The sequence below is a fragment of the Sebastes umbrosus genome, chromosome 5 (genome assembly GCF_015220745.1).
Source record: "Sebastes umbrosus isolate fSebUmb1 chromosome 5, fSebUmb1.pri, whole genome shotgun sequence".
Classification (NCBI taxonomy): Eukaryota; Metazoa; Chordata; class Actinopteri; order Perciformes; family Sebastidae; genus Sebastes; species Sebastes umbrosus.
The window spans coordinates 3,130,175-3,202,263 of record NC_051273.1 but is presented as its reverse complement, the minus strand read 5'-3'; the positions used below and the strand labels follow the sequence as shown (position 1 = coordinate 3,202,263).

The 72,089-nt window shown below is 41.5% G+C and overlaps 1 long non-coding RNA gene across 1 annotated transcript; it reads left to right on the top strand.

Moving 5' to 3' along the window:
- Positions 1-42,519: 42,519 nt before the first annotated feature.
- Positions 42,520-71,524, top strand: LOC119489025. Its single transcript, XR_005207076.1, has 4 exons — positions 42,520-42,907; positions 54,711-54,815; positions 66,805-66,904; positions 70,477-71,524. It is a non-coding gene; the product is annotated as an uncharacterized LOC119489025 (long non-coding RNA).
- The last annotated feature ends 565 nt before the right edge of the window (positions 71,525-72,089 follow it).

The window sequence follows — 72,089 nt, the reverse complement described above, 5'->3', positions numbered from 1 at the left end:
AGAACAACATCTTTATTGCCATCCATTGACGTGTCACTGAGTTACTGCAATGAGTGAGCAGGTAGGACGTTCAAGGTCTTGCTCAAAGGAGACGGTGATCTTTGACCTTTTATGCACAACAATGTTTTTTAAGCCAGCAGGCTTCATTGCAGGGCGTTTTGTATGTATAAAGAGGTAGCAAGTCAGGCGATTGAAATATTTAATCGTGATTAATTGCATGATTGTCAAAAGTTAATTGTTATTAATCACAAATTAATTGCACATTTTGTATCTGTTAAATATAGGTACTGCATTCAGCATAAAAAAATATGCTCAAATCGTAGCATGGCAAACTGCAGCGCAACAGGCAACAACAGCTGTCAGTGTGCTGACTTGACTATGACTTTCCCAAAACTGCATGTGATTATCATAAAGTGTCTGTAAAGGGGAGACTATCCAAATGCTGGAATGATTCATGATACCAATGAATTCATTAGGTTTTCTAGTTTCATATGATGCCAGTTGCCAGCTTTATAACTGAGCCCGCTACAACCTAAAAACCGCACGTCGCGATAATGCGTTAAAGAAATTTGCTGCATTAAAATGAATTTGCGTTAACACATTATCGCGTTAACTTTGAAAGCCCTAGGATAAAGATGAGCTTTGTTGCTTCTCCCTGTCCCGCATGAACACTCAATTAAAGTCACCCCTGTAATGTGAGAAATTAAGGTTGAGATGTGCTCAGAAGAGACTCATTTGTTTATATTAACTGCTGACAATTCCCTGCCAGTTCCTGCTGAGAGACGAACGTACATTTTTATTTCCATGCTTTCAGAGAGACCTCCCACAGTATGGTTAGTGACAGCTGGGTCAGGTCCCCACATATCGGGGACACAGCTGCCCCGCAGACATGTGCTCACACACACACACACACACACGCTCCCATGCACCAGGCAAACAGGAACAGGAAAGCATGCAGAGCATCTGAACAGCCTCGGAGCAGAAACATATGACCACATTTCTGTTGGCTGGCAAAAAAACGTGTATCTGCAAAAAAGATATTTCAGCAAAGAACAAAAGAGTACTTTATTGATCCCCATGTGTTTTAGATACACTTTTACTGTACTCAATGTTTCAAAGGACCGTAAATGGTAATGAGATTTTCAACTTAGGAGAGAATGAGGACGGTGATATGTTCAAAACATAACCGGCTTTGTGTTTCAATTTGCCCACAATTATCAGCAGTATTTCTGAATTTATGTTTGTCTCCTTGGCTTCATGTTTCAAACTGAGGATAATTCCACTGGTTTACTGTTGCCGCTCATACGCATATACTATTGCATATATGCATATACTACAGACAGTCTTCAAATGCCAGACCTAATTTTGCTAGTCTTTGTACTGTGCCAGTGCAGCAGGAAGATTATGCAAAGCCCACCATCATTCTGGTATAGATTAAAATAAAGGTTGCTGGAATTTCATAAACCAATGAAACTGCAAGGCTTAATGTTGTAAATGTTTACACTGGGGCAATGATACTGAGGTTCATTTGACATATGACTACTCTATACTAACACAAAATACATTAAAGGTCTTGGTTGTTAATGTTCTTATTAGACTTACTGACTGCAGAAATAGAAAGAGAAGGAGGAACCAAATGAAGCAAAATAGGATGGTCCCTGCAGACCATGACCATTGGGTCAGAGGTTGAATGTGAAACTAGCAATAAGTGTTCCACATTATATAATATAAAATTATTATACCTTTTTTTCCCATGCCCTCTATAACAACACATAGAAGTGTTTTCTTTTCATCGTTTGATGACTGTTGATGTAACAACACTATGGTTAAAGGTGCTAAATTTGAAATTCAGAGCATTAATATAGCAGCAAACAACTATGGGGCGGCTGTGGTAGAGCAGGTCGTCCACCAATCAATCGGAAGGTCGGTGGTTCGATCCCCAGCTCCTCCGGTTACGTATCGATGTGTCCTTGAGCAAGACACTTAACCCCAAATTACTCCCGAAGGCATAGCCATCGGTGTGTGAATGAGTATTTACATTAGATCCTGATGGACAAAGTTGGCACCTTAGCAGCCTCTGCCATCAGTGTATGAATGTGAAGGCTGACATGTAGTGTAAAGCGTTTTGTGTGGTCGGAAGACTAGAAAAGCAAATTTGTTTTTACGCCATTCATTTCTTTAACACATTAACGCAACTTGCAATTTTTAGGTTGTAGCGGGCTCAGTTTGAAAGCTAGAGTGAAGATATGAAATCATATGCAACTCTAAAAATCTAAGGAATCCATTGGTACCAATCACGTCTTATAGCTTGTCGCAAAGGAGGCTAAATAACGCTCTAAACTTACGCTAAATTTTGGGGAAGAAAAACTGCCTCAGCCATTTTCAAAGGGGTTCCTTGACCTCTGACCTCAAGATATGTGAATGTAAATGGGTTCTATGGGTACCCACGAGTCTCCCCTTTACAGACATGCCCACTTTATGATCATCACATGCAGTTTGCGGCAAATCATAATCAAGTCAACACACTGACACACTGACAGCTGTTGTTGCCTGTTGGGCTGCAGTTTGCCATTTTATGATTTGTGCATATTTTTATGCTGTGAGGGCTTCTGGACAATATTTGTCATTGTTTTGTTTTGTTAATTGATTTCCAGTAACAAATATATTCATACATTTGCATAAAGCAAGCATATTTGCACACTTGAATGTTGATAACAGTTTTAAATACTGGACAAATTCTCTCTTAAAGATACATTTTGAACAGATATAAAATGTGTGATTAATTTGAGATTAATCATGATTAACTATGGACAATCGTGATTAATCTTGGTGAACTATTTTAATCGATTGACAGCCCTCATAATTTCACTCCCAACTAAGTGGTTTAATTTGAAACCCAGTTGAATCTGGACCATTTCTTTTCTGTTACTGGTAGATTTAAATGTTTCACTTCTCACATAGGCCTATTCCAGAGGGGGGTCAATATTCGGCAAGAGTAGCTCAGATAACTTTAAGATACGTTTTGATATGGGTATGGTTAATCTCACACCAAAATAATTGTTGTTTTATCTTGATTGAAATGACAAGGTGTTCAAACTTTACAATCCATTTAGCTTGGAATGTGGATACAAATAACACAGTATCATGTTTGAGTGTTTCAAAAAGAAAAAGAAAATAGATGGCAAGTAAACAGAGAACTGAGGATAACCCAGGAGTGGTATCTTCTGGCACTTACAGGTATTTGTCTTTATACTGCAAAATAGAGTGAAATCAAACTATTTTCAAAAGTACCTGCTGATGAAAAGCACGTTTGCCTTGCTGAGACTGAGGGAATTTGTTTTTTTTCAGAAGAAAAAAAAAGTGATGCGTAAGTTAGTGTGTCAGGCTGAGGGCTTGTCTAAACGGTCCCCCAACAGAAGCTCAGAGGGCCATGAATCAACCATGAAGGATAATCAAATCAAATGCAAATGTGGTTTGTGTGATTTATTTATTTTTTTTCTGTTGCTGGTGCTTGATGCCCTGAGGGGCCCTGTCAGTTGTAAGAGGAGGGGCCGTACATAATGAGGGGTCACGCTTGAGGGGCCCTTTGTAAACATGGTGAGTGGGAGCCCTTTTCTTGGGGACAAGATTGTGGAATTAGTCCAAGACAATGGGAGTTGTGAGCAAGAAGCACCCTCACACACACCCACAACACACACACGCACACAATCATCCACCAACCACCTCCTATCACCTTTGTCCTTCTCATTCTCCATCCTTGTGCAAACCCCTTTCATTCTTGTGTGTGTGTGTGTGTGTGTGTGTAGAGGCCTCTAGCGAGGGGCCCATGGGAAGTTAGTGGAGGCTCCCTGGCCTTTTGGGTGAAAACTGCATTTTGATATTGATAGGCTGCAGTTGGACCTTACTGGGCAAGGGCTCCAGAAATTGTCCCATAGCCAACAAGTATATAACCATCTGTCAGCGTTTTCACCAAAGAATCAGAAACTGATGATGTCTAAGGTAGGCCTACATTATTTTTTTGAACTTTGAAACTTAAGAAAGTTGATCTCATGTAATGTGTTTTCATCCTGTTTCACAATCATATGGTTACATCCAAAGGTCAACATCATAACTCTTCATCCTTATACTGCATTCACATGGAAACAGGCAAACTTTTTGTCGTCCTCCGTGACAGAATTTACAATCGGATGTTACGTAGCTCCCCTACACGGAAGAAAGTTGGTTTAAGTTTGCAACAGAATATTAAGAGAAAGCTGCATTTTATAGCTACATGCATTATTAGAATAATTGCATAAAATGGTATTTTAATCCATCACCATCGTAAGATATCATCATGCGTGTTTCGTTTTGCCGTCCTTCCATTCTGTCGAACTGTTTGTTTCATTGTTTTTCCCATGCCGTCCAGAGGTCTTGTCCGTCTGCCGTCTACCGTCTGCCTGATTTCATGTGAATGCAGCATTAGTACTCTAGTGACTGTCCTTATCATCATGTGGCTGTAACCTACAGTATATCTAAGTGAAATTATTCCAAGGTCAAACAGCAATAACAAAAGTGTGCTCACTAAAAGTGCTTTCATGTTTTGCTTGAGGCATCATATATAACTTTTTCTTTGTCTTTTTCAATTGTTTTCTTCTTCAAAACAGAATTCAGGTTTGTTTATAGGAATAATGTCCTACATGGTCACTTTAAGGCAGTCATTCCCAAAGACCTGCTTGGGAGTCGGGACCCACAGGTGGGTCACAGGAGATTTTATTAGAGTCGCCAAAATTTGCAGAACTTTCTTCCATAGTGTTTATTCAACATTTATATCTGCGGTTCACCTTTCTGCCACACGATGTTCGTATTGTTTTGATAATTGTAGCCTACTTATAACATTGAATCTAATATGAACGGCTAGCGTACATTCTGATTGTTTTACTGATGAGAGGAAAAACTCAGGAGCCTGTTAACTCCGTCTAAATGCATTTATTTGGTCTCATTTATAAAGTAGTTAACACGTATATGTTTTCAATAACACATGCATAAAACAAAGTTGTGATTTATCAATCATATATCTCTTCAAAATGGCTGGTTTACCTATTCAAGATAATATAAGGTGAGGTGGAAACGGCAGTAAAAATGGTCAGGGATATTCATATATGCGCAAATTCGCCCAGGGTTTATAGATGAGGCCTGTTGTGAATTAGGTCACGATGGTTTGTCATTGATGTTGTTTGGCAAAATGTCGGTATGAATCATTCCTCAATTCAGCCTGGAAACAACAAATACAACATTTGGTCTCTGATATGATGCTGTTGTCTATCCATAAGGGATATTTTGTAAAATAAAGGATGTCTGACTTTTTCAAATTCTATCCAGATAGAAAAATAGATAGATAGAAAAAAAAAAGATAAAGAAAAGATAGGTTTCCAGCAAGCTTGAGTTAATGTTGCTTCTTTTTGTTGGTTTCTGAAAACCTGGTTTTGAAGATGAGACTTCAATGAAGATCATATCAGAGATTATTGTTTTTTTAGCCATTTAATGCACGAGGTAAGACAGCAGTGAAATGAGTAGTGTCGTGCTTTGAGAATCAAGGGCTTGATGAATCACATTGGTTTCCAACAGATGCTCATTACTTGACTCATACAGAAGGTTGGAGGGTAGATGGCTAAATAAACATGACTATAAATTACAAATTAAATAAAAAACTACTGCTCAATCCCAGAAGTGCTGAGTTGATTGATATTTATTCATGGGGTAATCATAAATCATCACGATAATAACAAAGATTCAGAAAAGAAAACTTTTATTCACATACAGTTTTAAAAACCACAAGACACACATTAAAGCTGAGGCGTATTTCCACTGTAGTCCACCCTCAGACATTTTTACAGCTTTTGGAAGTCACATCTGAGGGTGCTTGTGGCGTCCATAGTGGCGGGCTGGGTAGAGTGTGTCATGCCCCCCCAAGCAGAGGAAACCAGACAATATGAGAAAAATAGCTTCGAGCCTCCCACCTGTCTCTTAAACGTCATGGCAGGACGGTAAATTTCAAGTGGGCAGGGTGATACAAAGTCAACAACAGGTTTCCTAAAACAGCTGAACACAGTTGGAAAAGTTTAGGCAGGAGTTCACATTACTGTAAAGTCACCGGATCGTACACTTGGCATCAGAACACATGGCCATCGCTGTGAATATAGACGTTGTTACTACAGTAAAATTGCATGTGCATTTAAATGTATTATTTTGCTTGAACAACATTACATATCATTTCTGAGAAGGTGTGTGAATTTACAATAGAACTTCTTTTCAAGGTTATGTGAAAATGCCATTTAAAAGTTACCTTCACTGACCATGAATATATATTATAACTCTATTTGGTTGTTTGTTTTGTCACCATATAAGCCAGGCAAAATACGAAATACATTCAACGCAGTAATTTGAATTATTCCCCCGTTCTATTTAAAAGAAAACAAGCCGTCCCTACACTTCTAGCTCCTGTAAAAAAATATTCTAACTTGTAAATGTGACATGGAACAAACTGAAAATCATAAATATTAACAAAAGATAATTGAAACCATGATTCGAAACGCCTCTGAGCTCTGCAGTCTTTAATTACATGGCCTTGACTTGTAGAACAGGCTTCGCCTTCGTAAAAGCTAAAAGCAACCAATTTATTTTGCATCCATCTAATATTTAGAGGCACCGTCGCTCATTTGGTTCATATAAGCTGACTTTAACAACGTGGCTCGGGTGATTCACATGCAAAACAGAAGGGCCTCCTTTCAGAGCCATGTGGAAGAAGGCTTGTGCGTAATTACAGAAGAGGGGTCTCAATAGCATCGTAATTGGAGGCAACGCCCCGGCCCAGAAAAGGGGGCCATGGGGCTCTAAACATGTTGAGAGGTTTATTGCAATGAGGTCCCTCAGTCTACTACTCTTTAAAAACCACAATGGAAGAGAGTGGGAAACAATGGCGGGTTAACATGCTTGTGCTTGTGTGTTTGACTAGGCCTGGGAGCTCGCTGTTGTCTTTTCTGCTGCACTCCCGGTGAGGGGGAAGTGAGGCGTACTGATGACAAAAAGCGCCGGGTGCTTGGGAGCATAAAGGGGCTGGTTAATCACGGCCCTAAACTACAGGAAGTGTCTATTCAATGAAGCCTCAGGCAGCCAAGCAACGATGCAATCTGGGCACTGGGGTGGACTGGGGTTTAGCAGCGGGAAGGTGGCAGCAGAGGAGGGATTGAGTTATGACAGATTTACAGCATTTGGGGTTGTTGTAGGATTACGGCTGACTTGCTTCACCAGCTATCATATTTGTTTAGTCTACTAGCATTATATATTTTTGACGTTTACCAGTTTGTTTACTGTAGACATGAACAAATGCAATATATGACATGTTTGGGATTGACAGCATCCAAAAAACGCACAATAGATATTTTGATTTGATACAACAGTTTCCCCCTTCTGTGCTGTGTTAATCCATCTTGACACTACCAATCCATTTATATCTCTTCTGCATTTTTCTCTGCCCTCACCCTTGAAATTTAAACATAACACATTTTCAGTTCTTTTCATCTTTGCGTGCCACCGCAACAAAAAAACATGAAGACAGCAGAAGCCATTTAGAGCAAATGTTTATTATCCAGTTTGGGTGTGCACCCATCCTGACTAACTGCTAAACAGATTTTCTGAGCTGAAAACATATTAAAATATCTTTCTGATTCCGCCGGCTTGCACCAGAATTTGTGAGACTGAAAATAATGAATTGCTCATGCCTCACGTACACAAATGCATCTCTAATGAGTAGTGTCCTACTTGTTCAATTCATTACAGAGATTTTCTGACGCTTTCATCTTGTGCACATGCCTCTGTGTATGACTACAAGCCTTGTGTGTCACATAAGTTGTCCATGCTTTGGGTGTGTGTGTGTGTGTGTGTAGAGGAGGGGGGGGTTGGTAGTTTGTACACATCCGTATTATCTCTTGCTGCTCAAGCTGGCCTTAATTACAACTGTCTGCCTGAGTCACTAGCATGCTCCTCTACCCACACAAATAGACAGCAACAACAGGCAGCGTCTCAAAGGAGAGGCAAGAGTGGTTTTGCGTCGTAGCCGGAGGGCCAACGACATACAAAGGTACGGTGGGCCCACATCCAAATAGATCCCCGGACCCTTTTCCCGTGGGCCTTGTTGACGTCCAATTGCTGTGCAGGGGGCTGTAGTTTGGATGAGCTAAATCCATTGTTTATTTTTTTTTTTAGCCTTGGTTAACTGGTTTTATTCTACCATCTCTTTCTAGCCTGTTAAAATAAGCTATATCAAATCAACGTTGAGCTTTGAAATGGTGGCTAAGGGACTGGTTTTGGAATTAGGCTGTAAGTTTTCAGAGAATGTACCTCTATCTAATTCAGACAGTGATCATCCCGGAGGCGTTGTGCTATATCTTGTCTGGCTGCTTTGATAGAGTCTTCATATGTAGGCAATTTCTTTTCTTTTTTTTTTCTTAACTCGCTCCCACCGCCTGAAACTGTCGACTCAAATGAAAAACTTTACATGGGAACTGACGGGGCTTCAATTAAACATCTGGAAAGACCAGGCACAGCCCAGCTCGGGTGGAAAGCGGGTTGAGGCTATAAATAAATTCCATACATTTTCTGTGGCCGGAGCCCACCCCAGCATGCAAAGAATTTCATTTGATGTTTCCATAAAGTTATAACAAGGCTTGGATTTCAGCCAAATCATGTCGGTTTCTCACTATTGACAATCTTCCTTAAGCACAATGTTTTAGTAGCTGGCTTTGGTCGACTTACAGCCAATAAGGCCACCATATGGCAAATCATCATCTGTGTTGATGAATGTATATCCATGCAGAATAACATGTGCACGGTTAGCTACTAACCACAGTGTACTTAACTTAAAATATAGTCAGAAAAGTCTCCTCCAGTTACAGAAGAGTAAGTGCTATCATTTGCTGGAAATGTTTTGATATACGTTGATTGGTGTTAGACAAACACTTTTGCATATAGCCTACATTTGACCAACACCACAAAGAATGATACATCAATGTATGTCTATTGTATGTCTGCAGCTGAGTTTATATTGCCCAGTCAACATGCATACTTAAATGACAAAATAAGTAATTTCTTAGTATTTTCCAAAGCAACCCATACTGTATATCAATGTTGTACTATTGCCATCTGTGTTAGTAGAATAAAGACATTTACCTGTGTTGTTTTCTGGAGTCTTGATTCAACACAAACATAATCAACCAATCATTTTAAGCCACTTCAACAAGAATCAGAAGAATCAGAATCAGAATCAGAAAGGTGTTTATTGCCAGGTGTAAGGGGTATACACGAGGAATTTTCTTTGGCTTTGTTGGTGCGAGACAAATAGTATAATAACAAGAATTAAATAAAACGTTAGAATAAAATAAGAACAAATGACCAATGCTACAGTTTCAGACTTACCTTGCACGCCAGCTGGATTCTCGTGATGTCACGAGATCACGCGAGAATCGCCGGAAAAAACATCTTGTCAGGCTTCAAGTAATACGTTTGTGTCCGGCGAGAGAGCACAGACCAATCAGCGTCGTGTGAGGAGCTACAGGCGTGGCTTAGGTGTGTTGAGACGTGACGCCGAGAGGCGACTGTTTGTTCTAAACAACAATGGCGACTCCTGAAGAGGTTAGCGTAGATGCTGCGATAACAGTTATATCAGAACTTTAGAGTATTTCTTCATGGATAGAAGAGCAAAGAACAACACTGAAGGCCTTTATTGATGGAAAAGATGTTTTCGCTCTTCTTCCAACTGGCTTCGGTAAGAGTTTGATCAACAGATGGTTCATCCAATCACCGGCCAAGTACTTTTTGAAAGTGCCTGCCCTTTTCCAAACAGTTTCCATGATCTGGTGGATCAGGATAGTTTTAGACAGGCCTTCCCTAAAGCTACAGTTTGCTTGTCAGTATGTCTTGTGTTGATATTTTATTTGGGAGTTTTACTGATATGATTCAAATATTTGAGGACCATCCCACAGTTGTGATTGTTAAATGTTGCTGAGGAGAAAAAGATAAATTGATAAAAGAACTAAAAACACTCTTTTAGATACCGAGACATCGGGAAAATAATCTGAAGATCAATGTGCTGAACACACCTTTAAGGAATGTTATACAATTAAACCAATGTAGTACATTTTAAGACAAACATTTGACATATCTCAACCAGGTTGTCTTCAAACCATTCTTTGCCAATGCTGCTTAAAAGAGAGACTGAGCCAGAGCACAGCAATAGTTCAGCAGGCATGGAGTGAGAAAAAGTTCTACAGATTAGAAATGCGATTCTGAACACAAAATGGCATTACCAATGCTACCGTTCTGCAAGCCCAGCACCGAGAGCCACTGATGCTGTGTTATTACTGCGCAGGATGGAGTTTGTTCAGTCAGTCACCCGGTGTGAGGCGACGGCTGCCTCGGCTCGCCCGGCCGCTCCTCTGCTCCTTTCTCACTGCATTAGCAGCAGGGAGTCGACTCCCAAAGCCTGGAAAAGACACACTCCATTAAGTCTCCTACAGGACCCACACACTGCTCAGATACATGACGAGAAACAAGAAAAAAATATTAAAAGGGAAACACCCAGCTCAGAGGAAACACTGCCTTTTTGATATATACTTCTGGAGTGTGTATAGTGGTTTCTATACAGTATAAACACAAATCTCAAATGTCACTATAGATGAGAAAGAGTGTGCAGATTCCTGTCAATTAGGGCTGTCAATCGATTCAAATATTTTATCGCGATTAATCGCAAATTAATCACACATTTTTTATCTGTTCAAAATGTACCTTAAAGGGAGATTTGTCAAGTATTTAATACATGGTAATAGGCAAATATGCTCGTTTTATGCAAATATATGTATATAATTATTATTGGAAATCAATTAATAACACAAACCAATGACAAATATTGTCCAGAAATCCTCACAGGCACTGCATTTAGTATAAAAATATGCTCAAATCATAACATGGCAAACTGCAGCCCAACAGGCAACAACAGCTGTCAGTGTGTCAGTGTGCTGACTTGACTTGCCCCATACTGCATGTGATTATCATAAAGTGGGCATGTCTGTAAAGGTGAGACTTGTGGGTACCTATAGAACCCATTTACATTCCATATCTTGAGGTCAGAGGTCAAGGGACCCCTTTGAAAATTTGCATTAGTGCATTATCGTGTTAACTTTGACAGCCCAACTGTCAATATATACTGAACTAACAATAGACTTACAGTGGAAATAAAGAATGTGGAAAGGTATGTACGGCATGTTGATAGACAGACAGACAGAGAAGGTGAGAGAGTGCAAGGTTGTGTATGCATGTCGGGAATGAAAGACAGCGGATGTGCATTAATGCGTGTGTGAAGCCGAGCGTGTCTGCTTTTGTGCGCATTTCAGCATGTTTGCATTCTTGTTCATGTTACATTTGAATGTGCTTGTGTTAACATTATGACAAACAGTCACAGCCAGTTACAACAATATCTGAAATAACTACAGTATGAGGAAATCATTATTTTTGGCGTCTTAGAGAGCACAGATGAGATTCATCCTCTAATTCTGACTGAAGGCTTGGCGTCACCCATCTCTGCTACTAATTGCATTATTGTGGTCCGTGTGGTTGTTGGGTGTCGGCTGTGTGCACTTTTTAAAGTTAAATGAAATACATGTCATTTTGTTGTCACCAAACTTCTGATATGGTGACAAAACAAGCGCTTTTGTTGATGGTCTCTAAAAATATACATTTAATATGAAAATTGATCTAACATATATAAATTCCACCGCCTCTTCCACTTCACCCACAAATCCTTAGTTTGTTTTGAACTCGTATTGTCATGCAGGAGTACACGCAGCATCTTCATAATGACCAGAGATATTGATTTGTGCTATTTTGCAGGAGGGACAGAGGCAGAATCAACCTCTTCCTCATCACATGCGATGCATCAAAATAATTGGCAGTACCCAATTATCCTGTGATCCGTGTACAGGAGATCTGACGAGCTGCCTGAAAACAAATCTGTAATCAGGAAGCCTTGGGTATGAATCACAGATGTGTCGCTGGTAGGTCAAACCGGTCAGAGAAAATAGGGCAGGGCAACTGGCCGAGTGTTAAAATATAACAAAGATGGGCAATACTTTCCATACTCTTTTAAAATTCCACATCAAAATTCAGCACAGAAAAATATTTCACTGATAACAAGCTTGACTTAATCAACTGTAGAGTTATTTAACTGTCAATTACAACTGTGACAATTCCTGCTCAAGACTCTACAAAGAGACGGAGCTGTGAAACAAATAGCTGTTACACAAGAGTCACGTCATCGTCAGCATAGCTAAGAATAAGTCATACGTTACATTATTTAATTTAATAATAATAATGAATTTAATTTATATAGCACACTTTAGAATACATAGAAATCTCAAGGTGCTTCACACACAGGGTAAAACTATCACAATACAACGTTTAGACAATTAACACAAGAAAGGTGATTAAAAGCGTCAAAATAGGACAAATAAAATTATAGACAAATTATTTCCTGACAAGTTAAAAGCAACTAAAAGTACTATAAAATCATAGTAATTTTAAAACCCTAGGGGAAAGCTAAAAGGAACAGGTGAGTTTTAAGATTAGATTTAAAAACAGCATGTGAGCCTGAGGCCCCAGTTGTTCCTGGAAGCTGGTTCCACAGACGTGGCCCCAGCGACGAGAAAGCACGATCCCACATGGTTGTCAACTTTGTCCGTGGCACGGTGAGGAGGTTCGAGTTGCCAAACCTGAGTGTCCGGGGTGAGGAGGTCCTGCAGGTAGGTGGGAACGGTACAGTTCATGGATGATCCGTTGGTTTATTGGGAGCCAGTGAAGGGAGTGGAAGACTGGGGTGATGTGCTGTGATTTCCGAGTTCTGGTAAGGACCGTGGCGGCACTGTTTTGGACATATTGTAATATCTGGATAGTTTTGTTTGGGAGGCCTGCTAGCAGAGAGTTGCAATAGTCAATGCGTGAGCTGATGAAGGCGTGAACCAGTTTTTCTGCATTACGTTTGCTCAGGGATGGTCTTAATCGTGAAATGTTCCTCAGGTGGAAGAGGTTTTACAGACAGATTTATGGACGTCAACGTTGGTTTTTGCTTTCACACGAGACACAAACAGTGGTCTCCTGGGTGAAAGTCCTTTGTTGACCCACCCATTCACCATGACCTCCTTCCTACACAGACTATGATTAGAAACGCATTTTTGATAAGTCAAAAACAAACGTAATCCGGGAAAAAAATATGATATATAATATAATATCAAATATTTTCCTTGAAACGTTAATGACAATGCAGTTTTGTTGTACGCGAATGTCATTTTTAGGAGACCAGGCTGACAGTACAGATTCAATATCAAGATATTTAGTGCCTGTACACAATGTTATACTGGAGTTGAGGACCAACTGAATTGTTAAATAGGAGCAGTCTTTCCCAAAGTTAGGGTTGGAACCAAAAATGTGTCACGACCTGTTTTTATTGGCAGCTGGCAGAATAAAATGCAAAACAGTGCTATATGATATGTAAATTAATTTTCCTAATTAAGAAGAGCATTCTTTGCTTCGCTGGTCTGCTCGGCTCAGATGCTGTGTGCCGGCCTGTTTACTCCCCGCTCTCTCGTGGAGTGGGACTTCTGTGATTCCCTCACACTTGATCATGTTCATGATGTCGAAACAAAAATACAAGGAAGAGTTGCTTTAGCTGTGATTGTGGACGTTATCTTTCAAGCAGCGATGGACAATCCGTCCCCGACTCGCGGGCTTGTCCCTAATGTTGATTAGACAACAAAGTGCATTTATTCAACATTGTTTTGACGGTGGAAGAGTCAGTAGCCTAATGTGTGTGTTACGTTTTTATTAGTTAAGTGTGTATGTGTGTCAGTTTCCGTGGCGGACAAATGTCAGAAATGCATGCGTGCATGCATGTGTGTGCATTCGTGTGATTTTTAATGACCCCTTCTGGCATGTCAGGTCAGCATCATTTTAAAATAAGTCAGTAATAATGAATCAGATGTTGGTGTTTAGGGCTCAGGGACGAAGGGAGGGGGTAAGAAATGGAGAGTTGAGAAAGGGGGGAGAAATAGAAAGGAGTGTAGAACATGTTTGTTCATTTAAAAGTGTTGCAAAATTGTATGTACATATTTTATGAGGTGGTGAGAAACTTAAAATTACACTCAGCTCAGCAAATTTGATTATTGCTGTGATGTACTACACAGAAATTACTTGACCACACTCCCTAGTGTATTGCCTTCCTGCTTCTATGTCAACGTTTTAGTACAAGTTCATGGTGCAAGTTCATTATGAAGTGTTACACTCATCAAATTTGATTAATGCTGTGATGTACTTTTACACTGAAATACATACATTGCATATACATTTTAAATTCATGGTTTGTTTTGATATGCTATGGCAATTTGTGATATATTTTTGGATCCCGGAAGACACCGAATTTCTTTTGGGTCTCGGAGCTGATTAAGTTTGGGAACCAATAGAGGATTTCTGTTTTAATATTTCGGTAGAGTCATGTTCACCTTGTGTCCTCAAGTTTATTCCAAAGCATCAGGATTAGAGAGATACAGTTTCTATCTTGAAACAAGAAAGGACTAATGGTAATGTTCATGTTTTTCCAGCAACACTGAAAATGAATTACAAGTGATGTGACTTCAGTGGATTATTTGAACTCTGCTTCTGGTTATGTTGGTAAGAAGGAGAATAGAGTGCAGCACTACCAAGTACTTAAATCTACTTTCAGCACTTATAAGTGAAGCTGAAAGCAGAGAAAGTGTCTTGTTCAAGGACACTTTGGCAGGGTGCATGCTTACCACCCTTGGGTGCATACACCAAACATTCCTCTAATGTAGCTCAACCGGTTGAGTAAAATCTCAATGCGTGCTGCTGAAGAATTACCATTTTTTCAAAATGCATATTGGTTAACTGAATATAAAAAGGGACATATTCATGGTCAATACGTTCTCATCCCAACTCGTCACATACCGCCCCTTGGCGTCACTTTAGGATTAGGCAACAAAACCACTATAGTTAGTTTTAGGAAGGAACTACATGGTTGGGCTTAAAACTACGTTTGTAAAGTTGTGAACACGGTACACGAACGAACAGCTGATTGTAACGTGGCGCACGGGACACAATCAGCGGTCTCCGGGAAGAAAGCCTTGTGTTTGTTGGACCCATCTACCTTCCCTTCTGCCCGCCCGGTGTCTGTCTTTTCGTTCTTTAAACTATGTCACTGCAATCTCTGCGCACTTTCTCGGAGGGTTTACTGTTGCCGCGGATGGGTTTACATTGTATTTAATAGAACGCCCGGTGCTTTTCATACCGGTGCTAAGGGGTGCCGTGTGCGGCGGTACCGAATGCCAACGGTTGTGACAAAGCCTTGGTATTTGATGCCCTGGGAATGAAAACGGCCTGTCATAGTTTGAGAATGTGAGCAGAGTAAGCTAAGGCTATATGCCTTGCTATTCCATTTGAGTCAACTGGAAATCAAACCTTATTTCGTGGTGCCAACCACATTTGACCTAGACGAGCCACAGTATATTTTCTGACCTATTGCGGTGACGGACAGTCAAAAAAATCGGCATAAAGAAAGAATGTCTAAAGTCAAAGCCCACGGATGACACGAAACATCAAGAAAAATGTTCAAACACTTGATGGGGGAAGGACACGGTGATAGGTCAACCTTGAGACAAAGCACCCAGAATGAATGCCTCCCAACCATGAAATGTCGTTGCTGTCAATCAGTGAGTGAATGAGATTTAAACATGGCACGGGCCATGTCACAAGGTGGCTTCTGTCTTTGCTTCAAACAGGAACAAATAGTAAAGGCTGTGACAGACTATACAGCTCAAATAACAATCGCTCAAATTGTGTCCGTCTCTACATGACAAACTAAATATATGAGATGGTGTTGACGGAATCATATCAGTATGATATGTCTTTTTGCATGAAATAAGTTGACATGATGTTGTTCTCCAGAGTGACTTCTCAGCGCTCGAGCAGGTGCGGGGTTCGGTTTCTCAAATAAACTGGATGGAAAATAAACATGTGACCGTGTGATTACAGAAAAGCTTCTATACCAATTAAGCTTCGCTGACATGCTGTCATGCATTCATCACACATTGGCCAATTAGCATTTGTAAATCATTCCTAGTGGATGGTGTGACCTACTTGGAGGACTGGATGGGTGGAGATTTTGCATCAGGATGGTGTGATGGTGTACGTTGTGTTGCAGGATCAGAAATTGGGTACAGAATAAACATGGCCTTGAATGTTGATAAAAGTGGCTGTGAATTTAAAAAAAATATGCAAAAACATCCTTGATGACTAGGAGTACTAACTATTTGGAGTTGTATTTAGTAAGTTGTAACTAGATACAATAACACAATAAAGGACAGAGAGCGGAAAGAGTTGTAAAGAAGTGTGGGACATGTGGGATATTAAAATAAAACAGATCTTAACCGTACAAATTAACTGCATATTTGTCAGTATGTAAAGATATAATATTGTTTTAAGGTGCATTTGCCTCAAAAGACATTTTTTCTCATACTTAAAGTGATAGTTTGAAGTGGGTTTGTATGCGGTACTTATCCATAGTAGGTGTATTACCTACAGTAGATGACGGTCGACACGCCCCCAGTTTGCCAGTTTGGAGAAACAGACAGGAGTACAGGCACCGGAGTAAAGCAATACAGTGTTGTGGACGGGGAAGGCAGAAAAACTTATTTTAGCCACCTAAAAGAAAAGCTCACCTAAAAAAATGTATATCCGTTTAAATGTACGCTATATTCAGAATATTTTCACAGCTTCATCTTGCCGTCAGACAGCCCTTTCCTTCTGCTTTCCGATGGAGAACTGAACTGAAAGGGAAACTTATCTATGCTCTCTACAATGCCAGCAGGGTCAGATGACAACAACAGTATAGAAACGTTTTACTTTCAGTTCAGTTCGCCGTCAGAAAATATTCAAAATATAGCGTACGCTTAAACGGATATACATTTTTCAGGTGAGCCTTTCTTTTAGGAGGCTAAAATATATTTTTCTGCCGTCCCCGTCCACATTACTGCATTGCTTTGCTCCGGTGTCGTTACTCCTGTCTGCTTCTCCAAACTAAGGGCGTGCCGACCGTCATCTACTGTAGGTAATATACTGACTATGGATAAGTACCTCATACAACCCCACTTCAAAACACCCAAACGATCCATTTAAGTGCCAGCTGTGGAAATCTTTTTCCATCTTGTGCTTAGTAAAATAAGTAAAAAATAAATAGTATGTTTTTTGTACAGATAATCATTAATGTTTTCTATTTCAATTGGCATTTTTAACTTCTCTGTTATCAGTCAAAATCAATATCAAAACTGTAATTTTTAATGTTTAATCATTGCTGAGTGTTGCAACTTAAACTACCAGCGACCTTCTATGTTTCCATTGCACCACAGAAAAATTCACATCACTATTGGACATTAAGTTATAGAAAATATGAAATCCTGCAATCAAGGTATTCCTTTTCAGAAAGTAATTGGATAGATATGTACTGATAAAGAAGTAAAAAAGAGCAGACAAGGTCATTTAAAATTCTTGCTGCTTATTTTCCATCACTCTGAAAATAAGTCATAACCAGTGGACTCAGCTCCTCAAGAAATAATTCATGTCCTGTGCTCCTTTCTGAGTCCCACCCTTCTACCCCATATGTTCCTTCCTTACTCCTCTGTTGAACTAAAAAATGCACCTTTATTTAAAGATCTTGTTTTCTTAGCTACCATTTCCTTATTATAGATTAACATCTTAACGGAGATATGTAGTTAAATCTATTGTGTGGCTGCTGTGGCTCTGACATAGTCCTCAGTAGGTTGTGTTTAGTGTTGTAGACCTAGAAAATAAAGCTCATTCAAATGAAGCACTCATCAAAAGTTGCTTTAGTTAAGAGCCTCATCTGAAGGCGTTGACTCTAAATGCACAACACAGTGGTTAACTCTAATACATGTAATGCATACAAATATCTTTCCTGCGATCGCCACTGTGTGACCCTCAGTCCGAAAACATAGAATTTTCTTCCAGCACATTATAAAAACCCATCTGAGATAAATGACAAACTCTTGAGTTGCAGCGCCAGGGAGGCAGAGGCTACATCGGCTTATGCTTGAGCGAGCATGTAGGCCATACGCCATGGATGCACCACACACCCTGAGGTGAGTGGAGCTGAGCGTTTTTTTTTATATATATATACACGTCAAGCAAGCTTCACTGCATCCTTGTGACACAACCCCTGCCTCAGAGAGGAGTCAGCCCTGTGCTGAATAAAAGAGGCCTGATATCAGTACGGAATATGGTAAACTGTTAAGGATAAAGATGGGCTGAGTTGTTTGTGCTCATTTGATTTGTTTTTAATACATTTTTGTTGTTTTCTGAAACATAATGTGAAATGACCACAACCTCTTAACAGTGCATTACGTGGTGGTGGCACGTAAACAAAATTACGTGCCACCACCATGGAAACTATTTAAGTTTAGGCAACAAAACCACTTGGTTAAGTTTAGGAAAGAAAAGATCGGCGGTCTCCTGGGGGAAAGTCCCATGTTTGACCTATCCATCCATCCATCCATCCCTCCCTCCATTCACCACAATCTCCTCTGAGCACTCAAAGCACTGAGTGTACAGGAGCTGTCAATGACTCAGCAGTTGTTTTACTATATTAACATTAACAAAAAACAAAAGTCTAGTGGGAATAAGTGTCAACACTGACAAGCCAGGCTAACTGGTCGTATCTATAAGGTAACCCCTAAATTGCGAAAACGGGTAAAAACTCTTGCGAGACTCACTGCCCGACAACCTATCCTCACCTTAACCATTCAAGGTCAATGCCTAACCGTAACCATTCAAGGTCAATGCCTAACCTTAACCATTCAAGGTCAATGCCTAACCGTAACCATTCAAGGTCAATGTCTAACCGTAACCATTCAAGGTCAATGCCTAACCTTAACCATTCAAGGTCAATGCCTAACCTTAACCATTCAAGGTCAATGCCTAACCGTAACCATTCAAGGTCAATGCCTAACCTTAACCATTCAAGGTCAATGCCTAACCGTAACCATTCAAGGTCAATGTCTAACCGTAACCATTCAAGGTCAATGCCTAACTTTAACCATTCAAGGTCAATGTCTAACCGTAACCATTCAAGGTCAATGCCTAACTTTAACCATTCAAGGTCAATGTCTAACCGTAACCATTCAAGGTCAATGCCTAACCGTAACCATTCAAGGTCAATGCCTGACCTGAACAATTTCAGATCAATGATTAACATTAAATATTCGAGGTCAACGCCTAACCTTAACCATGTCATGAATGTTTTCAACTTGGGGGTTACCTTCTAGACACGACCAGGTTACCAAACCTAAGTTAATTAGCCTAGCATGCTAGCTTCCATTTTCCGAGGTGAATACGAAGTTAAATTGCACAATATAGGTCCTCCTTAAGGTTGAATGTCGTAAAAGGACAGACTGCTTAAAAGCTGTACATGACCAACAGTATGTGGGGGAAACGTTTTGTATGAAGATTGTAGGATAGAGAGTATATCATGCTCCAATCAGTAACGCACCACAGAAGTTTGTCTATCCTGTCAGCATGAGAAACGCCCACCCAGAGGCTTAAAATCCAGATGCTATTTCCAAAAATATGTCAAAACACAGTTGCATTTTTTTGGAAATGGAAAAAATATGCATAATAGTTACAGTATAATTAGGCTATTGCTTCTATGTGAGAGTCAGGAGAACAAAAAATTCAGTTCAACTTTAACTAAGAGTAGGTAACCATGGTGCAAGGTTCAGGAACCTAGCTCCAAAGAGTGGACATGTCAACCTGAAATAGATGTAATGTAACGATAATGTGGGCTCTGAAGAGCTAGAACATGAAATAAAGCCTTTAAAAGGCAGAATATTTTAACCAGTGTGGAGTACCAAAGAGTGTATCAGGGCAAGTACCTTCACCGAAGTGGAACCCACAGCGCCCAACAATCACATTAAATATAACGAGAGAGATGTGGTTTCCTCTGTTGCTAGGTGACGTGACCTATCACATCTTTTGATGGGAATGGGCAAGCCAATCCCGTTTCCTTGTTAGGAATCCGTGGCGAGATTAGATGTGAAATTTGAATATGAATAAGGATATCTGGGCTAATTATAACCCCTCATCCCGCTGCCTCGTCAGCACTAAGCGACATTCAATGGAATCAAAAAACTCCGGGATGAGGGGAGGAGGAAGAGGAGGAGGAGGAGGAGGAGGAAGAGGAGAGAGGAAGAAAGGAGAGCGAAAAGGGAGGAATCAAGAGATCAATCCCTAGTTTGGGATTACGTGTGCTCAGATAACATCCTCCACCCCACCCACTGCTTTCTTTCTGGGAGTGTGTTTCAAGGCTGCACGGAGTGATTCCCTAACCCGTCTACACACACACACACACACACACACACACAAAAGCACCTTCACTCACTCTCCTCTGCACCCCCCATCCGCATAATGCCGTTGGCCAAGTTTACACCTAGCTCTGCCGCCACGGTCTCCAAATGCGATTAGCACTTATCTGAAGGAAGACCAAACTACCTTCATCATCGGGTTCATCATCGTCACATCCATATTCATGCTGTTCAAATCCCCTCTGGAGTAAAACTAAAGGGATTCAAGCACCTGAGAACACGGAGCGCTTAGCGGAAGAGGGAGGATTGCAGATTTCTCTATTGAGGTCACAGCGCCGTATGAGAGAGGCTTTTGAAGACTTTTGCTCCACAAAGAGAGATCCACTATGACAACAAAGTGACAACTCTTCTCAATCATTGATTGATTGAACATAACGAGAACAAATCTTTAAAATTACAGGAGTCGATGCAAGACCTTGCTTTGACAAAATAATAATTCCACAGACACCATCATCCATATGTTTTTATTGATATTTAACAATAGACTTGAAAATTAATCACTTTCTGAAATACAATGAAAAAAATCCTTGTTTGGAGGATTTTATATTTTCTCTGGATAGTGATGTGAATTATGTTTCTATGGAGCAGTGGCTTTCTATCAGCAATGATATTTTTCACATGGAACCTGTAACATTTCTGGGTTTATTTACTTGAGCGAGGACGTTGTTTTAAGCGTTCACAAATAGAGTAGGTCTCCTATATGTGTTGATTCTGATGGATCCCAATGGATTAGCCTTTTTTTCCACTCGTCATATATGGCAGCACTACTGGAGACCAGTTGTGAACTAGAAAATAAGAACACCACAGAGGAACAGCGCTAAGAATTCCTGAATGATACATTTTAAAACTTTAACTGAATGACAGTCTATTCCCCTTGACTTAATTGGCAACACATTAGGGTCACAGAAATACATTCACATGGGGTGTTTCAGGTTTGTTAGCTGATTTTTATGTCCGTCCGTCTGGTCTATTCTTAGGAACGCGATATCTCGGGAACGCTTGGAGCGAATTTCTTCAAATTTGGCACAAACATCCACTTGGACTCAAGGATGAACTATTTAGAATTGGTGGTCAAAGGTCAAGGTCACTGTGACCTCACAAAACACGTTTTCGGCCATAACTCAAGATGACAATTTCACACAAATGTCTAATGAAATGATGTAATGAATGTAAATTGCAACTTGACTGGTTGGCCGAGGCATACAACCGCGAGGCTGTAGTTGTAGTTTTTCTGTGTAATAATGACACCTTGGTAGCTTTGTAAAACCGGCATATAAGACCACAGTAACCTGTGTCTGTGTTCTACCTGCACTTTAATACTTTTGTTCCAACAATATAACATTTTTTGATCTTATTTTTGAGCAGTGAAATTGCTCAAAAAATAACCCCAAAAAAAAGTCAGAAAATCAACTCCTGTTTGCACAGTGCCAAAGTTATCAGATATAGGTTCAGCCTAACTTAGCAGGGCGCTAAACCAATACAGCGCCTGACACATTTATATGCTGGTATGGATGCACAGATATTTTCATCTGATTCTGGGTAAGACAGCAAAAAGGCATATTTTCCAAAATGGGTTTTCAAGTGACATTTTTTTAACTTCTCTATTATCGTTCAAATTAAATATAAAAAAAATGTAGTTTTTAAGCAAAAGGTTTCATTGTTTTTTAACTTTCTGCCATGAACTTCAATCAAATGGTCAAATTAAGCAGCGCTGATCAAATATGAATCAATATTCTGTTACTGTAATGCCTATTTCTCGCCTCAAATGTTTGCAGAATCATCTTCTAGTGCACGGTTTAGCTGTAAAATGAAAAAGTTTATGATTCCGGCAGCCATGTTGAGATCTCTTGAGGAAATACCAAGCACCGCCCACCAGCTGGAGCACAGCCAATAGGAACGCTGTCTGTCTGTGACCTGTGATTGGTCAAAGCCTCCCGTCACAGGCTAGATTTGTTAAAGCCTGAAAACAGAGCCATGAGGAGGTGCAGAAGTCTAGTTTTCTCTCAGAACACTTGAATTACAATATGCTGAAAGGTTGTTATGGATTTTTTGCCCAATGATGCCAAAAAAATGTTGCCTACTGAAGCTTTAACTGTTAAAACCAGAAGAAAAAGAAAAATGGTAAAAAAATAAAGCTTTTTCTTTCACTTTTTTACTCTTCTTCCTCTGTCTTACACAGCATATCCAGTGTCTTCTTGTTTCTTCCTATGTCGTGGCTGTAGCTCCTCTACCCTAACGAATGTTTCCCATCACCGGCCACAGAGGCCTACCTTCGAAACCACGGCCTCAACGGTTTCTCACCACTTCCACCTCCTTGTTCGTGTGTGTGTGCGAGAGAGGGCTGTATGGAGCACACAGCTGTCAAAATGCAGTCGAAACCTTGATAGCATCGTCACACAGGAAAGACGCTGGTGAGCTAGACACTAGCTGGTGCTGCTAAATGTGGAGGAAAGGAGAGAAGTGGGGTTAAGTGCTAATCTGCTCTTTGTGGATAAAACAGATGTTCAGAAAGCATGGGAACTCTTCAAGCTTCTTCACTGCGGCTTCTTTGTGGAGGTCGGGATAGCAGCGTGTCCTTATCCAAAGTTTGTTACCACTACTAATTAGCTAAGATGGATGCACAGTATGTGTAACCAAATGTTCACACGAGACAGATAGATAGCCCGTTCTTATTCCCAGGGTGTAAAATACCGACGCTTTGTCACACCCCTCTGCGTTTGATACCGCCGCACAAGGCACCCTTTAGCGCCGGTATGAGATGTCTTTCAGTTAACTACAATATAAACCCGTCCGCGGAATTATTAAACTCTCAGAGAAAGTGCGCCGGGAGTGTGGTGAGGTATTGTAAAGAGCGAGAAAACACATTTACTTTCACGTTACAACCAGCTGTTCATTCATGTCCCGTGTTCACAACGTTCGGTTTCATTTTCACTTTACAAACGTAGTAGTTTTAAGCCCGAGCATGATGTTTTTTTCCTAAACCTAACTAAGTGGTTTTGTTGCCTAAACCTAAACGAGTGTTTTTGTTTGAATTCTCGCATGTGTTTACTGCAGCCGCTGAGATGTCTGACAGAGCATCAGTATTTAATGAGTTGGGATGACAACGTGTTGGATAAATAGAAAACTTTATTGTCTTTCACACAAGTCCTTACTCCTGAAGATAATTCACCGACCATGTGATGTCATGTCATGATAGTATTTTTTCCAGCAGTCTAAATCATCAGTGGTAGATGTTAAACTTTGTGGTGTCAGTCCTTACCGTAAAAGAGCAGGGATCTTCTTTCTAGGGCCACAATGTTGCACCAGTCTGCAGAAGAGACGCACCCACAGTAAGAGGTGTGATCATGATCAAGCTCTGGTGTTCACACACTTGTTGGCTATCCTAGCAACAGATTTGAAGCTTGTTCTCTGGAGATATTTGGATGTTATCCTGTAAATGTATAAAGTAATTTGAAGTAGCAGTAGATGGGTCAGGTTTTGGAGCAGGTGGTTACACCTAAAATAATGTAATTTACATAACTTACAGAGTACTCAAGAGCATTAAACATTACAATATGATGCACAACCCAACACTAGGGCTGCAACTAACGATTATTTTCATTGTTAATTAATCTGTCGATTATTTTCTCGATTAACTGATTAGTTGTTTGGTCTATAAACGAAGACGACGTCCTCAAATGATGTGTTTTGTCCACAACTCAAAGATATTCAGTTTACTGTCATACAAGATATTCACATTTAAGAAGCTGGAATCAGAAAATTTAGATTTTTAGATTTTTTTTTTCTTAAAAAAATTCTCAAACCAATTAATAGATTATCAAAATAGTTGCCGATTAATTTAGTTGACAACTAATCGATTAGTTGTTGCAGCTCTACACAACACTGCAATGTAAAAATACTCCATTAAAAGTTTCATAATCCATTGAAATAGTATCACTGAAATCTATTCATTGGTCACAATAACAACAAATTTGGTTGGATGGCCATGAAATCGACTGACATATTGTAATAATGCATGTGGTCCAGGCAGCACTAGACCTACAATAACTACCTCATACACTGCTATGTAAATAAAACCATAATAATGTGTCATAATTTTATGAGGTTATTGTAGCTTTTGCACAACAAGGGCAAAGTAAACCACAGTTGTCAGGTAAATGTAATCAACAATAAATACACTTATACAAGATTTCCCTCTGAAATACAGTGGACTAAACTCTCAAAATAGGAATATTTAAAGTAAACCATATGTGCCTCTGAAAAACGTTTAAAATGTAAACCTTTGTGAGGCTGGAAGGCCAGTTGCATACACTGCACCACACCTAATTGTTACATGCGTAGAGTTTGTTTCACAGTATTTACAATATGCAGAGTTATGCTAATTTGTATATCCAGTTTTTGCTGCTTCTATATTTGACTCCATAATGAAAATTTCCCCTCTAAACCAAAGTCATCCTGACTTCTATCAAGTTTTAATAATTATTCCCAAGGCAATAGATGCATATCTGTCCACAATCTAGTTTACCAATCAGCTTATCTAATATGCTGCGAGTGAACTTTGTTGCTGAACCATGTGCTGTCCCCGTCCCCACCACCAAATCCCTCCTCCCCTTTTCCCTTGCTCCACTCCTTTCATCACTCCACATTCACAGGGGAGATGTAAAGCTTTTGGAGTAAATCAAGGCTTTCTCCTTCATAAACGCCTGTGCAATTAACTTAGCTCCTTCTTCCACTGATTTACGGTGGCCATGTTGGAGACTGGAGTCAGCCAGGCCCTCTGGGTTTCAAAAGAAGAGGGCTAGTTGGCTAACTTCCCTCTCTCTTTCTCTCTCTCTCTCTCTCTCTCTCTCTCTCTCTCTCTCTCTCTCTCTCTCTCACACACACACACCCTTTCAACTGCAAACACTGTATGCACACACACAGACTCATTCACATCTGCTTCTCTGAAAAGAAAATGATGAGTGAATAGGAAGAAAAGAAAAGAGCAGTGAGTGAAACGATGAGGCAGAATGGCAGAATGATTGAAAGCAGCAGTGCAGATTCATCTGACATCAGCCTTCTTACAAAGGTGTGTATTCAAAGTCATAAAACACAAGTAGTATAGAGCCTCTGGCTTTATATCTATATCTAAAAAAAGGTACTTACTGTCATTGACACGTTATCCACACAGTAAAAGTAATTCTACTCTGGATAAGCATTATTAAAAGGTGACTGTCTCCCCTTTTAAAGTAACACAAAGACACATCTGCGAGGTTTAGTCAAATCTTTTCATACTACAAACTGGTCTGGCGACATTGTGCCATATGGGAGTGATGGTACGCACAATTTGGAAAAAAAAAAGCAACCGCGTCATTCTCCAAGCGGTTGGTACAAGTTGGAAAATCAGGTTTTATTGGTTGACCCAGAATTTTCCCACACAGACGGTCCTGGCCCCTCCCTTTGAGGAAACAACCGCCTTCCACAGACTTTATGTCTTCATTCCTCTAAAAAGTCTCACTCTAGCAATGTAAAGTGAACGTTAATGATGGTAACATACAAAGTTCTGCATGAATGTGAAAAAAAATATCCATCTACGTTACATAAATGTTGCGCAACACGGCTGTTGTATAGAGAACACCTGCAGTTTGGTGGTTTTCTGTCTTGAATTGGAACCTCGTGAACTTGAAGCTTTGCACTACATTAAAAACCCTGTGAGCTCTGTGATATATGACTACACAGGAAAATGTACTGTGGTTGTTTTTTCTTTACTGTAAAACAGGAATTTTGTAGTTATTTTTTAAAGGACCAGTTAAATTAGCTCTGTCTTCTGCTCCGCTAGCTCACTTGTTCGCTGCCTCTCTCTCTCTCTCTCTCTCGCTTCACCACTCACTTCCCATGTACAAACACACATATTCTACACACTGGCTCGGCTATTCTCCAAATGACCTACGCTACTCTTACAACAACTAGCTCTAAATAGGGGCAATGGCATTTTCACGTCAGCCACCGTAGTTTTCCTACACGCTTGGCACACAGGAGAAGTTGCAATCTGCAACCACACCACTAGATGTCGCTAAATCCCACACACTGTTCCTTTAAGGAATTCAGGATTTATTGATTACTTTGATGGGGATTAGTGATCAAAACTACATCATAAATACTACAAGCGTTGTCACAAATGACGAAAAATTAAAATCAAAGGTCAAAGATTTAAACTGAATATGAATCAGTCTGAATTTGCTGTACAATTAGGTCTGAAGTGACGCATTACCTTTGGCAAGGTATATTACAGCAATAAATGCCTATTAATTATGTTTAGAATTACATAAAGGGAACCTGGATGGAAGAAGGTCAGCGATATAACAGTGTAAACATCACGTTTTGGCCCTGTGAGAGAAACAGCAGAGTGTCCTGCTGAAGTGTCCTTCAGCAAAACACAGCAACATCCTACCTGCTCACTCAGTGTAAGCAGCTTCGGATAAGGGTGTCAGCTAAATGGCTTAAAAGTTAAAAGAAACACTGACATAGTGGAGTCAGATTTAGTTTCATAATCTTAATCACAGTTAAATGTTGGAGTAGAACTACAACTGTGACAGGTTAAGAGGCTGACTCTAAAGTACCTTCAAAAGTTAGAGCAAGGGGAAAAAAGAGATTTTAAAGGTTCAACAGAAGTGAAATTTACTCAGGTTAAGTTTGTAGAATTTCTTTTTGTGTTCCCCCACTAGATTAACAGGTACATCTTTTTTTTTTTTTACAGCTACCAAAGAAGGAATCAATGCTCCAAATTTATATTGTCCAGATAAACAACTTGGCAGTATGTGCCCAGAAATCTAATAATTATGCATTTCCCGTATTTTCCCTAAGGCTGAAATAGACCTATGGGTATTAACTTTGCCGTGTCTGCTGCTTCTATGAAGTTCAGTAGAGTTTTAGCTGACAAGAAGGTGAGCAGACAATGACAGAATTTTCATTTTGTATTCAGTATTTCTTTAAAGGCAGTTGCTTGAATCCTTTGAGTGCTGCTTTTAGACAAGCTGCTAAATTTAGCATGGAAACATCCACGATTTTAATAATTTATTCCCAGACTGGCCTGTAAGGATCAACTCTCACATCCTTCAAGGGCTTTGTACTGTAGATGCAACCACAGATCTCCCAGTTTGTCATAATAAAACTCCCAGAAAGTCTTCAGATTCTATTTGTGACTCTGTCTATTTACTTAAATGCATCTCAGACGTATAGGCCAGGGCCCCTCCCGAAAACCTACCCACATTTCCAAGCCCTCTGCACCCCCAACACACACACACACTCCCTCACACATGCCCCTGCAAAACCCCGGCCCTGCCCTTGTCTGCTGGCTGCCTCGCTGCACACTGGCTCCATTCTTCCAGGCCACGGATTGAGAGGGGCTGGTGTGTCTGTGCGTGTGCACTTGTATGCGAGTGTTTAAGGGTGTATTGGTGCATACAGTGCACAGAGTGTGCTGGAAAGCCAGTTTGTATGTGTGCTTGTGCCACAGTTGTGTGTGTGTGTTTCATGTTTTTTGGAGTGATTATGCTGCTTTCTGCACAGACTGCAGATGGGTTTAATGCATGTGGGAGGCTAATGTGTGCATGAGTGTTTGCATGTGACAGCAAGAGGGAGGGAGACCGGCGGATACAGCATGTCAGGATGTGTGCAGGAGTATTCAGGCAGATGACCCCCCTACAGCCCTCCCTTAATCCCCCCACACCCCCAATCCAACCCACCGTCCCTCCACCGTCCCTCCACCGCGTACCCCCCGCAAACCCATCCACAGCTCCACCTCGCCGTGATCAGGCCTGTACACGATGTTCTCACTGAGCCTGGCCTGTCATTTCCTTGGAACAGGATTTCAGGATAGATAGCAATTGGTCAGGGTCAGTCTCAAAGTATGTTTTTAGTTATGGCTGAATGTAAAATAACTTTATTAGTCCCCCAAGGGAGGAATTGGTGTGCAGGGAGAGTGGCAATGCACACAATACGCACATTACATAATGGGATGTAGTGGCGCAAAATGTAGCCTACAGTAGAATCTGATGCTTGTCTTGACAATGGTATAAAAGTTTTTTAGGTACATGTCTGATTATTATTTTCGATCATAAATGCAAAAGGAACCAAATTTAACTCCAGAGTTTATTGCTGTGTTTCAATTTGCGTATTTTTGTACTTACACCTGCTATTTTGAGTGCATAAGTGCGTTCGTACTGAGAAGTATGGCAAAATGCAATGCGCTCTAAGTATCTGGATGTTGTACTCAAAACGGTCAAAGTGAACACTTCTCACCCTCAACGGTCGCCATCTTTGCTACGTAGCGGAAGGGAAGGCGCCACCAACCTATTTCTAACTCATGAAAATGGCGGGTGAGGAAGCTCAAGAGGTTGCGTTTGAAACACCAAACTATACAAATTTAAGTTATACATGTTTTTCTTTTCACTAAGTACCACTATACTGTAGTCAGATAGAAGCCATTATTGGGTTAATTTATCCATCTGAATTGAATTTCAGATTCGAGCTTCCGGGGCGTGCACAACCGGCATGTGCGATTTGAGACAACACTACCCTGTCGAAATTCATACAGTACACAAGTAAGTACATACAGTAGCATACACAGTGTACTACATCAGGGGTTCTCAAACTTTAAACCTCATAATCGTAACACCGATTAAACATACAGTACTGTATGCTTACTACCATTTGTACTCTTAGATGCTGATGATTGGAACTATTTGTATTCTAAAACGTTTCAACCTAAACACTTCAGACTTATTCCAGGTGATTTGTAATAAGATGTCGCATTAGCTTGGCTGGTTTCATGGCTTCGTTCGCTAGCACCTGAAGACACTTGAGACATTTTGGTATCACGTCGCTGTTCTCAATAAAACCAAACTCAGTATAACTGTCGTCATATTTTCTCAATTTAGCTAGTTTGGCTTTAGCGTCACTTGACGATGCGGACTGACTCAAATAATTCTCCATGCTCGCCAGCTAGCTTGCTTATTTTTTGGCGCAATGGTCCGCATCTGTAGATATGAACTTTTTAATAATTCAGCACAATCCTCTTTGAGAATCACTGTACTACGTGGAAGTTTACTAACGGAACTATCTGAAATTGAGACACAGATGTAAAGCAGCTATTTATCAGGATGCATTTTTGGGGTATGGGGGAAAATCTAGTGTGCAGTAAAGTGAGGACAGTCTTTGATCAGGGAATGACATGACCATGGCAATGGTTTATCAACAAAACTAAAACCCAGTGTGATGCGGCGCGGCGTGGCGCTGAAAACCCGAACCTGAAAGCTACCTTTGCTTTCCACTTCTTGCACCACATGGGCACTAAATCACAGAGACAGGAACATAACAGCAGCTTACCTTTGTGTCAGCCCAAGGCACCGAGCGCTCCCTCCCTCCCTACATCTTCGCTTTGTAGCCCATGCCAAACACTGTCACCCCAAATCTCCCGCTAACCTGCCTTCCTTATGGCAGCAGTCCTCAGAAGGCGAGCGCGGTGGCATGGCAGAGCCACGCTGCACCATCTGCTTCGGCGGGGGCACGTGGTGGAGGAGAGAGGGACGGGCTTCCTCCCTGCCTCACCCTCTCTATCCCCTCCACCTCCTTCATCCAAATCCTTCATCCAATGTCCCGTCGATCACCCCCCCACTCTGTTCCCCATCACCCCAAAATCCTCATGATAATTTTCAAGGAATGAAGAGTCCCTCTGCGCTTGGATTTATGAACTCCTGTGGTAGCCATGGCAACCATGGGCAACTTTGTATTTGAGGAGGAGAATAAAGGGGGTGAGTGGGGTGTTTGGGCGGGGAGGGTGGTAGTAAGATGTGTGTGTGTATGGGGGGGGGGGGTCTCGCAGAGAAAGAAGAGGCATTGTTGTATTGGTATTCAGGGTGTCAGCAAACCAGAGTAATTGCTGGGTCTTATAAAGGGGAAGAGGTAAAAGCTTGTCTGGGGGGGTGCAACTCTCTAAATACTCCCAGCACACGGCTGGAGGGAATAAACACTCGCTCCGTTTATATTGCCTGTTGACGGAAATTATTTTTATAATTTTTTTTGGGCTCCTGCAGTGATGGAAGGGTCAATTCAATTTGTCTGGAAGCAAAATGAGACATGGCATGGTATCTTCTTTTTTATTTTTTTTTGCTAAAATGTATCCTCGGTGCAAAGATAGAAGTTAGCCAGCTTTTTACGAACCCTACGTTAACACCTCTGTATCATATGCCACATGTAAATCCCAGAAACATAATGTATGTGATCTGTTTACTGTCTCCCCGACTGCGTATCTGTAGCTCTCTCCAGGATGTATATATCTGCTTTCAGCTTCTTATCAGGAGCTCGCAGTGTTCCCTGTAAAGCACAGACTCAACCACTATAGAGACGTTCTCGCTGTGAAAAGACAGAGAGAGAGAGAGAGAGAGAGAGAGAGAGAGAGAGATGGAGAGAGAGAGAGAGGGGGATGGAAAAAAAAAAACTCCTGACACCTCAGACTCCACTTCACAGCCAGTGAAGGAAGAAAGTGAGCGAGCCGCTAAGCCTTCCCTCCCCACAGCCGCCTGCAAGGTGGAGATATTACCGTTCACATTTGGACAGATGCGAGGATCCCACTGTGGTGTGTGTGTGTGTGTGTGTGTGTGCAAGGTGAAGGCCTTCAACTGAGATTTCCTCATATACTAAATGTCTCTTGCTGTTTGATTTTGCTAAGTAACATCTTTTTTTTTTCTTCTCACAGTCAAAACGGTGATTTTAGCATTGATTCAAAGAAAATCTGAAAACGTGTCCTTTGTCCTAAACTTTGGGAAGCTTTCCATTCCTGTGTGGTTGTGGTTGAGGTAACTGTTTTCATTTACCTCCGGGAGAGTTGGACGCTCGCTGGGAACAATGCACGGATGCTGGGTTTTATGTATCCCAAATGGTCAATTTAGAGAGACCGTAAACGGTTTGTTATGGTCATATTTGTAAATGCACAGCAGGATTATTTGGGAGTGTGAGCTTTGAAAGGCTTTATGATGGAGCTGCGAGGGGGGAACAAAGCAAACATACTGCAAGACACAGGAGCCCTATTGAGTCTAATACTGTGTACTTAGAGAACATCGAGACAATAATAGCGTAATCAAACATGACATGATCTTATTGCCCTCCAAATGTCAACTGCTGATAGCAAACATTCAAGACCACCGAGTCTGAGAGAAGCCAAGCAAAGGAGGGAAAATAAAAACATCACAGTGTGCAAAAGGCTGAAACAGCTTGTAAAATAAATACTCAAAAATAAAAACAGCTGCAGTCAGCATATGAACCGACACAAAATGGATAACTAGGAGGAAGTCTGAGTGACTTGTCCAAACCCTCGTCTCATGTCTTATGCACTTTCATGTTGCATTATATTTAATTATAGATCATACCGGGGCAGCCCTTAACAGGGCCTGCTTGCCTCACAGGTACAAACAGTTGAATAATTCAGCAGCAGGCATGTAGGATAGGATGTGGTGTGAGTGCAGCAGGAGAATAAGCTCACTGTTATTCAACCCTCAGCTCCATCTTGCTGCAGGACAAAATAGAGATTCAGGGAGGTTAAATGGCAGATTTTTACAAGCTTGTACGAGGCATAAACCAGCCAGGACACCTTTCAGGTATCCAACAGAAAAATACCAGTGTTATAGTTTACGAGAGGCTGACAGCAGCTGCCTCCGCTGTTTTATTTTTAATGCCAGTACGACTCATTGGCAAGCCATTTATCCGAAAATCAATTGTAACACAGAGCAAGCTATAGAGCATTAAACCATGTTCACGTTTTTACACTGCACAGTTTATTGCAGGTTGACAGTTGACTGCTATCACGGTCAACCAAAGCCATTACTGTTATCTGTCTTTTATCCTGTGTGCCCAATATCTTTTTTTTTTTTTCATTATGAGAAAGCAAATTGCAGGTGGAGCTATAAATAAAAAGAAATAAAAAAGAGATGTTGTAGTGACACGGAGGGAGAGAGAACGCACTCATTTTTGCATTTCTTTTTATAGCGGGACTTAATGGAGTCTGGAATGACTTGAATGGAATGGCAAATCAGGTGGCACAGAAGTGATGTAATCCCAACGCTTCCTCTCTATATCAGGAAAGACTGAATACGCAGCACGTTCTCATCCCAACTCGTCACATGCTGACGCTTTGTCAGACCTCTCTGCGTTACTTTTCGTTCGCAGTAAACACGTGCTTAACGTTGTGACTCAAACAAAAACCCTACTACTACACCACTTAGGTAGGTTTAGGAAAAAACAGCATGCTTGGGCTTAAAATGACTACGTTTGTAAAGTGAAAATGTGACTTGACGTTGTAAACGCGGGACACAAAGGAACAGCTGATTGTAAAGTGAAAGTGAAACGTAACGCAGGGGACATGAACAGCGGTCTCCTGGATGAAAGCTTTATGTTTGTTAGACCCATCCACCGCACCTCCCACCCGGTGTGTCTCTTTTGTTCTTTAAACTACGTCACCACAGCACTTTTTCTCTGAGTGTTTACTGTTGCTGGGGATGGTTTTACATTGTAGTTAATGGAAAGCCCGGTGCGTCACATACTGCCGCTGAAGGGTGCCTTGTGTGGTGGTATGGCTGGTGACATTGGAGGCACTATTGAGAGGAATCAAATATGACCTTTGACCTCCAGTCTTGATTCTTTTGCACAGATTAGATATTTTGTCTATCGTGTGTTCAAGACACAACTAGTATGTGGCTGGTGCAGATATACAAACTGAGTTATGCACAGATATTAATGATATAGCAACATATAGTCACCAACATTTAGCCCTTTCAAATAATATTTTGTTTGCTGTTGTTCAACACCGTGACATCAGAAAAGGCTTGCATGTGACAACTTTTCATGCTCAGATTATGTCATCGATCTAAATGTATTGTTATAATTAGTAGAATATGTAGCCAATATATGAATGGGATATTTCTCCTGCCCAGCTGACACATCAAACATAGTGAACACTGCAGCAATCCTATAGTGTTATAATTCTACAGCACAGGCACTATTTGGGAAAATAGGCTACAGACACAATATCGGAATAAAGAGGTTGCTTGTTGTAGCGGTTTAATGTTTCCAGCTGTCTGCGTTGAAAGGAGGCTCTGGATGCACAGCAGGAGTCAGGTGCGGTGGGAATGTGTTCTGCACTCCCAAGTGTTCCCACTGAAACTTTAGAATGAAAAGGAAAACTTTGAATATTTGTGCCATCGTCTTTCCGAACAAAGTAAGCTGCCAGACAGTGACAGGAGAGAAGTGAGACTTTGCCTATGGTATGTGGGATGTAACACCACTAGGTGTTTCAATTCAGGTCAGACATTGGCAGTAAGACTTTTATGGGAGTTTACAGTAATACCACATGTGATCTCCAAAAATTGGATACCATGTGTTTACACTTTAGGCATTTAAGGGCGCTTTCACAAACCATAGTCCGTTTGACTAGTCCGAATCAGAGTGAAATTTATACTTGGTTTGTTTTCTCGTCTGGTTCGGTTTCACAGTGCACAAATGAAAGTGGACCAAGTAAAAACAATTATTTGCTGAGGGGCGTGTACGGAGGAGCAGATTTATCTTTTTCGTCTCGAGAGCTGCTACTTTTTTGCAGGGAATCGCAGACTTTGAAATATTGCTGTCAAAGTTTTTTCACTTTGACTCGGCACTGATCTACTCTGCATGAATTCCTTCTCCTCCAGTTTATCTCAAATTACTTTATAATCATCTTTTTTGTGTGGACTTTTAGCATATTCTGTGTGTTCTCTTTGGCCCAGATGTCATGCAAACATCAGACTAAACAAACCGCACCAGAGTTTGATTAAAGCAGACTAAATGCTGGCTTGTGAAAGTGTCCCAAATAAGAATTTGGTAAGATCGGGGTGGAAAGTTTGGGCACATTTTTCTGAGCCTGAATTGAATAATGTGCTTAAATGTGGACTTTAATTGGAACTTAGTTGGGATTGCTAATTTCCAGACCAAGGGGCATAATTTAGATATTAATCTGTATAAAAAATGAGAGAAAAGGGAGACAGTTTCAACATGTGCATGAGAAAATAGAGATGCTTTACGGGACAGATAGTTAAGAGGAAGACATGTAGATGGGGGGTTGTGGGGGTGGAGTGACAGATAGAGAGAGAGAGAGAAAGAGGAGTGGATGCAATGAACAGGAAGCATCCGGAATGAATTCCCAGAGATGGCCACGCATGGCTGGGCTGAACTGGCCTGGATCCGGGAGGTGGAGGTTGGGTGGGGGGTTGAGAGGCTCCTGCACGTCCAGCTGGACAAAAAGAGAGAGACAGAAAGACGACATAGGGAAAGAGAGAGAGAGAGAGGCCCCCGGGCGCTGACAGGTGTAGCCCTCCACTCCAGCTGAGGCCTCACAGCTGACCTGGATCTCTGGATATTTCTCTCTATGTCTATCGCTCTCTCTCTCTCTCTCTCTCTCTCTCTCTCGCTCTCCCCCTGTCAAAACACATGCTTTAACTCCGAGGGTTACACACACGACAAGCTACGGTATGTTACACCATGTTCACTATTCTTCATTTAATATGGCAAGTCTCCCAACCAGGCTGCAGCACAGCCACGACTGCCTGGGGTTAAAACCTAGCACCCTTTTGTCAAACCCTAAGAAAAGTCTCCCTTCATCCTTCATCTTATTGCAGCTAATTATTAGAACTTGACTAATGCAGTAGAAGCGCACAGTACAGTAGAGTACACCGACTTAACAAGGCAGTTAGCTTTCCACAAACAGAAAGTGAGTAAAACTTTGTTTTTTTCCCCTCAAAGCAATTCTTCTGAGGATGAAACGCAGCGGTTAGATCTGTATGTCTCATGAAAGCAACTGTCTGAGCAAAACAAAAGGCCTTCTTTTCATTTTTTGCCTTGGTTGTCAATGGTTAGCAACATATGGGATGACATGAATGGATGGATTCAAACCCAGGATGTTGTAATTAAAGAGGACCTATTGTGCTTATTTTCACATGCATACTTGTATTTTGGGTTTCTACTAGAACATGTTTACATGGTTTAATGTTCAAAAGCCACTTTTCTCATACCGGCTGTGCTGCAGCACCTCTTTCACCCTCTGTCTGAAATGCTCTGTTTGACTCTTACCCGAAAAAGGCCAGTCTGCTCTGATTGGTCAGCTGGCCCACTCTGTTGTGATTGGTAAACCAAACCAAACTCTTCGGACTCCTCTCCAGCTCCGCTCTAACTATCTTTGTTTTAGGGAGTACCAAACTAGCCGAGTATTATGCGAATATGTTACTTGGTGACATCACCATGTTACGGAAGAAAAGGCGAGACTTCAAGCAAGGCATTTCAGGCCGTTCAGGAGCAGTGTTTCTGTGGGGGAGAGTAACTCCCTTTGGCGTGGACTTTGGGCTTTGTGACTTTGCAGACCTTTTACATGCACAAAAAAACTATATAACACACTAAAGGAAAGGGAAGAAGCACAACAGCATAATCAGTCCCCTTTAAACAAATTGGACTTCCGGACTGGACACCAGAGAATGACTACATGTAATCAGTTGCTGAGACATAAACCTTATAGAGAATAACACACTTATGGTGTAAGGCTTAATAGCCGGCCACAAAACTAACTTAACATTTCTGTATTTCTCACAACACTGGTATTTTTGTAAGTGGTGTTTGTCAAAAAAACAAAACCACACCTCCCATAAACTCTGTTGCTTCCTACCACAAAGAGAAAAGAGCTTCCCCCAGTCAGTCAATGTTTGTCTCTTTGGCTTCACTAAGAGGACAAATATGCTGTCAGTGACTTTTTCAATGACTCCAAAACGCAAAAGTTCAGCTCTTTTTTGCAAAGAAATAAAAGTGGCCTCTTCCTGTTTTGTGATGGAAAAGAATCCCAAACATTCCCACTAAACCTGAGCAATGAAGCAAAATGGAAAATGCAATGTAGGAGCTGCTGACCTCCTAAGCAATGACTTACTAGATGTATCAATGTAATAATGATTAGCTGGTTCTAACACATAACAGATATAAGAAATACTGCTCATTTGATGGTTAAAGAGACTGTCAAATATTATATAAGACCACCTCCCTGTCCTCATCTTGTGCAATATCATATTATTATATTTTAATATAAAGAATTATCCCCCTCCATCTCAAAAACATCTTTTTACCAATTAGTGCTTCTATCATCATCCAGACCTTTTTGTCATACGCTGTTATTTGAAACATCAACACGATTAAAAGTAGCCCCAAATTAATTTAATTTGCCTCACTGACTCGTTACGTGAGGCGACTCTTAACACGATGAGTAAATGAGTATTCCAATGTGACAAGTTAAAATGATAAGGTCAGTGCCGCTGAACAAAGAGGGACCATTTTCTGTCATTGGACAAAGGACTAGATTACACTCATGTTAAATAAACAATGAATTAGAGCGAGTGAACAAGAACAGATTGATTTGCTGTTAGCAGCACGGCAATTAATCTTACACCGCAAATGAGGGTACGGAACAAAATACAAAGAGTGAAAAAGAGCACCATTGTGAGAGCAGCATTGGTACATGTCATTGTCAAATGCAGTGAGTGTAATGTACTGTAGCTACGTATTACATGCTTTGTCTCTCCCTGCCTAACAGGGCTTTCATACTTTGTTGTCTTCAAATTTTATTTTACTTAAAGGAAGTACGACAGTCTGCAAATTGGATAATTTAATTTGTTTCCTGTGCAGGTTTTTGTGAGAATGTCACCTTTGAAATGAGGAAGATGAGTTCGTTATTAGCATAATGTCACTCAATTTAAACGGTGTTTCACTTTGGAAAATAATTTCAAGAAAGAAATCAAGATGTCAGAGTTAAGTTTCGAGATTCAATTAGTTCTGCGCACAGACATTTTTTTGCAGAAGTGCATTGCCTGTGTAAGTTTTGTTCTTCCGATGTACCATTTATGATTCCTGAGAGCATTTCTCATGAGCAAACATATCTGTACACACTTCTGTGAACATTTGGCAACAAAGTGCACAACTTTAAATACTTCGGGGACAGGCATTTTTGTCTTAGTTGTGATATTTGACTATTCGGGCAAACGTACAAAGTGTGTGCATCCCTGCATGCTCACCCCCCCACGCACACCCACACCCACACAATCACATCCCCTAAACCTTCTCAACACACACACACACACACACACACACACACACACACACGTATACACTCATGTGGATATTATCAGCGGTGCTCAGCTGAGGCTCCAGGCCTGTCCGGTCCCCACGGCGTAGCGGTGACCAGGGGAGGAAGAGCTTATCTCGGCCCCAGGCCCCTCCCTCGGCCCCATGCCTTGGCTCCGGGAGCTGGGAGGCAGATGCCATGCAGGCCCCCAGTGTGGCGTGCTTCCGTGGCCAAAGCGTATAGCGTTTAATGCTTAAGGGACGAGCTTTTTGAACCAGACAGTCCGTCTTTGCCTGTGTGTTTGTGTGTAAATGTGTGTGTTTGTGCGGGCCACACAGCAGATGGAGGTAAAGGCTTTTCGTGTGACCGACTCCCTCTGGCCCACCTTGACCAGATCAGAGCATTTGGTGCTCACATACACAAATGTTGCGAGCACACACACACACATTGACACATGGGCTTAAACCGGCTGTACTCCCCGGGTAATAATAAATGGTAAATGATTACCAGGTGTAGTGTTATTTCCTCCTTTAAATTCATCTGGCCATGATCAGTGGAATGTGTTACATCAGGTGACGATGGAGATGAGCATAATGAAGACGATAAGATGAATTGGATGATGCTGTGTGAGACAGTGAGGGCACTTTTTAAACCTAAATTCATGCAACTTTTTGAACTGATTGCACATAAAGAAACAATTGTCTCGTGAGTGGCTGCGAGAATCAACCACCTCGCATCCACAGCGTCATGCTGCACCATCATTTCCATTCATAACAAACTATTTCCCCATTGAAACGGAGAGCATTTCACGGCACGACAAAGGCGAGAACAGGTGTTTTTTTGGAATGCGCAGCTGAAAAACTCCAAAATGAATTTTAAAGAGACGAGGTTAACAGCTTCGAAAAGCTCCTTTCGTCTCAGCGAATTATGCTAAGTGTTCACAAAACATTGGTCTAAATATAGGGCTGGAAACGCGCTGCAGATTAGCTGGCACAGTGATGGGTCTATAAGACAGCGGCACAGAGCTGTCTTCCCCCTTTTTTTTTTTGATTGGCACGGCTTTGAACCCCACCACTCAAATTCACTCCACAGTGGATAAATGCAAGTGTGTGTCTACCTATTAGCCTGTCTGTGTATCTTCGTGCACGAACCAAGGGGTGAATGGTTTTTCTGTGTTCGGAGCAAATCCCGAGTGTGTTCAGCTTGAAATCGCTGACGTATAAGGCTCACAGGGCACTGCGGTCGAAAGAAAATGACGCTGCTGGAGTTTACTTCGGAGCGAGAGCACCTTCCTCTTGGCTGTTAATAGGCATTAAAGAGAGACTGACATTTGGGCTAACTGTATCATACAGGCTTGCAACCCCCCGAAAACACAGAGCGGCTTGACTCGCTCAAGTCCTGTTTCAACGAAGACACCCATGCTCTAATATTGGACTCTTGCCTTTGATGTATAATCACACATGCGCATGTCTACCACTCACTCACACACACACACACACACACACATACGCACACATACGCACAATACATTTGCTGAGATAAAGTGACTGCAGTGTGTATGACCCATTTTGCAGAGGCAGGATTTTGCTTTCATAACGATGCGGTGTGAGTGAACGTGTGTGTGTGTTTGAATGCACAACCGGTATCTTACACCGGGGTGATGCAGCACGACAGGCTTTTAAATCTTGAATAGGAAGTGCTAGGCTGGTTTCTGGTAAAAATGCTACTGTCACACGTCCAGTCATAATGCCGTTAGCCATACTCCCCCGGGGGCGACAGCCAATACTGAAAGTATACTCGCAAGAGAAGGGGAAGCATTATCTTGAGTTGAAAAAATTCAAAAATCTAGTTCAGGGGGTGTGTTGTGAAATACATTTCATGTTCCTTAAGTGTGGCGACAAGCCTCGAAAACCCCTGAACATGCTCCTCAAGCAGTTAATAATCATTGTTTCACGGTGTTGGAGGAGCGAGGCGGAGATAATGTTTTGTGTCGAGATAACGCGTCGCCTTATTCCTGCCGCCTCCCGTTAACGCACGAGACAAATGGAATGGGCGCATCGCCTTGGAGCCATCCAAATGAGGGTGTCTGCCGTGAAGTGAAGTGAAGTGAAGTGAAGGAGGAGGAGGAGGAGGAGGAGGAAGAGGGAGGGGAGCCAAGTGCCACAAAAATCAGGGAGCGGCTGCTCGACCCTCGCGGCGCATCACGGCAGCAGTCAAGTGAATGTGAAAACAAGAGAAAGCTTTGCGGAATATTGATTTAATGCCGCAGCCTGAGCAGGGGAAGATGCGCGCTCCAGATTACATGCGCTCTATTTCCCACCCATACAGAACCTTGAGTTCCTCTGCCTCCACACTCCAGAGAACCAGAAAGGATGTTCTTTTATGTGCTGCTGCCCTCTGTGAAGTCCAACTGTGTAGAAAATCAATATGGAAATAAAAGAGAACAGCATAAATATCTAAAACATATCATGCTCCCTTTGTTCCTATACATGTAAAAGAGAACGTCAAGGGATCTTCTCACTGTAACCTCCCACCACAGCACCTTCCTTTCAATTAGCTCCCCATCTTATGAATAATGAACTAGCTTGGGAACTTGTTATGATCAAAAATTGATTGTAGAGGTTGGTTTAGTTCCACTAAAGCAGCAGGACAACATGAAGTCACAGCATTTCAGAAATCGAAGGTGAATGTGAAGATTTTTTTTTTTTTGTTTTTTGTATTTCCACTTCTTTTTTAAATTTTTTTTTTATCATCAGCTTGTAGAAATGACATGATCCTGTTCCTTGCGTTTATGATTGCTTTGTTAATAATACAGTTCCTCATCCACCTCCATCTGGGCCATTATCCAGCAAATTATCCAGGAAGACGATGCAACAAATTAAAGTATACGAGCCACAAATTACATGATTTAGTTCTGTTCTTGTAATCGTGTGTGTCATCGCAGTTGTACATCTGTTACATCACATTCAGATACATTTATAACACATGTAAAACACTAGAAAATGTTAGTGCAGTATCAAACCACTAAATAAAAGTCTACATAACTACATAAGGGATGAAGGTCAACTGACTAACAAGATAGTATTATCATCTGAAGGAGGAGTATTGTCTATCCCTCAAAGAGATAACACAATGGTGATTGAGCCTATATGGCCAACTGATGAAAGTAATGCAATATTTATATATTTGCAGTATTATGAAATGGGTCTGTGGAGACATTCCCTGGGGGGAAAAATGCTGTTTTACAGTTTTTCTACATTGTATACTCCAAAAACATGGAACTATGCATGCAATTCTGCAAACTTGAAGGTCATTTATCAACAAAAAGACTCCAGACTGCTAAACTCTGAACACAATTTTACTCAAATAGAAATTCTAAATGGACTGAAATCTTAAGTATTTCCACTGTGATGTTTCTGCTCCGTTGCTGTCTTTTATAGTTGTCATTTTAGTCTTCATCATTATGCTGAAAGTGTCAAAATAAATTGATGCGTCATTTAGATTAAAGTGGCCACATCTTCAAGTTGACAGCCGCTCAAAAGTTGATATGTAGACTCACCAGACATTTTCAATCACTCCTCTCTTTTTTTTTTAGAGAAGAAACAGAATGTGTGCATTACCCTGATGCTGTTTACAGTTTTTCTACATTGTATACTCAAAAAAAATGGAACTATGCAATTCTGAAAACTTGAAGGTCATTTATCAACAACAAGACTCTAGACTGCTAAACTCTGAACACAATTTCACTCAAATAGAAATTCTAAATCAACCAGGACTGAAATCTTAAAGGGACTTTCAGAATTGCTTGTTAACAGCGACACCTGTGGCCGTGAAGTCAATGAAAGTCAGCGTCGAGCTCGCGCTTGCTCGCTCTACATAGACATGAACGAGCATCGCTCAACACAGTGAGGCGACACACTTCAGCTAAAACCACAATATCACTCTATATTTCAGCTGCTTGGCAGTAATGTTAGCTGACCAGACGAAGGTCTCTCCATGAATCAATGCTGATCCTAGTGTTGGCTTTTCCTGCTTCAGAGAAACTTTGTCGTCTCCAGACTGCGCTCGCAGGGGAGACACCGGCACCCGGTCGGAGACGATAACGTTTTCTCGCTGCGGAGCCCCGTCACTTCACAAAACACGGGAAACCTTTGTTGGTCTGGAGGAGCTGCAGCATTCATTTCTGCACAAACGTCCACTGTACATTCCCTAGATATTCTCAGAGCTAAACTAACTCTTCTGCAGTGTGTGGTGTGCGCGCATGCACGTCTAAAGGTGGAGCGAGACAGCGAGAACGCGCGCGGTGTGTGAGTGAAGGCAAGCAGGCAGAGGAGCAGTGACTACACGCGAGCGCATGGGATCCCGACCCGTTAGATTTATACATGTAAAAAGTTACAAACAGTCCCTTTAAGGATTGCCAGTGTAAATGTTTCTGCACCCTTGCTGTCTTTATAGTTGTCATTTTAGTCTTCATCATAATACTGAAAGTGTCAAAATAAAATGATGCCTCATTCATATTAAAGTGGCCACATCTTCAAGTTGACAGCCACTCAAAAGTTGATATGACTCACCAGACATTTTCAATCACTCCTCTCTTTTTTTTTTTTAGAGAAGAACCAGAATGTGTGCATTACCCTACACTGCTGCCTTCCATGTAACTCCAAGATGACAAAAAGCAGATCTTCAGAACAATTTGTTACTTACTAACCCCCACCACACCAACCCACCCCCCCCATCCACCCCCCTCCTCCGGCTGCTGAAAATTATGAACAGTGAGGCGCACTCACATTCTTGCGCACAGCCAAGTGAGGAGGCGCCTCTCGGCTCCAGGTCGTGGGCCAATAGCGCGCAGAGCAGCCTGATTCTACTGATCCTCTTCTGGCCAATGGGCGCTGCGCTCCTCCTGCTCACATGACGCGCCTTTCTGTGCGCTCTCCTCTCCTCTCAGCGCTCAATCCCGGCGAGTGCAGGCATCACTGAAGACCTGACACCGGCGGAATCGGACGTCTGACTGACTGACTTGTCCTCGGCAGAATTAAACCCAGGTGTTTATCTTTTACGCAAAACTTGTATCGCCATCATGATGAAGCTGAACCGTCTCCTGTCCGGTGAGAGTGAGCGCGCTTCAGCCGGAGAGGAAGAGACTTTTTGTCCGTCTCCAAGCGCCCGGAGAGGCGCATGCAGGGCTCGAGACAATAGCGCCCAGAAGAACTTATTGAAATGAATCGTAAGTTGATATTTTTTTTTTCCTCTTCTGTAATCGCTTATTTACTGCTCCCATTCCGGAAAGTAGTAGTTTCTATTTATAGTTTTGTTTGTAGTCGACTTCAGTTTTATAAATGCATGTGTCACTTTTTGCGCCGTGTCCTTTCTGCCCTTTTTTTTTTATTAAGTCTAAGAATTAAACATTAAAACAAATGCTTTCATCGCTAAACATAATGTGACTTCACTTGATGCTGTTTGAGAGCTCTCTTAAGTTCATTTGTGTCCTGTCTTTGTGCGTCTCTGTGCATTTTCTCATTGTGGATGTGCTGTCTGTCTGTCTGTCTGCACTCCAGCGCCATAGCATGAAATATAGATAAAAAGCACACGGTAAACCCTCTGACCTCAGTCAGTCAGCCAGCACAGCCAGCCAGTCAGACAGCCAGGCAGGCAGCCTGTGCAACCGGTCCACACGGCTCAATGAGGACAATTAGGGGGGACAAGAGAGAGAGAAAATGGAGTACTTGAAGCGCACTAAAGCAGGGCTGCACTTCAGTTCAACCCGCCAGCAGGCAGGATAAGGGTGGATCTTTAATAACATTTGGTGACATTCCCAATGCAGGATATGATTAAATAAAAAAAAAAGTCCCTTAAGTTTAGACTGAGGTCAGGCTCACTTAAAGAACTGCTTTTTTTTATTTTTTAATTTTTTAATTTATTATACAGAATGAGTTGTTCTGCCAGACAAGCATTTATGTCAAATCCCAGTGAATTTGACAGACACTCAATGGGGTCATGTCACTCACTGAACCCTTTTATTGATTGGAAATTAGGGGCTAGAGGGGTCAGGGGAGGAGGAAAGGGGGGGATTCGGGGGGCGATGTGGCAAAATGTAGGTACATTTTGGAACCAAAGCAAAAAATGGGTGATTTTCCATGATTTCTGCACAATCAGAGGGAAAGAGCGGGCGGGCGGGGGGGGGACCGGGGCCATTTGATGTTTTGAAAGGCTTCAGATGGTTTTAATTAGGACCTATAAAATCTGTCTGCCCCATTCTCTGAGGCGGCGGCGGCGCTCTGGAAGAGCTAGAAGGGAGGGGAGCTGACACAAAAAAAAAGAAAACCGATACAGAAAGTCACTTCGGCAAAGGATTGTCTAATGAAATTTTTATAACCCTTCCTTTTTTTCTTCTCATCGCTCCCTCCCTTGCCTCCCACCCTCCCTTCCTTGATGCTGGTGGTATGTAGGCAGCCCTCTTATTCCCTCTTTGTCTGGCTGCTGTGTTATCTACACTCACCCCCCCCCCTGTCCTCCCTCCACCCTCAACCCTAACTACCACCTACAGTCGGCCCGACCCCAGACACCTGAAGGCTAGACATAATGATCAAGAGAAGTTCCAGTCTGTCTGGAGCACAGCCAGTTGTTTGAGGTTTTCTTCTTCTTCTACTCCATTCTTCTTCTTCTCTTTTTTTGTCCTCATGCTGGCCTGGCTGGCGCTGCCCGTGCCTCGGCCTCTTTCTCCATCCACAATCAAGACACGCTATGTTGTTTGTGAGTTTGTGAGTGTGTGTGTGTGTGTGTGGTAAAGAGTTTGCAGTTTTATCGCTACTGTTGCTGCCGCTGTGTAGCCTATATGGATTTGGATGGAGTGTGGGTGACTCACACAGCTGCAGTACACACACTCATGAGGAAACATCAAAGACTTCTTCTGTGTGTGTGTGTGTGTGTGTGTGTGTGTGTGTGTGAGAGAGAGTGAGATTTCAGCTATGCAGTTCTGGCGAGCGTCTGCAAGAATATAGGTATGGCCATGTTGCTCGTAGTTATTTTCTATTTCGTTCAATTAGCTGGGGGGTTTACGTGCGGTGCTACTTGGCTCTTTTTTGAAGCGTTACATTAATTGTAGGCCTATATCTCTGGTCAGCTTGATGTTTTCCTTGTTTTAAGTTTTTCCAATATGATGATGCTAATCCCTGAGTCTTGGAATTCAAAAGAATTAGGGTCAATAAAATAATTATCGCATTATTAATGAACGTGAGTCGAATCATTTGAGCTTCAAAAATAAACGTGAAATAATAATATCTTTCTGTCGCACCTCGACTCTGACGCCGGGCGTCTTTGAGTCGGGTCTTAAGCCGCTGCGGCTTCTGAAGTCGAGCAAAAGGAAATAAAAAACACTAATTAGAGGTGGGAGTTTGTAAAAACGCTTCGATATGTGCATTTCTTTATCAGACAAATTCATCTTCAAGAATCTCTTCATTCTTCTTCTTTGTTTTCTCAATGTGTGTTGGTTAGGGATTACATCATTTGGCTGCTGCTGCTGCTGGGTTAGCTAGATAAGAAGCTAGCTCGCTTTATGGAAAATGGCTGAAGTCTTTGTTTGACGTGTTTGCTTGACGACACAGTGAAAATTGTGTCGTGTTTTTCTGTTTCTAGCCGAATGAGCCTAATAATCTCTGAGTTGTTTTTGTCGACGATGTCCATTTTTGATAAACTTGTTTGTTAGGAGATTATCCCCTAACAGCTGGAACGGGCTCTCTCTGCACCCGCCACCATGTAATCTTCTCAGATGGGATGTTTTGGAGAACAAGTGTTGGTAAAATTTGCACAGAGCTCCAACCGAAATCCTGCCACTTGTTTGTGTGTGTTTTTCTGTGTATCATGGCATCAAGGAGGTTGAGGATGTCTCTTCCTCGGCCACCACCCTTTGAAGGGGGAAGTAATAAAAAGCTCAATGGGTGCAACAAGCTGTTCTTCCCTCCTACACTTTGAGGCTTTCTACCTGGAGATGAATAGGAGGCCCCGCCATAACGAAGGGGGAGAAGACAACATTTTATTGAAGGCTGAGGATGTGGGGGGATGCGCCATAGCTTATAGACACTTGGTGTGAAATAGTCCAGTTGTACCAGTTTACAGCACCGTCTACTGAGTTTGACACAAGAATAATTATTATTTTAGGTTCACTGCAGGCATAATTTCCCAAATCTGTCAACATGTTTGAGTACAAATGATGTTAATCTATTAAGTAGGTCAGAAGGGTGTTATGTAAACATTAACAAATTGTCCTGTTTAAATCCCACTTGAAGTGAAATACTGTCTTCATAGCGTGATAATACAACATCCGTGATAATGACATTGGACAATCACAAAGCCACCGATTAGGATTTACGGTAACCAGATTTATGCGTGAAGGAGTGAAGTCATGGTCAGGAATGTAAATGGCGGAGTCATTCAATTACCACCGTGCCCTTTCCTGAGAAAAGTCCCCAGCCGTGAAGAGGTTAATTGTTTTTGAATCTCCATCCGAGGGGAGAAAATGGGCGAACGGGAGGGATAATTGAGCCGCTGATAGTTGAGTGGATTATGGATTACTGCGCCTTTTCCAAAGGAGAAAAGAGAAAAGGAGGTGAACGAGAGAGCAAGGAGAGAAGGCAAGGAAAGGAAGGGGTGTGTGAGAGGCCCGTGTTGTGCGATGCAGCCGCAGGGGTCGTCTGGCCTTCTTATAGGAAGATGGAGAACTCCAATCCTGTTTAGCCCACGAGGCGACCCTTGACCCGTAGCATGCTCCTCCCTGCTCCAGGTGCAAGCCCTCACTGCTGGCAGCTCACACTGCAAAGCTAATTTTTCACACACTCTGCAAGCACTCGGGGGGGAGACGGCGTATGAAAACGCTCAACATTTTCACCCCCCTGCTTCTCTTTCTTCGTGCCATTCTATTGTTTGGGGTTAAAGATCCACGCCTGCTTGCTGGGGTGGGGGAGCGCTGTGAAAATATAAGGCCTCTTTTTTCTTTCTTTCTTCCTCTGAAATATGTTCTCGCTTAGAAAATGGATGACTGTCTTTAATCGGGGGGAAAAAAAGATCATCTGACATGGTGCAATAATCACAAGACTGTTAATCAGATGGATGTCATGTATAATTACTACAGTGTTTGATAACACCACAGCGAACCACCGCAGGCCATTAGGGAAAGTTTCCCAATGCCATTAATGGGCGTTAATAAAATACAAGAAAACCCGAATGGAACGAGCCCTCTGCATGGCCCACTGGTTATAGCACTGTAAGGTTAATGAACCAATTTACATACTTTCTGCTGCCATCTGGGTGGAGTGACGAGGCAGATGCTTCCTACTCTGTGCTGCTGCTCGGTGCTGTTCGATACAGAGGAATGTGTCAGGTCCACAGAGGTCGACGAGCACGTTTAACATTTAGCCTGTGGTCAAAAACGATCATGAATGAGCTGAAAATCGATGCTGCTGAAAGGTCGACCGGACAGCTTTTGTAGTATGTGTTTCATTTCATTCAACTCGATTGCAAATGGGTGAATAAATGAGTGGAATGTGGTTGGTATCAAATTTGACTATCACTCTAGATCACCAGTTTTAGCTATCGTTCTTCATTAAAAGGTGAGGCTTAAGTGTGGATTATGCCCTGACCCATAACCCATAAAAAAACGTCAGGAAGAGGGGAGTCGTCTTGACAGAAACTTGACAGCGGCGATCCACAAGAATCACCAAAGACGATGCTGAAGACCGGGGCAAAAAGAGGATTAGAGTCCATCCACCTCTCTGCCATCCTCATCTGGGTGATCACATTACAGACAGAGCATTCTCAAAGCGCTCTTTTAGCAGAGGAACACAATGAGGTCTGTCGGCGATCAATAAAGCAGTGTGTAAGCAGAGGGATATACTTAAAAAATCAAAGGCTCTGGCTGGCATGGCCATCATCTCGCCCCCGTCTGCTGGAATCAGATAAGGGAGCGGGGCCTTGCAGGAAAGGTTGTTTGGCCCCAGGGCCGCTCGACTTGACAGATATCCCTCCTACTGGCATCCATCGTGGACTGATTTCATCTGCAAATGGGGAAAAACCTAAACGTTTCTGCATCTATCTGGTCGCTCTCTGATACTGTACGTGGAAGAACAGCTGAAGGGATAGATGGGTAAAAGGGGAGCATAATGTATAATCTCTGCAGCGCACGGGGAGAAAACTAACGCAGCTATTTCTCTAACCCCTCTGTTGTCCTCCATGGATGATGGCTTTTACCTCATGCTTCACTTACATGATTTAAAGAAAATAAAATCACCCCGGTTTTGGTTTGACAATGTGTCAGAGCCGGTGCGAGTGTTCGTCTCAGATTAGCTCTTTGTGCCGTGAGGAGAGAGGAAAGACGCGGTGGGTGGGTGGCGGGGGGGTCAGGGATGGGGAACAATACCGCCGCGATCCCAGTTGAAAGAAATCATTTGCACAATTTTATGAGAGCTGTATTTGTCCGGTCGGATAGTTCTATCAAAGCCTAACAGCTACAGCGGAGCGTGATTTAAATGACGGGTTGAGCTACAAAGCCGGCGAGGTGTCGGGTTGGAGTCATTTCTCAGCTGAATGCTCTCCAGGTAAATGAAGATAATGCGCTCTCGAGTTTTTCTTTCTCTTTCTTAAAGAAGTTTAATTTCTACAGATGGCTCTGAGCTGACTCCGGCGCCGCCAGAGCTTCTGTTCTCAGAGCTAAGCTTGTACAACATTTATGTGGTGAAGATGAAAAGACATGGCTACACTTGTAAATTCATCCCTGAATAACTAGCTCAGAAGAGCACCGACTTTCTCCTTCTTCTTAAAGTATTATCAGGGATTTTTTTTCCCTCTAATTTCAAACCAGCTCTCTTGATTTTGACGTTTAAAACTTTAAATACCCGGTTGGCAAACTTGCATCTGGGTTCAGGTAAGTGCACAGGACATATAATAATAAGAAGATGAATGTGATTTCTCCGGTTGAAACCTGCTGTTCACTTGCAGCACAAATAAAAGAAGAGTGGCCTCGACCCATATCTGTTGTTGTTTTCAGTTTCAGAACCCCCTACAGTATTTCCTGGTGACTCACTTCTTTCCGAGCCATTTATGCTTGAAAACTTCCTAAGGATGAACCACACATATTCTGGGTTTTTATCGTCGATGAGGGACCATTGGGCATAATGAAGTTCTGTTTCCCAGCATGAGTTTGGGAGGCTCATGATTACAAATGCTTCTCTCATTGTCTCCCATCATCTCCTGCCTAATTGAAGACAATATAACGAGACAATGGGGTCTCGCTCATCATTCTGCATCAATGGCGTGCTCTATGGAACGTGCCAGTCTGTTAAAAGTGGGGTGTTTTTGCGGTGGGAGGGGTGTGTGTCTGTATGGATACTTGAACGCGCTCGAGCTTGTTTAATTTGGACCAAGAAGACGGACAATTAAACAACAGCTCCCGGAGGGCGGGCTGTTCAATTTGGTCAGCTTCCCCACTTCATGGCCGCCCGCCCTTGTACACTCTCCTGGATGTGTGTCTGGGTCATGCGTTAGGGGGTGGGGTGGGGTTTTGTAGGCGGGAAGAGGGGATCGGGGCGGGGGTCTGCCTCTGGAGAGGTTGTCTCAGATGATTAGGACAGCCAAGTGGGGAGAGTCCCTCAGTGCCTGGCCTCCTTCACCTCCCTAATGTGTTCTGAATAAGTCCCCCTCCACTGTGCGTTTGTTGTGGGGTTTGGCGGGAGGTGGGGGATTATGTCTGGCCATGGTTTAGGAGTGTTTGTCATCTGCCCCCTCGAGGCCTGCACCGGCTCCTTTGTCTGAGCGTCAGGCGTCGGTACAATGTCAAATCACACAATGTGCCTATGCAATTGGGGCATCTCGGGTTAGGAACTGACACAGGATTTCATGTCTGGATTTTTCTTTAGGGTTGAGGATTTATACAGCCAATTTTCTTCATACACTGTTACAATCGTTTTATGTTTGTAGTAATTGCGTATTTATGCTTATAAGTCATTTAATACTGATTTAAAAACAGCGACTGTGTCACATTTCTCAGCCCATTCTGTTATTACATTATGACATTTTTGCATTTCCGTAAATGCCTTTGCGTGACATAAATGTGACGTATGAGGATATTCTCCGAATTTTATCAGCAAGAAGCACATTTGATCTATGAGTATACAATGTGTTATGAGTCGCCCCAAACAAGAGCTCTGCCATTTTGCGCCGACGCTCAACAGTCATGCAGAGAAAGATCCATCACAGAAGAGGAAGCGATGCTCATTTCTCCACAGATGCATCAATAAACCAGAATGCTCTCAGCCAAAGCTCGCATCTTTGCTAATCTGTGATTGCTAGCGTGAGAAATCCATCAAACTCTTTAACAGCTTCTTTTTTTTTTCGAATTTGAACAATGAGGCGCCATGGCGTCGTTTGTTCCCGCTATCACTAATGTTCTTGATGTGTGAAGGCTGCTGAAAAGCATCTTCAAAACATGTGGGACAATCACTGAAAGAAGAAAGTAAATTAGAATATTTTGCAACACAGCTAACTTGAAAATATTTCAAACAATGAAAATAGCACAAATGTACTTGATCTGCCTCGCCTGCTTGTGTCGCCTGCTTTTTTTTTTTTTTAGCTTTTAAGTATTTTCCACTTCATTTGACTGTGCCTGAAGATATATTGAAACCATTTTCCTAAAGATTTTTGTAATAAGCTCTGGAGACACGTTTATAGCCGAGGTTTTAAGGCGTGTAGACAGACACATCAATGGGCTTGTTGTGTGTGTGTGTTGGGGTTTGGGAGTAACACTTCATAGCTAACTAACGCTTGAAATTCATCAAACAAGATCTGTGATATAGAGGTGTAACATTATAGAAGAATTTACCTTAACTCAAGGCTTAATACTTGCTTTATATCAGATTATATATATTCCTAGTGCCTACACATAGTCTGGAACTTAGTTTAATGGTCTCAAAGGTGTTTCTATGGTTTCACACAGTGCATCTCTGTATGAAATTTGGAAGAAAGATTCATTCATCTTCTCCACACAATGGCTAACAAAGAGGGCACTGAGCCCCGGCCAAATATCACAAGTTACATTGAAAACAAACAAAACGCTCTCGCTGCATACTGAGGAGGCAAAACCTCCCAGTGACTGATAACAGTTCTGGAGGATTTAGGCGCTGTGGGAGAAATGGTTTCTGTGGCTTTGCATTCAAGTCACTTGGCCATTTGGAGCACCAGGAAATGACACACATTCCTCCTTCCCAGTAACAAAATAAACCCAATTCTATAGCTTCCTACTATTTCTGCACTCGCGTCTACAATTTCACTGTTAATTACTTGGCTTGAAATCGGGGAAAATGATTTACGTTCTTGATTTTGCTGCACTTTGAGGACTGTTTCATCAGAATCTGGCTTCAAATTCATTGAAATTAAAGGTTTCCTTAACAGCATGCCACCATAATAACTAGTTAGAGACCATTAAATGCAGTAAAGCGCTTTGAAACCATGTGTTTCTTCTGTAAATAATTTATGAGAAATGGAAACACAAACACATACACAGGGATACAGCCTTTCCAGCTCAACCATATTTCTGAAAAGGTTATCAAAAGTGTCAAAGTTTGTGTGTCCTGAATCGTATTATGACCTATAGGAACATACTTAACTATAGGTCCACCATACTTTTTCAGTCTCAAGCCGAACTTGCTGCTAATTCTGACTCACAAACGTACAACTGCAATGACTAATCGTTTCACTTTGTCTCAATATACAACTGGTTATAATCTCCCAAGGGCGTACCCTCCCACTTTGCAGATGAGTAAAAGCGCCAGGTCTTTATGACACCCAACAGCCTATTTTTGATCACTTTAGCCTTCACACGCTCTCATGAGTGGCTGTTTCAGGTGTTTCTCTTACTGCTGAGTCTCACAGGCTTTTTAATTGACAGAAAATATTTCAAACAATGAAAAATATCACAAGTTCACTTGATCTGCCTCGTCTGCTTGTGGAAGTTTTTCTTTTTTTTTAACTTCTAAGTATTTTCCACTTCATTTGACTGTGCCTGAAGGTATATTAAAACCATTTTCATAAAGATTTTTGAATAAGCCCTTGAGAGGTTTTTTATAGCCGGGGTTTTAAGGAGAGTAGATATACACATCAATGGGCTGTGTGTGTGAGGGAGTAAGTAATTACAGTTGTGTGTGTGTGTAATTGAGTTTTCCTGGGTTCAGGGTGAAAGTCTCATCTGACCAACGGAAATGCGTTCTTTGGTGCTTTTTTTTTTTTTTTTCCTGGTATTACATTGTAGAAGAGGGAGAAAAGTTGTGGTATCAAAGCAGTTTCAATCTCAGCGTGATTTTAGCGGATATTAAACGCTTCCAAAATTAGTTGCACCGCTTCCCACAACCCATAGTCCTCAAAAGGTGAGGAAATTGTGGTTACACGGTAACATCTTTTCCAGTGTTACATCTGTTTTAGATGTGGATAAGGTTACAGGGTTAAAACACAGGTAAATATATCAGTCTATGCAAATCAGATATCAAATAGAGTCTTAACTTTTTTTTTTTCTGGTGGTACAAGAAAGCAAATCCACTACCGATGATCTCTGTGTGGGCAGGAAGCCTTGAAGGTTTGCGTCATGTCTGCCACGTTCTCCCCGAGGGCATTCAGCCTCCTTACACATGCAGAAACACACTCACACACACGGTCGCGCACGCAAGCCACCGTTTTTCCTCGCGGCACGGCAGGAGTCTGTCTTCATCTGTCCTATTGATTGATGAAGCAGGCGCGGCGGGGGGTCCGAGAGAGGCAGGAGTCTAGATCAAGGCTGTGTGCTGCATCACTGGCAGTCGCAGCACACACACACACACACACACACACACATTAGCACTCATTCTCACACACTTTTTTTTTTTTTTTTCACTTTCTCTGTCATGTTCTCTCCGTGTCTGTCACAGCAGACACTGTAGACACAGGCAGCCATGACACACAAAGTGCACACACGCACACTGAGAGACATGACACTCACAGCAGTGCTGACACACACGTTGTCATAGCTAACATATCACACTTGCACACACACGGAATGAATTAGCAAAGGCTGTGTGCGTGCGTCTAAGCTGGACAGACGTTTTCTATAAACATAATGTTTGTACATTAGTTGGGGTTAATGATGCGATTGCCTTGGAGCTGCCATGGCGTCTGTGTATGTGTGTGTGTACATGCGTGTTTTTGGCTAAGGGGAAAAAGAAAATGCTGTCTCCCTCACTTCCAAATGAGACATGCCCCAGGCACCATTACAAGAGCAGTATTTATGCTATTAGGGAACTGGGTTTGCAGTGGTACCAGGACCAAACGGCTAAAATTATGTCCTCACTAACCTCAAAGGGCAGGTCCTGTATTTTCTCTGCATAAATGAGAAATTACAAGTTGTGTACTTAAAAGGTTATTTTTGCAACTCGCCTGTTGGAATATCACCCACATTATTTCTGAGCCATTTAAAATGTAAAAGCCAAGGAATAGAGCTTATTTTTTTTTAGTGTTTGTTCTCTCAGAACAGAAATAAAAAATCTGCAGTCAAAGTTTTTTTTTTTCTCCATCTTTACTTTGGTGTTTAAAATTAGCTTCCTGGTGCAAACCAGAAATAGTCCTCTGCAAACAACTTTCTACAACTCTCAGTCAACTGGAGTCGGTGGGTTCAATGAGGGTGTAGTCACAAACTGAGAAGCCCCTCTCATGTAATGCTGAATGGACAGAAAAGTAAAGAAATGAAAGATAGAAAGAATGAATGACTGAAAAATGACTGTAAGACCCCTACGACCCCCCCTCTCCACCTACATATTTTTCTCCCTCCATCCTTCGCTCCCTCCCTTCCTCTCCTCCGGCGTTCCTGTCGAGGCATGCCTCCGTCCCCGCCAACCAGCATCGTCCGGGGCAGGACGAAGGGGGCAAGAAGAGGGGGGGGGCAAACAAAGGAGCACTGTTGCTGCCTCGTTGGGGTTTTGCAGAGGGTCGACGTGCGGGTGGAGGGGTACAGACGGAGCGGGGAGTGTGACTGAGGAGGTTTATCATTAAGAATAGAGATTAAAATGAATGGGAGGGGAGCAGGGGTGTCTGTTCTGTTCACAGTAATAAAGAGGACAAGCAGTGCCAGTCATTTTTTCACACGCATACAGACACACACACACACACAAACACACACTTGGCGACGCTGCAGTGAGTGTGAGAGATAGGGGAGGGATGGGGATGGTTCATTGTTTCCTGGCCATTGTACAATATTTGCTTAACCCTCGTGCTTTATCTGTGCAGCTGTATGCTACAAATGAGATGGGCGAAAAGCATGTGTGTGTGTGATGGCTGCTGTCACAGCTGTTAGCAATTTCATCAGTGCACTGTAAGACACACATACACACAAACCTTGTCAATTTACGGAGCAGTATGGTCGCGATAAAATCTATCTCCGAGCAGCACAATTACACGTCAACTTGGCCTCCGCAAACAAAAACTGAACGGTGAAACGCACTAAGTAACAAGCCGACGCAGGTATGCAAACTGTAAATGGCAATCATGCAGCCATATAGGAGCATAATAATCATCATTTTATGGCTCCTAGTCGGTGCTCCCTGAACCCAGTTTGAACCTCATTCCTCCATACGTTGAGCAATCTCTGCAAATACAGCAGTGGTTGTTGTCTTTCAGCATTGCTCATGTTCTCAACTGTATATCTCAACACTTGGATGAAATGCAATATAACAACATATTTCTTGACTTTAAACAATTGTGTAAGATTCCTTAGGTCATGAACCGTATCGATTTGTAATCTCTGCACCCGTCTTGTTCATATGTTCTTCCAAGATGCCGAGTAAGAAACTGTTTTGAAAGATAACTGAGGCAATAACTGGATTCCCACAAGGCCCGACTCTATGAATGGAGTATTTAATATATTTATTTCTCTTCATGTGTGATGCTGGTAGAGATATCTCCATTCCAAACAGTTTCTTAATGGTTTTGTTTCCCCTTTCTGTCCTTTCCCTTGTCCATGAAAGTAGCTGGCACGAGAAGAAGAAACTGAACGAGTGCTAGCAGCGTTGGCCTTCACCGCAGAGGGAAGCAGAAGAGCAAACGAGGAAAAGCTGAGCGATGAAAGAGAGGTAAGCGAGCACAGTTTGCTCCAGGGTTATACATTGTCTTGTGTGTGTTTCTGTCTGTCCTCTGTTGCCCTTCCACCTGAGTCAGCTGTGTACCTGGGGTGGGTTTGGTGTTTGCATGCATGTGTGTGTGTGTGTTTCTGTTATGTGTTTGAGTGCGCCCGTGTTTGTTTTCGTGTGTGTGTTGTCCCTGGCGTCGAGCCACAGCCACCCGGTGAAGAACAACCATCCTGACTGAGTCACCTGCTTCACCTCAACTTCTCTGTTGTCTTTATCTATCCATCTTTTTCTCTGCTTGCCTCATGCAAATGTATATATATACAGTATATTCATTATTGGAAATAAATATATTGTCCAGAAACCCTCACAGGTACTGCATTTAGCATAAAACAATATGCTCAAATCATAACATGGCAAACTGCAGCCCAACAGGCAACAACAGCTGTCAGTGTGTCAGTGTGCTGACTTGACTATGACTTGCCCCAAACTACATGTGATTATCATAAAGTAGGCATGTCTGTAAAGGGGAGACTCGTGGGTACCCATAGAACCCATTTTCATTCACATATCTTGAGGTCAGTGGTCAAAGGACCCCTTTGAAAATGGCCATAACAGTTTTTCCTCGACAAAATTTAGCGCAAGCATTATTTAGCCTCCTTCGCAAGAAGCTCTTATGTCATGGTTGGTACCAATGGATTCATAGTTTCATATGATACCAGCTTCTTCATTCTAGCTTTAAAACTGAGCCCGATACAATCACTGAAAGATTGATTGCAATAATGCGTTAAAGAAATTAGTGGCGTTAAAACGAATTTGCGTTAATACGTTATCGAGTTAACTTTGACAGCCCTAAAAGATTAGACAGTGGGACTGTTTGATTTTTTTTTTTTTTAATTCAGGAAAACCAATACTTTTATTTTTGCACCTTCTAAATGCTCTGTGGATGTGTTATTTTTTAAAACAATATTTGTTAACTTATTATCAATAAGACCTTTAAGGAACCATTTAAACTAAAACTATTTAAATCCAACCCGCAGAGATGAAGAAGGGAAACACTAAATCTTTGTATGTTGTGCATTCTTCGGTCATGAATACTGGACATTGGTCCAAAAAGTGTTTTAATATGGAAATATAGTCATCAGCATTGATTTTACATCTGCATACAAACTTCACCTGTGTTATCGCAGATGGTTAGCCCATCCCTGTTTTGTATCAGAATACAGAGAATACATTTCATGTTGTGAGGATTTTCTAGCATCCATTACAATTTTTAAAAAGTCCTACATTTCAGGGATGCAGAAGGTAAAAAAAAATAATAAAAACCTTGGAGAACAGCATAGCCAAAAGGCAAAGCACAGGAGTGAAACTGGGAATAGAGCCACTGTATTGTTTTAACTGTGTTTCAGCGGCTCCCAAAGCGAGCAGTCTCTCAGAGAGTAATCTCCTCACTCTCTCTGTGTGAGGCTGAAAGCAGCACTATATCATTTTCTGCCATGCAGGCTTGGCCAGAATGGCTGCCACCGTACACAGATAGATAGGGGGGATGGTTAAAGAGGAGCGGCAGTGTGAGGAAAAGAATATGTTGTTTTTCTCAGTTCTTGTCATCCTCCCTTCTGATGAGACTCTCTTCAACCTCAGCCCTCCACCCTGAGGTTATAATAGCAATGGGGGGACTGTTTTAAAGCCTTTTTTGGATCCAGTCCAGAGTTTTCGTAGTTAGTCATAGAAGATCCTTCCATAAGTATAGGTCATTTACAGTATTATTATTATATTGTAGGCTCTATAAATGGTAATGTGCAGGATCTGTTTTTTCTTTCTCTTTGGTGATTCGTTTTTTGTGCTATGTCTTTTTTTAGGGGATTTCCTAAAAGCTGACTTTCTAAAGGTGCTACTCTTTCTTTTGTTTCTTCCTTCTTCTGAACACCACATTATAAACACCTCCATGAATCGCATATAAAATACTATCATGATACAACAAGGTAAAACGGGAATGCACAAATGAGCATTTAGGGTTCAATGTTCAAGTCATGTTAGGGAAATGAACCATTGACTCTTCTATTACATGACATAATACGTACTGCCTTGCTGGCGTGCCCTGCCTGTGCAAATGTCCTTTTCCATCACTCTCTTTTTCCTCCATGAGAAATACTTGCAATGTGAACTGTACCTCGCAATGACGTGCGGCAGAGGACAGAACAAATTCAATTCAGCTCATTTCAGTTCAGCTCATTTCATATCAACCCAGTCCAGTCAAACTCAGTTCTTTCTTCTATTTTTTTTTCATGTCTTTCACTCTCACTCACTTATTTTCAGTCCGCCTGAGCCGTGCAATCTTCTGTCTTTTCTTACAATTTCACCTCCCTTCAGGTTTTTCCTCTCGGTACTCACACTGCTGTTTCTCGGCCCAATCTTTCCATCGTCCACAACCACCAAAAAAAGGGCATCCCACCATTTTAAAAGACAGTAGATGATGATGAAAGAGATTAGTAAGGTTGTGGGGGTGCAGAGGAATGGTTTAAAAGTGGGAAACTCTCCTCCAGGGGATTGTCCAAAGCCAAAAAATAATCAGTTTTAATAATGATTGGAATTCCCCCCATTTCAAATCTCTGTCCAAATAACCCCAGTTGGACAAGACAAAGCTGTTTTAAATGGAAGTGGGTTTTGAACTCGTTTGAGGAAGAAATGCCTTCTCCTTCCTCTTTCGTCATTCTTTTGATGGATGTGCTATACATCAAGCAACCAGGGATTAGAGGAGTCACAAGTTGTACAGCTACACACAACCCCATTGTGTTTGGAACTGGTCAAATGATGCAAGCGTAGTCTGGGGAAGAAAGAAAGGAAAAAGGTGGAGGATGTTGTAAGCAAGTATCCAGACATGCCACTGCTCTTTCTTCTCCCCGCTTTTTTTCCTCTCAAGTGTGTCTTCCCTCTGCTCTGGTGGAAGAAGGTCTTTGAGGAGCAGCCGAGTCTGTCTAAGCTGGGCTTTTAAAAGCTGCAGGACTCGAGAAGTGCCGTGGTTCTCTTTCGGTGTCCATTTGTGTGTGTGTACGAAGGCGGGGGTTGCGAGGCTGAAGCCACAATGTGTCACACGGTTTCATATTTCAAAAAACGCATATGGGGAAATGACAGGCAAATGAGTCACTCCGTCAACTCGTATTGATTCACTGCAGGACTTGAGGACAGAGCGAGTAATTGTCAGTTTCACGCTCCCGCAAAAATAACCGGCAAATGATGGACGGTGGTTTACAATGGTGAGGCCCCCCCTCACATACTCAGTATGTCTCAGGGGGACATACTCAGTTGGGGAGCGGGCGTAAAAGCCTGATGGACAAGTGTCGAAAATGGTAACATTTGTGTCCGCACAAAGGAAAAGCATAGAACAACAGAGTGTGCTCCTCTATCAAAGCCTTTTCCCCCTCAGCGAAGACACCCACCAACCACCAACCACCAACCAGAGGATTAGAGATTAGAATGAGAGCTTTTTATTGAGTTTGAAGCTGCAGCAGTTTCAAAATGCCTGGATGGATGGATGGATGGATGGATGGATGGATGGATGAAAGATTGGGCATGAGGGGGCAGAGATAGAAAAATTAAGACGGTGGTGGGTACACAAGATTTCAGAGAGAGTAGGAATCAACAAGAAAGGGATGGAGATGTTGGTGGAGAAGATTTCAAAGTGAGCATGAGAGAATTATCCATGAGAGAGGGGAGAGTTGGTGTAGAACTGGTAAATAGAGAAGTGGGGGTGAGGGCCAATAGAGCGATGCCTCTAATGTCTTTATAAGGTCATAAAATACTGCACTTCCTGGCCTCTCTCTAATTGCTGCGAGGGATGGGATGGGATGGGGGGGAGTCTACCTGCCTCTAAATCCTCTCTGCTTGGCCTTGGGGGCTTTCTTTTGGATAGCTATAAAAGGAAGGTCTACGTTTGAATGTTCTTTTATTGTTCTTTTGCTTAAGATTGAAGATGAGAAAGAATACAGAGTGAGAGAGAGAGAAAAGAAAAGACAGGAGGAACTCTTCTGTACTTCCCCTTAGAGTTATCTGTCTGGAAAATAAAGGTGAATGGAGAATGACAGAAAGGGGAATAAGAGGAAAAATCCAAAGACAGAGAGCGAAGAGTGAGAAATATAATGTAGTTATATGCTATTCCTGACAATAACCTCTTCAAAATAAAGCAGAGAAGGAAAACAGTTAAAGAAAGAGAGATTTTTATTGACTCAGCAGGAAATGACCGTAGAAATTTTCTAGGTCTCCCCAAGGAGCCGTATGCTGAACTCTTAAAAACGTGAAAAGTCACGCTTGCCATCATTGGAAAAGAAAACATTTTCATTTCATAAACTGCTTGTCTAAGGGACCCTGCCCCAGCCTCTAACCCTCAAGTAAGCACAATAACTAACCGAGCCTTCAGAGGCAGAGAAAAGCACACACTCATTCTAAACTACTCCCTACATACCTGAATGGAAAAGCCATTAATATCAATATTTGTTTCAAAATGAGATAACATCAATTTGAGAACCCTGACAGTCTTAATGTTTGGAGGCATGAATCATAAATTATAGCAGATAGAAAAAAAGTCCTTGCCAGAATGAAAGCCTTTAACTACATCCAGATAGTTTATATTTAGGCTAACCAGATATCTACACATGTGATGGATGTATCTGTGGGCAGTACTGTAGAATTAAATGTCCAATGTTATCTCTTCTATCTTTTAAAGCAGCAGTGGGTAGAAATGGAGCAAATATGATTAAAAAAAGTTATTTTTATAAAAGGGTCACTTTATCCTGACAGTAGTGCATGAGACAGGTAATCTGAAAAAAAACCATGTGCCTCTGTGTCCTCCGGTGCTCCTAATGGCATCTGCAAGATTTCACAGACCGGAGGAAAACAACCAATCAGAGCCGAGCTGAAGCCTGCCGTCTCTGAGCAGCTGTCAACCACTCGCGATCTCCGTTCAAACGGTCAAACTAGGCAGCACTGATCAAATATGAATCAATATTCTGTTACTGTAATGCCTATTTCTTACCTCAGATGTTTACAGAAAAATCATGTAGTGTACGGTTTAGCTGTAAAATGAGAAAGTTTGTGACCCGGTAGCCATGTTGAGATCAGTTGAGGAAATACCGAGCACCGCCCACCAACCGGAGCACAGCCAATAGGAACGCTCTCTCTGAAATGACCTGTGATTGGTCAAAGTCTCCCGTCACGGGCTAAATTGTTGAAAGTCTGAAAACAGAGCCATGAGGAGGTGCAGAAGTCTAGTTTTCTCTATATATCTCTATACATATGCTGAAAGGTTATTATGGAACTTTTGTCCAACAATGCCAAAAATATTCTAAAGCTTTAATATTCAAGAAATGACTTTTTAAACGCTCAAACAGATTGAAATGGAAACAAAAATGCCATATAGTCACTACTAATATATGCATATTGTAATTTAGAATCATTAATGGTCTACTCTCATTCTCGCTGTAGGCCTATTCACCAAGCCCACGCAACTTGTGGTTTTCCTCTTTCCATCCAGTCACCCTATAATATGCTGTATATTCAAAATGAATGGTAATTTTAGGCACTGTGATTTTGTTTCCTAAAATGTAAATCCCAGTGTTAATTTCTATCTTTTGTCAGTGACTTATACGGAGTTCATGAGCCGTGCACCAAACTTCTGCTTATTTTGATGGCGGGGGCACAGGGGTGTATTGTGTCTCAACTTGCCACGCTACCAGAGCTGTATAACAGTTGCCTTTTTTGTGCTGGGTTTTATCAGTGGGTGAGAGAATGAAAAGGAGTCAAAGGCAGCCCCCTAAGCTTTCCATAATGCGTCCCGAGCGGAGACAAAGGCCTGCATTCACTGCTGGGTGTCGATAAGACCTATCATTAGTCTGCCATTGGAGGTATTACCAACACACACAAACACACTTATACACACACACACACACACTCATACGCAGAGTGCAGTAGAGTACTTATTCCTGTACCCATTCTCTTTTTCCACATACACATGCATAAATATCTGTGTGCGTGCCAGAGGAGCGAAAGAGGCAGCCAGGCTCGACTTGAATCGAATAAAGGCAGAGGAGTGGACCCCCTGCCGCTCTCCATCACAGCAGAATTCACTCAGCCTCACATGGCCGCTCAGCTATACCTCTGTGTATGCATGTGTGCTCCTCCATATGTGGCTGTAACAAGCTAAAGATAAATAATGCACAGCGCCCTGAAATCTATTTATACATATATATACTGTATATATACAGTATATATACAGTATATATACCGCTACTAGTCATTTATGAGGAAGAATCTTTACGTTAAGACGCATAAGCTATTGAAAAACATTTTCCAAGGTGCATTTTTTAAAATTAGTCCTATATCCATATTAGATTAATGGTGGAGTATTTCCACAAATTGCATTACATCACTATATTATCCAGAGGACTGATGGGTTTTACCAATACTGTCTCCTAAAATTATGTTCCTATACAACAAAACTGCATTCCCAGTTATGTTTCGAGGGAAATATATTTTCTCCCGGATTATGGTCGCAGTTTTAAACTATCTTAAACATGTTATCAATTGAAACAAAACAAAAAACCCAACACTATTTCATTATGTTTAGGCGACAAAAATACTTTGTTAGGTTTAGTAAAAAAACATCAGGGTTACGGTTTTGTTACATTATTTAAAATAAGTTAGTTGACTTTTAGTTTCCCACGGGACACGAACAGCGGTCTCCTGGGGTAAAGTCCACCAACCTTCCTGCTCGCCCGTAGTGGACTTTCTCGCTGGTTATTCTCGTTATTATACCATGTAACTTTCAAGAACGTTACACCACGTAACTTTCATTAACGGTCGCTTGATATACTACGTCACCTGCTCTGTGCGTCACTCGTTGTAGCACGTCATTACAGTCGTATTTGTGATACATCACAGATAAACGTAATCTGCGACAAAATAAGTTTCACTGCAAACATATTTGAGAATGCAGTTAAGTTGTATGGGGACATCATTTGTAGGAGACAGGGCTGCTTTTACACATTAGTGTTAAACTTTATTTATTTTAATTGCTTTTTTTTGTGCAGCACGAATATCATCTTTGTAATGTTTTGTGCAGTAAAGCGTACCAGCAGACAAAAATCTACACAAATGCAGTTAAAAGGTCAAAGGAAGCTGCCAGCTGTCTCGATGATAGAACTCCTTGTTTACAGTAAAAATACCAATGTGTCAGAATTAATGTGGTATTGACTTATTGATGATAAAACGCTACACATAGTGCATTTACTTAACGAGACAGGAGTAAAAATTAGGTGCAAGAAGAGGAGGATGGTTGGGTTTCCTATTAGAGTTGTCCTGTGTATGTATGTGTGTGTGTTTACACTCAGGGGAGGACGACGGCACTGCTGTCTGGGTCCTAAGTAGATGATGGACCGTAGCTTGTATTCCCATTCCCTCTCATTAGCTCAGCCCCCGAGAATATATGAGGTTACTTACCTTCCCTCGCTCTTCCCGGCCAAACGGCAAACGTCGGCTCAGGGTCATTAGCCTCGCTGCGTGGAACAAATGGCCTTCGATAGCATCTCCGCTAAAATGCAACAGAAGCAGATTAACCCCTTGATCTTTGGTGGATAGCATATTGAGAACATTAGGAAAGAAGGAGTGGACAGGGGCGATGACCATTTAGTTTATTTTTAGCTTTGTCCATCTTAAATTAGCTCTTTTGTGTTGGTGTTACTTTGTTTTTTTTGCAGCAGATTTTCAGAGTCCTCCTTTTTTTTGGGAATCTCATTGCACTTCAGCTAAAACATCACAGTTGTTTGCCTGAAAACCGCAGAGAGAGAAACGGGCAGAGGATCAAAGCCCGGGGAGGATTTGTCTGGCAGATAGCCGCTGGGGTCCTGCCTGTGTAGACTCTTTTTCTCTATGTCTTTATGTCTCTCTATGTGGACACCAATAGGTTGCCCCCCCTTCACACTGCCAGCTTGAAAATTATAGATCATAAGAAAGAACAGTGCAGTCACAACAACCTCCTCCCCGGAGCAGACGCCTCCTTATTACAACGTCGTCTCGTCTTTTCCTCTCTTTCATCCAAGCGCCTGGCTTTGTGCAGGTTTTGATATTATTGGTATTTCATCCCGCCCTCTTTTGATATGGTAAACAATTCACCCACTTGATTTTAACATCCCACAGATTTTGTTATCAAAAGAACTTTGAAAGTCGGGGATCATTTACAAGTCTCCGGGTACACGAGGAGATAATCCAACAATAAACAATATAAAACCAGATTGTCTTTGTAACCTCAGTGGGAAAAAAAAAAACTCCTCGCAGTGCTGAATAGGTTTATTTCCATCTAAGGTCAATGTGTTCACCAAAAAGTTCTTTCCATAAGGCCTCGGTGAGGTTTGTGGCCTGTTGGTGGGGGGGTGGCTCAGATGTCTGTTTTGGGCAGAAAGACACGCCCAGAGGATGGATATAATTAAGACTAGTGACTTTTCTTTCTTTCTTTCTTTCTTTTTCTTGAGTGAGGAGGGTGTTTGGGTAACTGCTCTGGGTGGTCTAGGTCTACATGCCTGTGCTAGTTTTATTACAAACAGACACAATATGGGCAAGAACACAGACATATCCTGACAAAGCACAAAGATGTATATAGTATGTTCAGACATAAAAGGTAAAGAAATGCAAACAGTGTCACTTGTTTCCTTGTCCTGTAAGCCGGCTGGTTGTTTGGACATGGCTTAGCAGGTTTAAAAGAAATGTGAATTGATCAAAGCAGTTGGCAGACACACCTGACATTCATAGAGGTACACTTAGAAATGTACACTTTACAAAGAACAACTGTGAGTCAATACTCTGCATTTAATCACAGAACCAACTTTTAACTTTTATCTGGAAGCCATAAGCATCTTTCAGTGTCATGCTGGTCTTTATTTAAGTATTCAACTGAAGCCATCTGAAAAAACTAAAAAAAAAAGGCTTAGATGTATAAGGTTACCATATAGACCATAAATGCTTCTCTACTCTTTAAGATGTCTTTTTCTGTGTGCATTTATTTAGCTCAAAGAGCCTGAAACAAAACTGTAATTGCAGGATTTTGTTTCCCTAGAGAGCAGAAATCTCTTACAGAGTATCTTACTTATTTCAACCCTGGGTGGCCCACTGGAAGTTGAACTCTTAACTCTTGCAATGTTTGTGTTGTTTTTCGCCCATTGAGCCACACAAGACCACAAGTACAGAATAGCCTCCAAATAACTTCTAGCTGAGCTTATTTGCGTGACCCTGCAGCCTCTCTGTAGCGGTCAATAGAGAGAAAACTGTCACCCGTGTCACTAGAAATGAGGTGTATGCACTGGTTTTGTACGACTTCTAGGCACACGGCTCTGTCACTCTTGTGATAAAAGCACCGCACAGTTTGAAAACACTCAACAAAGAATGAATGTTAACAGTTTGTCTTATAAAATACACATCTAACTGGCTTACACTCTCTCCTCCCTGACACATTTGTGTGATTTATACAAGATTTATTTTTTATTTTGTGGAAAGAAAAACAAAAAACTGCAAGGCCAGTCAATCCCACAACAACAAGGGCTTTCCAAACACTCCATCCAGATTAATGGTGTCTTCTCGTTAACACATAAACACCCTGTGTACCCATCGTCCGTTAATTTGCAACTTCTTTCTTTCCATTCGCGTGAATTGGCTCATTTAGTCGGCAGAGAGAGCACAGATCTTTTATTGTTGCATTTTGTTTTGAGGGGGACTAAACATGTGGGTGGTCCCGGCGTTTTGTTTTTTATGTACTGAGCAGCACATGGATCTGTTAATGAGTATAAATTGGTGACTCCGTGCCGGGACCTTAATGACTGAGGTGCCCTCCCTGGTTTGAGCAAGTCTGCTTACTGGAGCAGAGAAAGGGAGGGATGGGAGTGGGTGAGAGCAAAAACAATGAGAGACAAATGGAGAGGTGGGAGAGAAATGATGCAAGAGGTGGTTAGAGAAACATTGTAGGATGGAAAAGAACAGTAGCTGAAGGAAACATTACCTCGGCAAGACATAATGGTACATTTTATGTATATTCTGGCAGATGCAGGCACAGAGTGGAACTTTGAAAAGAGAAATGAGGAGGGCAGCTCTTAGGCGGCATAAAAGGTTTAATTTCTGCTTCAGCTGTGGCGAGCAGCTTTCCTGTGCGGCCCCGTTTCACTGTATTTAACATCAAAGTGAAGTATGAACAATTGAGGTAATTTATCATCTGGCCAAGGTCAATCATTGTTCTTTCTCCGTGAATGTAGATCCGGCTGAGAGGAATTCAGAGGAACCATATTTCACTTGCAAGTCTTATATTAGCAAGCCACCTTTCAACAACCTTTTGGACACACTTTTTGTCTTTAATTTGTGTGTGTTTTCATTTGGTTTCACATCGTACATTTAATTCCCAGGAATTTTCAGGTCCATTTATTGAAGCTGGGGTGTTAGGACACAGATAGCGTGCTTGAACACAGCACATTTAGAAGTCTAGATATATTTAGTAAGACGCAGTTGTACATGCCACATCTAACTATGACCATTCGCTAGAGTTTTTGCCAAAGACCAAATGGTTCTTGAAGCAAAGAAGTAAAAAAAAAAGGACTCTGAGGGACTTCATAAAACTACAAACAGCAGGGCGCTCAAAGAAATCATTAACGGTCAAAGTAGCTAAAAAAAAAACATTGATGAATATGTCTTCCACAGGAACTTTAATGTGCTTATTCACTACAAATGAACCCGCAGCTTTGAGAGTACACAGTGTGACTCATTATTAGTCACAGTGGGAGACCAAATGGCACTCGAATCAAAGAAAACATCAGGGGATGCAGAGAAAAACTGACATGTGATATAATATTACAATAATAATAATGCCTTTTTGTTTTGTAAGATAATGTTAAACAGTGTCAACACATCCCTTTTAAATTGGGACTCTCATAATTTCCATGCTTTCCTGATGCTCCAATACGGTTGTTCTTTGTACTTGTAATTATATTAACTGTAAATTATACTATGAACAGATTATACCACTTTAGAGCTAAATTGATAAGTTGATTTGTCAATTAACAGAAAATGAATCGGCAACAATTTTGATGCAGCAAAACAAGCAAGGGTTTGGGAAAATTGTGACTTACATTTTCATTATTTTCCGACATTTTATAGACCAAACTATTAACTGATTAACCAAAAAAAAATATTATTAGTTGCACCCCGAGTTGACTTTTCTCTCCCTTTTTCTTTTCTCTTGCTACTTATGTTTTTATATTTGTTATTTTTTTCAAACAAAGTAAATCATGTATAGGTTTAGTTGAACACCATCTGGTCAACTTGAGATGTTATACTCGGAAATTCTTTTTGATAACTCATTCTGTCTCAGTGCACAACACTCCCAGCCTCATCGTGCTGCATGTCAGACACCCAGTTCTATATAATACACTGTAATCTGAAAACTGATTTAGGGCACCACATAAAAGCACATTGGTGACATTTCAGCTTTATTAGAAGGGACACAGCAGCCATTGTAACTCGCAATCAGTTGCATGTTTTATCTAGATCTGATTTTACAAACTGCAAAGTGGCTTCAAAGGCTGATTCCTTATGTTTGTGTTAGCGGGGCTCTTGTTCTTGAGGCATCGTGGTATTTTCTCTTTAAACCACCTAGCCTACATCCAAACTTCTTTTTTTTTTTTTAAGATGAATCATGTGTTAATGTACACACACGGCGACTGCTTGTCATTGTTCCCCAAGACCACCCAGAGTGTAAATAGGTTGTGAGTGGGCTTGTTGTACATACGACATGAAAGTGCAGATTTATTACAGCTAATACTGTCACACACATCACTCAGTCCTGCTGAATAATTTAAGTGCACATCACAGAGTGAGCGTGTGTGTGTGTGTTTAATTTAATGACATGCTTTACCAAACAACACCTGAATTTATCCTGTGCTTTCTTCTTCTCTGTTTGTTTTCTGTCCAGGTCCAGACATGAAGGAGGCACGCATTCACACACACACATGTGAAGGCACCTAGAGTCTGTCTGCGGTCTACCACACACACACGCACACATGCCCGTTACGGTAAGAATCACAGACCACCGAGTTAGGGGGATAATAATGGCGTGAATGTGAGAAAACAAACTCATTATCCACTGCTATTTTCGCCTGTGAGTAATTTAAAGACAAATTGACTGCTTGTTTTCCAAAATGCTCCAAATTCAGTAATTAAAAAAAAAGAAATTAGCTGAATTCAGTAATTTAACTTCTGAAAAGTAGTTTCTTGGCGCTAGTGAAAAGGCTTTTTATTAAATTTGGATGTCTCATTTTGGAACAAATCTTAATTTATGCAATTTCATTTTAATTTTGATTGTATGCTATCATGCATGTCTAGTGTGTGTGTGTGTGTGTGTGTGTGTGTGTGTGTGTGTGTGCATGCACAAAGCCTGCTTTATTTTTTTCTATTTGCATCAGTCAAAACCAAGTCAAGTTTAACAGCCGCACCACATATCCCACAAACCCCCATATCCAACCCCCCTTACCCACCCGGTGCCCCTCCCAGGCTTCCCAGCATCCTGCTTCGCCCTGCATCCAAAAAAAAAACAAAAAAAAAAAACATGCCGAAATTACAGTGTGTGTGGCGGCATTGTGGGAAACCCTTCCCTCCCTCTCGCTCGCTGTAATTTGCCCTTCTTGTTCCTCCTTATCTTTTTCTCATTCCGCTACTGTTTTTGGATGAGTTCGGGCGGGGTTTATTTAGCTGTTCATTAAACTGTCAAACAGCTGCCCATACATAATTTGCATCTATAGTTACAGTGACTAAAGTTCAGCCTGAGGTTAACAAGGTATTAATGCAGTTCTGAATAAGATTTTCCTCTTTGCATTGATTAGTTTTTTTATTTGTTGGCCTTCACAAATTACATTCAGGATGATAGTTTGCCCTTTTATGATTTATGTTTGTGTGTTTTATCAACTTTTTTAAACACAATAGCTCATAAATTAATTTTAGGGCTGTTAATGTTTGTGATTAATCACAAATTAATCGCACATTTTTTTGCCTGTTAAAAATGTAAGGTATGTCAAAGTGAGATTTGTCAAGTATTTAATACTCTTATCAACATGGGAGTGGGCAAATATGCTGCTTTATGCTAATTTATGTATATCTTTATTGTTGAAAATCAATTAACAACACAAAACAATGACAAATATTGTCCAGAAACCCTCACAGGTACTTCATCTTGCATAAAAAATATGCTCAAATCATAACATGGCAAACTCAAGCCCAACAAGCAACAACAGCTGTCAGTGTGTCAGTGTGCTGACTTGACTATAACTTGCCCCCAAACTGCATGTGATCATCATAAAGTGGGCATGTTGTTCCTTGCCAAAATTTAGTGTAAGTTTGGAGCATTATTTAGCCTCCTTTGCGGCAAGCTATGACATAGTACCAATGGATTCCTTAGCTTTTCTAGTCTCATATGATATCAGTACCTTCACTCTAGCTTTAAAAATAAGCCCGCTACAACCTAAAAATCGCAAGTTCCATTAATGCAATATTATCGTATTAACTTTGACAGCCCTAATTCATTTGCATTGATCTGTCCAGTATGTTTCCAGGTTATCACAACAACTGTACTACACCGATTAAAATAGAGGAGAAGAGTTAACACTTTGGTGTTATGCCAGTGTTGGATTCATGTGTTTAAACTCATAAGCACTGATTTGTATGGCAAAGGAAAATTTAGACCACCTTTAGTTACTATTACTAATGGATATAACACAGTAGTATTTCATTTTTATGCACATGTCAGGTTTAAACTCCTGATGTCTGGCAGGTCCTTCCCAGGGAAATTTTCTCCCGAAGTGACTCTGGTTGAAATGGTTTGTTTGTAATACGTGCAAGAATTAGGAGTCATCATGAGTAATGGTTGAAAAGACTGCAGAGTTCCACCTACAAAGAGCTTAAACAGAAAATCCAGTGAATTTTTTTTTAGGTGATAAAACAGTGATTTTTGAAAAGCACAGTGCAAAAACAACACAGCATGGCAAAATAAATAAATACATGAATGAAAGAAGAAATTCTAGGACTGCTGCTTTTATGAAAGCTACTTAAATCAGAAAGCAGCCCCGTCCTTGTTGTTTCTAGCTTCAGGTTAACTGACGCCCTCACGGAAAGAACCGTCTTACTAACCAGCTGTAATGACACACTCCATCAATTCGCCTTTCGGCCTGTGCGAGGCTAGCTTTGTTAACAGTCGGCCGAGGTGTGGCTTGAGAGTGTGTGTGTGCGTGTGCGTGTGTGTGACGGCTATTAAAGCACTTGAGAATCAGAGAGGAAAGGACTCGCACTGCTAATGGATGTGTCTATTGATGTTCCCATTTAGCAGCCCACTGTAAACGATAGGGCAATGATTGTGTTGAAGACGGAAGGAGGTGGAGGAGAAGGAGGAGTGGTGAGCGGTTTGGCTGGGCGATGATAATGACAAGGAAGGTTATTATTTGGCGCCCTGCGGAGTCTCTGCTGTGTGTGTGTGTGTGTGTGTGTGTGTGTGTGTGTGTGTGTGAGAGAGAGGCTTCCTCCATCTCTTTCGCTCCTGTCGCTCTCCCAGCCTATTGGCTATTATTCACTTCTCGCTTTTTCTCCCCAGTCTGCTCCTCTCCCATGACATTACTCACTGCTGCTAGTCTACATCCAGTTGTAGCTGTCTCTTTCTCACATCCACTTCTAGGTGTCTGTTCTCAATGGCCCTGCCCCTTTTTTTAATGTAAGGTATAGATATTGTTTGTGAATGTAGATAAAATAGGAGAAAAAGAAGTCAAAGAATAATGCAGCAGAGGTGGCAAACTCGTTATTTTTTTTTTTTTTAGAAAGTTGCCCTTGAAATATTGATTTACTCACCCGAGATATTTTTTTCCCAGCTGTGTGTGTGTGCGCCTGTGTGTGTGTGTGTGTGTGTGTGTGTGTGTGTGTGTGTGTGTGTCCTGTCAGTTCCAATCAGTGTGTGCGTGATGAATATGAATACAGCCAGCCTGCCTGCAGGTTTGGCAGGAGACCACCTCCAGCTGGACTCAGACCCCTACTCAAGTGTGTTTTGTGAGCGTGGTTGTACACGTCAGCCTGCATCTGTCAGCACCGTGACAACCTGAGGATGAAATAACGAAAAAATATACAACATAATATGCTGCTTGGCACACCATAAAATCCAGAGCCCTTTCGACACGGAGGGAAGCATCCAGTTTCAGCACAAGTGGGAATTGAGGCTCTTGTTCTACTTAATTTAATGCACAAAGAACCTCTACATATTCAAATGTATTGAAAAGCATGAAACAGAAACAGAAACAAGTATTGCTAGTTTTGATAAATTCTTGCAAATGTGCGGTTTTATGTCCATGTTTCGGTGCACGTACAATCCTGCCTTTCTCACTTCCTCTCCCCCAATTACTGTAATCAGCCCCATTCTTTCCAGTCCAGCTTGTCAGTCATAGTGTGTGTTTTCTTGTTCACGGCTTTTTTGTTTGCTAGAAGATTAACAGTGTTTAAATTTGTCTTGTCAGTGTATTAAAAGTCCATCTATCTTTTTCCTATGTGTGTGTGTGTGTGTGTGTGTGTGTGTGTGTGTGTGTGTGTGTGTGTGTGTGTGTGTGTGTAATCGCAGGGCAGCAGATAAAGAGGGAGACGCCATTCCAGCTGTGAGGAGACAGAAGAAGTCAACACACACACATACACACACACAGAGCCGGAGGCGTGCGAGCAGGTGAGCATTAAGTCAGGCAGCTAAACAGATCACGTCGCGGTATGATATCTGCAGACAGGCAGACAGAGGAGGCCGGTCTGTACCTGCAGGCAGAGAGCAACAACTCACAGCACCCTCGCCAGGAATTTCCTCCCCCTCCAAAAAGAGAGAGAGGAGTGAGAGACATAAACTGGGGTTTCCACTGAAGTGTTTTTATGAAAACCAAATAGTTAAAGTCTATTTGGAAACTGGCTGGCAGATTTAGTTTTTATTCACATGTTTTTCAGACACCTTCAATGTGACAAAATATTTGATTAAAGCAGTAGAGACATATTTATAATGAAATAATGAGGCCTGTATTTCAACCCAACATTTTTTGTTGTTGTTTCTCCAGTATAAAGTGCAGTAAAAACTTTTAATAACATTAAATATTACTAACATTAGCTAACAATAAAGAACATTAATGTCATTGCTCAGTTCATCACTGTCTTGACTGTAACATTTTCAGTAGTTTTTATTTTTATTGAGATTTAGATTGTAGATTTCAGCTCATGTGTAGCCAGTTTTGCAGCTACATTTGCAGTTTTATCTCTGGACATATATATATATATATATATATGTATGTGTATAAATTAACTTATTAACTATTTATCTTTTTAAAATCTTTTTAGCATGCAATTTTCATATTCAACCTAGTCCATGATTTAAAAAAAAAAAAAAAATTGACTCTTAAATGCATTTTTTTAGTTTCATAGTTTTGCATGCCTAAAATGATCCGTATGGAGTGATGATACTAGAGGACAGTGAGATGGAGGAGTAGAGGATAGTCCTATGTAGACAAGAAGTTGCACAAAAACTGCCCCAATATGTCGCCTCTTTGGTCGTATTGTCAGCCCAACATTCTCCCTTCATCTCAGTAGATGAAAGGATATCCTTTGACATTAATAAAGAAGTTCACACGCTACTGTAACGTTGAGTACAGATGGTTCTTTTGTTATTTTGGAGTAAATCGATCCCTTACTGTATGATTTGTCATTCTGGAGTTACCGAATTGTTTTGACAGTGTCCGCAGTACTAGCTGTGAAACTTTGACGGTATCTGTTACACAAACCCGTTCCTCTGGTTTGCTGTTGTCAGTGCTCCTTGGAGCCGCTTTGACATTTACATTTTTTTTTTTTTTTTTTTACAGCTTTCTTTCATTCACAATCTGCTCAGCATATGTTGCAGTTCTGTGGTGTCATGTATCACACATTCATAGTAATTCCCCTTTGGGAGATGCCCATTACAGTTTTGGTTTTCTATTGAGCAACATCACGAAACCAACTGTGGGTTCTGTTCAAGACAACCTCGAGAGTAGTTACTAAATAAGTGACGGCGATCAGGTCTCGTCTCCTGCACAGATTCTCCCAACTGGTCCAGCAATTTACTGCCATAAGCTTGCTTCTCTTCTCTTCCATCTACCCTTGAATTGAATTTATTGTATCCATTTGGCAGATCGACCATGTTCTGTGATCGCCATTATTACGTAGAGTTTT